We start from the raw sequence: 72,089 nt of genomic DNA, 5'->3' as shown, positions 1-72,089 counted from the left end.
TCCCTGCACTTCTGCTCTCCCCAGATCCACCCCTCCCCCATTTACCTTCAGAAAAGGGCAGACCTAGCCAGGATAACAACCCAACAGCGCATGTCAAGTTGCAATAAGATTAGGCTCATCCCCTCATACAGGAACTTCACAAAGCAACCCAGAATGAGAAAAGGGATTCCAAAAGCAGGCAAAAGAGTCAGAGGCAGCCTCTCTTTCCACTTTTATGTGTCTCACAGGAACACCAAGCTATACAACATAACATGTATGCAGAGGACCTAGGCCAGACCCATATAGGCTCCCTGACTATCAATTCAGTCTCTGTGAACCTCTATGAGCCCTGCTTATTTAATTCTGTGGGACATTTTCTTGTGGTGTCCTTGGCCCCTCTAGTTCCTACAATTCTTCTGCCCTCTCTTCCCTGAAATTCCAAGAGCTCAACCTAATGTAGATCTGTATCTGCTCCCATCAGTTGCTGGATGAAGCGTCTCTGGTGATGAATATGTTAGGGTCTGGCCCATATGTATAGCAGCACATCACTAGGAATCACTTCATTTACATTTGTAATAGTTGTGTTTTCTTCCTTTCTAGGTTTATCTAGAAAGGACTATCCAGCCTCTGGTTCCTGGCCCTTTAGACAGTCTAAGGTGTGGACTCCCACTGTGGCATGGCTCTCAGGTTTGACCAGTCATTGGTTGGCCACTCCTACAAGTTCTGTGCCACATTTATCCCAGCACATCTTGCAGGCAGGACAAATTGTAGGTCAAAGATTTTGAGGCTGTATTGGTGTCCCAGTCCTTCAACTTGAAGCCTTGCCTGGTTACAGAATGTAGCTGGTTAGGGCTCTGTATCCCCCATTACTTGTAGTCTTAGCTAGTGTCACCACTGTAGATTCCCAGGAGTTTCCTTTACACTAGGTTTCTTCCTTGTCCCTGAATTATCTTCTGATACCAGTCATCTCTCTCAGTACTCTCTCCCACCATCCCTCCACCTTATCCCTCCTCTTCCCATCCCTGCCTGTCTCTATTCCAACCACAAAAATCTATCCCATTTCCCCTTCCCAGAGAGATCCATGCATATCTCCCTGGAGCCCTCCTTATTACTTAGCCCCTCTGAGTCTGTGGATTGTATCATGATCATCCTTTACTGTACAGCTAATATCTATTTATGAGTGAATACATAAATAGTATCCTTTGATGTTCAGAGGCTTCAAAATTTTCTGAATCCCATTTGTTAATTGTTGATCTTACTGCATTACTGTTCTTTTCCTCAGAAAGTCTTTTTCTTTGCAGATGAATTCAAGGCTATTTAACATATTTTATTGTATCTTTGATGTTTCTGGATTTGTGTTGAGATCTTTTTATCAATTTGGAGATGAGTTTTTTTCCAAGGTGATAAATATGGTTCTGTTTGAATTCTTTTATTTAGTCATCCAGTCTGAGTAGCATCATTTTCTGAAGATGCCATCTTTTTTTCCAGAAAGTGTTTCTGGCTTCCTTAATAAAAATCAGCAGTCCCTAAGTATATGGATTCATGCTTGGATTTTCAGTTCAATTCTATCAATCAATGTGTCTGCAATTGTGCCAATACTATGCTGTTTTTATTACTATATCTATGTAGTACAACTTGAATTTTGGGGTGGAATACCTCCTTCAGTTATTTGATTATTCAAGATTGTTTTAGCTATCCTGATTTGTGTGTGTGTGTGTGTGTGTGTGTGTGTGTGTGTGTGTGTGTGTTTCGATATGCAGCCCAAATTTATCTTTTAAAGATATGTATTGAATTGTATTAGAATTTTGATTAGGAAAGCATTGAATCTATAGATTACTTTTTGTAGATTTCCATTTTACTGTTGTTATTTCTACCAATCCATGAGTATGGGAAATCTTTTAATATCTTCTTCAAGTTCTTTTTTAAATAACTTGGTGTTTTTATCATAGAATTCTTGGTTGGAGATACTCCAAGATATTTTATATTATTGGAAGCTATTGTGAAAGGTGTTTCCCCAATTAGTTTCTCAGTCTCTTTGTTATTTGTGTATAGGAATACTATTGATTTTTGTGAGTTAATTTTGTATCCAGCTACTTTGCTGAAAGTGTTTGTCAGCTGCAGGAGCTGCAGGCATCTCCCTGTGGAATATGTAGAATCACTCATGCATCCTATCATATCACTTGTAAATACAGATGTGTTGATGTCTTACTTTTTAATTTGCATCCCCTTTATCTCTTCCAGCTGTCTTGTTGCTGTAGCTAAGACTTCAAGTACTAAATGAAATAGTTATGGAGAAAGCAGACAAATTTGCCTTTTCCCCAGTTTTAGTAGAATTTCTTTTATTTTCTCTACGTTTAAATTGACGTTGACTGTGGACTTGGTCTAAACTGCCTTTATTAATGTGGAAGTATGACCCCTTTTCCTTAAACTCTCCAGGATTCCTATGACAAAGTGGTACTGGATTTTGCAAATGGTCTTTTGTGCATCTAATGAGATGTTCATGCAATTTTTGTGTTTGTTTATGAGTTGGGATCACATTTATCAATTTACAGATGTTGAATCATTTCTACATCTCTGGGATGTAGTCTACATTATTCAGTGGAATGTCCTTTTGATGTGTTTTTGGGTTCAGTTTGCAAGAGTTTTATTGTACATTTTTACACTCTGATTTCATAAATAAAATTGGTATGCATTATCTTTCTTTGGTCTTTATATCACTTAACTGTCAGCATAACTGTGGCCTCAGAAAATGAATTGGGCAATAATCCCTCTGTTTCCACTTTGTAGAATAAATTGAGGAGCCTTGGCATTAACTGTTTTTGAAAGTCTTGTAGAATTTTGTGGTAAAACCATCAGTTCCTGGGCTTTAGTTGTTGTTTGTTTTTTGTTTTGTTGTTTTTGATTTTGGGGACTTTTAATGACTGATTTTACTTCACTCGGGGACACAGGTCTGTTTAAGTTGCTCATCTAATCTTGATTCTTCTTTTGAAAATGGCATGTATTGAGAAGACTGTTTGCTTTTTCTTTCTCTTTTTAAATTTAATTTATTCTTCTCTCATATAATACATTGTGATCACAGCTTGTCCTCCTTCTACTACCTTCAATTCCCTCCCCACCTCCCCTCTTCAGCAGGTCTCCTCTTCTCCCATCTCCCTCCTCAGAAAAAAAGCAGACCTCTCAAGGCTATCAATCCAACACATACAAGATACAATAAGACTCAGCACTAATCCTCACGTCAAGGCTGGATGGGGTAACCCAGTAGGAAAAAAATGGTCCTAAGAACAGGTAAAAGAATCAGAGACAGCCCCACTCCCACTGTCAGGAGTCCCCACAAATACTAGGCTAACAACTCTAATACATGCAGAAGACCTCACATAGACTCCTGCAGGCCCTGTGATTGCTGCTTCAGTCTCTGTGAGCCCCCAAGTACTTTGCTTAGTTGATTCCTTGGGCCAAGCTCTCCTGGTATCTTTGACATTTCTGACTCTCACAATTCTTCTCCCCCTCTTTTGAGGTGTTCCCCAGGCTCTAAGGGGAGGGACTCCGTGGAGGCTTCCAAGCTGGGTTCTTTCTCTCCTTAATGTCTGGCCATGGATCTCTGCATATGCTCTCATCATCTGCCAGAATCATCCACTCTGATGAAAACTAAAGTAGGTAACTCCTATCTATGAATATCGCAGAACAACATTAGTAATCATTTTATTGAATTTTTAGCCAGTTGTGTTCGATTATACCCTAGGTCTCTGTGCGACCCACCCCTCCATTCTTGGCAATCCAGGCAATGTCAGCCACGAGCTCTTTCTTCTGGTGTGAGCCTCAAGTTAGACAAGTAATTGGTTGGCCACTCACACAAGTTCTGTGCCACCACTGCCCAACACAACTTGTAAGCAAGAAAGATTGTAGTTCAAAGGTGTGTGGCTGGGTTGTGTACCAGTCTCATTACTGGGAACTTTGCATGGCTACAGAAGGTGGACAGTTCAGGCTCCATATCCTCTATAACTAGGGCTCCTCGCTAGGGTTACCCTCACAGATTCTTGGGATTTTTCTACAACACTATGTTTCTATATGGCTCCCCAAATGCCCCAAATTTCAAGTGTCTCTTCCAGTACTCTCTCCCTTCATCCCTCCTGCCCCATTAGTTCCCTCCTCTTCTTATACTCATGTGCCCCCAGTCCACCTGTAAAATCTATTCTATTTTCTCATCCCAGAGAGATCCATGGGTTTCCTGCTAGACTAGCCTTCCTCTTTACCTAACTCTCTGGGAATACAAATTATAGCTTGGTTATCACTTTCTTAACAGCTAATACCAGTTTATTAGTGAGTACACATCATGTTTGTCTTTCTTGGTTGTGACTTCCTCTCTCTGGATGATTTACATCCATTTACCTGAAAATTTAATGATGTCATTTTATTAAACAGCAGAGTAACACTCCATTGTGTAAATGTACCATGTTTCCTTAATCCATTCTTTAGTTGATGGAAATCTAGTTCTTTTTGTAGTTTCTGGTTATTATAAATAAATCCACTATGAACATAGTTGAGCAAGTGTCTTCATGTAGGATTGATGTTACATGAATCCTAATAAAAACCTGGAGCCAGACATCAGGGTGAAAGCTGAAAGACTGAGAAGCAGAGCAAGCTGCAGACACCACCTCTTACCTCACCAACTCCTCAGTCTGACAGCCTCACAAGAGAGCAAATTCCTGTCTCCTCCCTCCTTATATTCCTTTCTCTGCCCAGCCATATCACTTATGTTTCAATCTTCCTAGTGCCTTGATTAAAGGTTTGTGATTCCAAGTGCTGGAATTACAGGTGTGTACCACCATTGCCTAACTCTGTTTCTTTTTTAGACTGGATTAATCTTGTGTAGCCCGGCATGGCCTTGAACTTATAGAGATCCAGACAGATCTCTCTCTCTCTGCCTCCCAAGTGTTAGGGTTAAAGGTGTGCGACAGCACTGCCTGACCTATGTGGCTAACTCCGTGGCTGTCTCTGTCCTCTGATCTTTAGGCAAGCTCTATTTCTTAGAGTACAAATATATCACCACAGATTGACCTTCTTTTGGGTCAATTTTCTCAATTATCTGAGGAACTACCATATTGATTTTCATAGTGACTGTAGAAGGTTTTCATGCCAAACATCAATGGAGGAGTGTTCCCCTTATTCTACATTGCCAGCATGAGCTTACACTTGTGTTATTGATCTTAGCCATTCTGACAGACATGAGATGAAATATCAAAGTAGTTTTAGTTTGTATTTCCCTGATGGCTAAGGATGTTGAATATTTCTTTAAGGGTTTTTCAGTCACTTGGCATTCCTTTATTGGTCTGCTTAGATCTGCACCCCATTTTTAATTACATTATTTGGTTTGTTCATGTCTAATTTCTTAACTTCTTTATATATCTTGGCCATCAATTTATTTTAGAATTTCTTATTTGATGGAGTACTGGATTTTAAAATATGTCTGTTGATTGTATATATTTCCTTGGTGTCTGTTGTCATGTCCATGTGTTAACTCTAATTTTATTAATTTGGATATTGTCTCCATGCCTTTTAGTTCATTTGGATAAGTGTTTGTCAATCTTATTTTCTCAAAGATCCAATTCTGTTTCATTTACTCTTTTTATTTATTTATTTTTCTATTGTATTAATTTCAGCCCTGAGTTTATTATTTTTTGTGTGTTTTTTTTCTTTTTGTTCCCAGTTTTCCATGTGTGCTGTCAGGTTCCTTGTGTATTATCCTTAGAGGTTTTTTATTTAGGTACTGAATGCTATGATTTTGCCTCTTTGAACTGCCTTCATTATGTCCCATAATTTTGTGCTGTCTACTATGTATATCACTGCCATCTATAAGTACGGTGTATCTATCTCTATAACATCTATTATCTGTCTATTTATATCTACTGATCATTCATCCATCTATGTATCATCTATCAATCTATCTATCATTTGTCTCTCTCTCTCTATCTAACTATATAACAATTATCTGTCAATTGATCATCATTGTTCTATCATCTTCATTCTATTAATCAAACACTCTGTCAGTCAATCATCTGTGTATTTGTTATCCTTTATCTTTCAGTTATCTATTTATTGACTTTCCCAAATATCTTTCTTTTATCCGGTATCCATTTTCATCTTTGTCTACTTCATTTATTTTATCATAATGAAGTTGATAAATAAGAGAATATTCATAATTCAATTTTCATCCATGTATTTTTAGACTTCTAGAGTTTGTGAGTGTGAATCAAGAGTATTATTTTTCCACCTTCTTGGTGGCATCAAATCCCATCTGTTATTTCATTCACATGAGTCTTACCTTAAACTCAACTGAGTAATTTCTTTTTAGATCAAAAATTTTCATGATCAAATCTACTTCATTATTAGCTACTTACTCAAAAATTTCAACCAACATACCTTAGCATAGAAAGATATATCATGTATATGTGGTAGTTGGGGCCACTTACAGTCTTTCACACCCACCATTTGAAAATGACACTATTGTGAGACTTTTGTTTAGTGAAGAACAACATATCCAAAACTGTTCACCCAAGAAAGGAAATCCACAACAGACCAATGATTACATTAAAATCCAACTTTGTGAAACAATGTGTTAATTGAGATTACCAAGAGCAGTATGGATAAGGAGTTACTTATACAAGCAAGGAATGACTCAGAAGCATTACTGAAAGCACAGCTCAACATGGGTGCTTAACATAAAAGCAGAAACCCTAGAGCTCTCTGAACAATTCTCTGGCAAATCAGCAGATCTAAGAAATCTCCTCTTAGAGCTCAGCAGGCCCAGCTGTCTACTGTTCCTATAGATCTGGGAAGCAGTAAGAGTGAATCTTGCAAATTTCAGCTCTCTAGGACATGTGAAGTTTGTTTAGCTCTTGAGTCCCCTGAGCCTCTCCACCTCCCACTCTGGGCCAACCATGCTTCAATTCAGAGAAAACTGTTATAAAAAGGGTCCTGAAGAACTGAAAAGAGGAGGATCAGTGCACAGGGATGAGAGGAGATCATTAGATCTTTCACTGTGTTTCTCTATCTGTGGGAAGTTATGGCAAGGCTTCAGTGTCTGCCTGGCCAAGCCATGTTCTTCCTCAGGGATAGCATGTGATTCTTCATTGTTACTCTAATAGCAGCTCTGAAATACAAAGAACATGGGGCTCCTGTCCCACATTTCTAAGACATAATACCCAAGAAGAGCTTTTCATTTGAACCTGTGACCCCACCATATGCAGGATTCAACAGATGTTATGATTTTAATAATAAAACCCTTGATGAAGTTCCAGATACAGTGACACTCTGGAAATTATAATTTCAGGTCACTGATAATGTTTCGAGGGTCAGTTCACCCCCCTAAATCCCCCAACCCAGTACATTTGGTCAAGATTCTTAGTCATGCTATAATATGTACAACAGTAATGTGTTCGAATAACTTTGATAAAGACATATTCAACACAGGGAATTGGATACTGTGCTGGCATAATATGATTCCCAAAGGACGTGCAAAAAAATTAAGGCTACAAGATGGAATTCATGTATTAACAAGTTGACATTGGAGTGGGGGACTATTCTGAATTATTCTGGATTTATTCAACCACACGGGTTTATACAACAAAATAATGAAAAATATAGTAGTAGGCAGAGCAAGGAAGACATCATAAGGAAGACACTGTGTTGCCAATTACGACAGTGGAGGAAGGGTCCAAATGCCAAGGAATACATGATGCTTACAGAGCTGGAAGGCTAAAAGAAATGGATGATTTCTTGGTGCTTTGAGCAGTATAACGGTCTTGCAGATACTTGATTTATGCAATTGGGGCTTGTTTCAGAATTGTGATCTAAGATACAATTAAAGTAGGACCGTGAAAATATGCACATACACAGTGAGTGGGACAAGGAGAACAGAGAAAGACTCAGAGCTAGAAAGGGCTGAAGAAATAGTAAGAATGGTATGTGCAAAGAGAAAAAAATCTTCAAATAGTCCTAAACCTTAGTAGAAGATTTGAAAGTATTGATTGATAAATAATGGAAGATGTTGATTATTGCAAAACAGACTTAGGGAGGCAGATGATCACAAGTGAGCATGTATTTTTTTCAGTATAAACACAGTCTTGAGGATCACCCTTATATTTTCAGTCCCTCACTCTCTCCTCTCCAAAATTCTATCAGTAACTATGAATGCAAGACAGTATGTCATAGGCTGAATAGAAGAAACCAAGTACTACAGCTTAGATTCAGAGACCCAGTTACAGCCATCTCATCAGAGTACTGAAGAGATTAGATCATCCTTGGCTGCCACTAAAATCACCTAGCTTTTATGTTAAAAGAAGATCTAGCTTTGGTGGGAGTCCTGTCTTCCTTGCTAACTCACTTTTATTTCAAGACTCACCAAGACACAGAAAGGTGGTGTCCTGTGTGACCGCGATGCTGACATTGCCTCAGCACACTTAGCTTCCTGGCTGTGGACTTTCACAACAACAGATAATTGTGAGAGAGTGAGAGCCATGGGTTGTGTGAGGTCTGAGTTCTCGACCACAGGATTTCTTCATCTGATACTACGTAGGAAAAAGGAACAGTTTTTTTTAAATACTTAGTTTTCAGTTGCTCTTGGGTAGTGTCTTAGAAAAGGACAGGATTCCATCTGTTTATATTTCAGATGAGAAAGTAAGCTCTCCCTGAAGCCAATGTTTGGTGGTTCTCAAATTTCAGTCTTTTTTGTTTTTATCTTAAATTTATTTTTATTTTTTCCTTGAAGAGTTTATTTTGCATTCCAGTTAGTCTGAAACTCATTTATGAAACACACACTTGCCTTAAATATGAGTTCCTCCTCCTTCAGCCTACCAAATGCTAGGAATAAAGGTGTGCACTACCATTCTTGTCTTTAGCTGTTTTTTTTTTTAATTTTTATTTTTAATGGAGTAAAAGTTTACTTAACTGACAGTTCCATCATTGTAGGTAAGTCATCAAGACAGTCACTGGAAACAGACAGTTGGTTACAATGCACCCATAGTTAGAAAGCAGAACTCAATGATGCATGCATATGCTCAACTTGCCTTCTTAACTCTTGAACATTTCAGAATATCCTGCCTAGGTGATGGCTCCAACTCCCTAAATAGTAATCAGATTCTCACCCCAATTAAACTAAACAGGAAAAAAATTTCTCCAGATATGCCCATAGGCAAATTTCTCTGATTTATACACTCTCTTTTAGACACTATTTTGAAGTACATCTAGAATGTAGCAAGTTGACAAGGAAAAGTAAAGAGCATGCTGGCACAAAAATCAAAATAACACTGCTATTTAATATTGCATGAAATATTTAGAAATGAGTTTTCCCACTTGTTTCAGATACACCACTGTTTATTACATACATGAAGGCCAAGAAGTTAACACACCGTGGAGTTAATTGAGTTTATTTTTTTATTTATGTATTTACTTATTTATTATTGAGGTAACTGCAGCTGCTATGAAGTTTGTGTTTTTAATAGCTATGCCATGAACAGAGGCCAAGGTCTCACAACTACTCTCAAATATTCTAGATGTTTGGATCTTTCTAGTGCCCTATTTTTCACTATGTTCTCTGAGTCTTTGAAGGGGTTGATATAGATGTTCCAAGAAGGTTGTTTGTCTCTATATAGTGTTTTAGACCATGTGGGCTAAAGTTGAGGAGAAATGACTAAATTTGTTCTTGGAATACTTTAGAGCATGACCTCCCCTTATCCTGGTGCTTTCCTTTCTTCTCCTTTTTGGTTCTCTCTTCTGCTTTCCTATTACATGGATTCTGTTACCCACTGTTCTTTATTCTCCACCCTCCTTAAGTTCCCTTCTTCTCTATATCACACCCATCCCTACAAGCTTCAGACATACTAATAAAAGATATGGCATCAATAAGTATAAGAGCCAGAGATTTAGGAAGACAAAAGCAAAATGATGTGTCTGGACATGACAGGATCTCAGCATTCCTGAACTCACAGCAGCTGTACTTGCCTGCATAAGACCTACACAAGATCAAGACAGTCAACATTCCAGCACTGAGGGAGGATGAGTATCAGGGACCCCAACTCTTGAATGTGGGAGGAGTTAGAATGAGTGTTGAATATGATCAAAATACCTGTGTATGCTTATGAAATTAAGAAAAATGTATTAAGATCTCTTCCTTTATTTTCGTGATCTTTTTGTTTAATCTGTCTGTCTCTCTCATACACACCTACACACAAACAAACTCATGATATGACACATATGTATATAGACACCATAATGAAACACCCTGCTTTGTATGGTAACCTAAAATGTTAATGAAAGATTAAAAAATGTACAAATATATTCTTAAATCTAGCTTCCATGTATAAAAATATGCAGCATTTAACTTTCTGTGTCTCTCCTATTTTAGTAAACATAGTGATTTCCAGTTGCTTCAATTTTCCTGCAAATATTCCATTTATTTTTATTTTGTGACTGCATGTTGGGGGCACAAAGGTACTTGAGCCCACAGATGATTAAGGAAACCTGCAATGGTAAGCATGCATGATTGTATTTTTAAAGAAAAGATATAAGACCTGGTTTTCACCCAGAAGGCTGGGTAATGGGGATGATAAATAGCCTGTTGGTTTGTGATTTCTAAAGGGCCAGGCTATATCAAGCTCTCACAATCAAGACCAGGGATACTTAAGATTCTAGATGACCCTTAAATTATTTATAGAGCTAGAAGCTTCCCCATGCTCCTGCAACCAGAACCAGAAGTGACTCATAGCCTAAATTACCTCTAAGCTATATGTATGAACTCTGAGGACTGAATGAACACTGGTAAGGAACTGCTTCTCTGTCTCTGCCTTTTTTCTTCCAGATTTACACAAGAAACCTCTTCTGTCAGACCTGATGGGCCCTGTGGTGTTGTTAGGAGAAAACATGACATTGTCCTGCATCTCTGAGCATCAGTTTGGCATGTCTCATCTCTCTAGGGAAGGGCTGATAAGATTTTGTCTTGCTGAAGCACATACTGGTTTTGAGCATGAGTCTCGACTTCATTTCATTCCTAGGGACCTCTGCAATCTAACTGGTTGTACACTCTATACCTTCTTGAAGAGGCAACTATGTTGAGTACCTCAAAATTCTATATAAACAAAAGACTCACTCATTTTATTGGTATATGTTAATGATATTTAATGATGTTATACAAAATAATGGGTCTCATGACAATTTCTTTTGTGGATATGTATTTTGATCACATTCCCACCCAACTATCTTGACTTTCTTCCACTCCAGCTGATACCTTCCAGATATTGGATCTTAAAATATGCTGTCTTTGTAACTCAAATGCTGTTTGTCAAAGTCTTCTCTCATCAGAAGCATGTATATATGTCTTTAATATTTCACTGTAGACTTCCCATCAATTATAATGCTTTCTAAGATCTGGCAGAAGTAAGGTACATGCTATTTCTCACATCATTCCATTACTATGCTGCTGAAAAGTTAGTTCCTCTGAATTGAAAGATTATCTTTTGGAAGTGGAATTATTCAGACTCAGGAAGAAAAGAAAACCTCAGAATTCTCAGGAATGTCCTGAAGCATACAAGATTCACAGATTCACAAGGGCCCTCCAAAGTTATATGAGTAATAACAATAGCTGAGGAGATGAGATCTTTCAATTAGCCAAGTGTCCTATAAGTTGTATAGGGAGCTCCAGGGATGCAGTTTTATGAGTCATCACACATGCTACTTTGGGCTTTTGGTAATGCAGCCACTTTTGACTCACCCATGTTCCCATAATTACCCTTCCTCCATGATTCCTCAAGTAATCCTAATAAATTCATCAGTTCAGTAAAATAAATCTGGCTGGATCATTTATTGGATCTGTCATTGGTGCCCTATGTGAGATCAACAGATGTTTGCTCATATCTCCCCAGAAAGAGTCACACAACCTATGTACACAATAACAATCCTAAAATATGGTTTCCATTTCTGTGATAAAACCCCATGACCAAAGGCAACCAGGAGTGACAGATGTTGGCTTAAATCATTTACATATACCAGGTGACAGTCCAGTGAGGGAATCCAAGCAGGAACCTGGAGTCAGGAAGTTAAGCAGATTCCATGGAGGTTCACCACATACAGAATTGCTGCCCATGGTTTCATAGCATTTTTTCTTATACAACTTAGAGGACCTGATCCAGCGGGGCACCACCAACAGTGAACTAGGTTTTCCCACATCAACCATGAGTCAAGAAAATGCCCAACAGAATTGCCCAAAGACTAATATTGTGGAGCCAATTTCTCAGTTGAGAGTACCACTTCTCAAATGACTATGGCTTGTGCCATGTTGACAAAACCAACGAGGATACTATCCCATATGTTCTCTTTTACACTTTCATGCCTGAATTATGAGATGAAGAATTGTTTATTGTCTGTCTGTTTGAAAAGGGAGATTGTGCTGGGCGGTGGTGGCGCACACCTTTAATCCCGGCACTCAGGAGGCAGAGGCAGGCAGATCTTTGTGAGTTCAAGGCCAGCCTGGTCTACAGAGCGAGATCCAGGAAAGGAGCAAGGCTACACAGAGAAACCCTGCCTCGAAAAAAAAAGAAAGAAAGAAAAGGTAGCCTCCAAATTGTGAACTTCCTGTGTGAACCTCTCAAGAGTGGAATTTTATTTGGAGTCTCTTCAATCCAAGTTACTTCCAATAATGCTACAGAGAGATACTTTCAAGGGCAGAGAAAAAAACCACATAAGGTAACAAAGAAACCCAGTTCAGAATTACTTAGTTGCCCAGGCTGGTTCAAACTTTGGGAATTTGACACCAAGTAGTTTATTGCAAGTATATTTAGACACAGTTAATTTTTGGAAATGTCTCCTGATGTAATACAATACCCAGTGTACACCGAGATGTAATAATATTGAAAATCAACTTAAAGGACCTGATATTTCTTACAGGAGGATGGGCTCTAGAGATAGGTTAAATGTATTAGCCTAACGGCTGAGGGAAGGATCTGTCATGGTTTCAGGCACACAGAAAATGGTTAAACTATTAGCCACCTCTTATCCTGGTTGTGGGAGCTTGGGGGACCCCTTATAGATAAATGTAAGGTCCATCTATATTAACGTGTATCTCCAGTCATGCTTGTGGGAGCTTGAAATTACCCCACCCTTCTGATAACAAAGATCATCAGGCTATTAATCACCTCCAGTTCCCAGTATTCTGAATAGAAAAACAGGTTAATACAACTTTTTATTTGAAAAGACAACCCTGCATGCTTAACATTGCTAATTTCCCTATTGATCTATGGGCACAAGTACCTTTGTGCTCCCAATATCCCCTCCTTTCTAACTTTTAAAAGAAAAATGGTGGGTCATAGAGGCCAAGTTTGAATGTGCTTCCCCAATGGTTAGTCCCATAAATACAAGAAAGTGTAAGAGAATTACAAAACTATTTAACAGAGGACCAAAGACAGAGGAAAGAGATCTTAACCATAATGGCCACTCAAAGGTCCCTTGAGAAATTTTGTCTCTCTTTATATAAATCTTTATTTTTACCATCAATAGAATGATGAAAATCTGACACATTAAAGCAACACACGAGAGGAAGTTGTTAACAATCAAGATTATGCTTGAGTAACAAGTACACATTCATTTATTTCTATTGTGGCCCTCCATTCATCATCTCTTAATAAATTTCTGCTGTTATAAATCTCTTAATAAATTTTTGCTGTAACATGAGCAGTTTTACTAATCATACAGGAATTATCTAATGAGCACTAAATGCAACAGGATTTTCTTCCTGGACTTTCTTTGAATCGCCATTGCTAAAAATCCTTTTCCAGATTCATAACTTTTGCTTTTGCTGTGATTCACTCAATTTAACCATGACCATATGTGTGTTTATTGGATTTGAGCCTGGTGGAGTAACCAGTAAGTACACAACCAAAGGCAATGAAACACTTCTGATTTGGATCATTTTATGTACACCTATGGCTCATGGAATATTGAAGGAGGGAGGTGGAAATATTGTAAGAACAAGATCAAAGCATTTGCTGTGAGATTGTGCCTCCTAGTGATGTCAGTAGCTATGCCCACAAAGTCTCTTTAACATGATTTCCTAAACATTACCTGAACAACATGGTTGGAGAAAAGCCCATGAGGACTCATCCTTAGACACAGAGATACACAGACACACACACAGAGACACACAGAGACACACAGACACACTCATGCATATACACACAGACACAGACACAGACACACACACACACACACACACACACACACACACACATACACAAATAATTGTAGGCAACTGAGGAATGCTGAGTGTGGGAGAAATAGTGTACTCCAGGGAAAAGCACACCAGTTGGTTAGCTAAAACCCAATATTCAGGCCTGAAAACATGCATACATGGAATAATAATAAATAACACATGGACTGAGCAGGTTATATTTTGGAACATATATGTATATACCTATACCTATATGCATGCAATAACATTGTGGAAGACAAGGGAGGCTTGTAACAGCTACAGGATTGCCAATGTTTCTGTGATGTGAAACAGTGTCTGTTGGATGGAACCGGGATGCTTCACCCATTAACTCACAGTAGCTGTGAGCTGCTGGCACAAGCCTTGCAGAAGGTGAAGCCAGTCAGGACTCTAGCATGGAGAGCAAAGGGGCTCATAAGGCCTCAGATCTAGCCAAGGAGCTGTTGACAGTTGATACCTGCTAGGGGCAGAAAAGTCACACTCCCTCAATCCATGCGTCAAGGATCATTGCAGAAGAGGAAACAGAAAGATGTACGAGCCAAAGACAGTGGATGACTACAAGGAAATAGTGTTTTCCAGACCTAGCAGGGCAGATGCAGTTTTGAGCTCACAGTGGTTATGGCAACATGCAAAGACCCGCACAAGCTCAAGCCAAACCAAATCCCAGCATGGAGAGGGCAGATGAACATGAATCCCACCCCTAACTGAGAAGCAGTTGGCATTTGATGGCTTCTGGAAGAGGGAAAGTCAGTTTTCTTTAAGGATGTGAGTCCTGATAAGTCAATCACACTCCATTTGAAGACCACACATCTTAGAGTATATAGGTAGTACCAGAAACTCCCTCTCTCTCCCTCTCCTTGTCTCTCCCCTTGTCTCTGTCTCTGTCTCTGCTGGGAATGCATCCAAAGGCTTCAAAAGTGGTAGATAAGGTCTTCTATTGGTGCCTCCTGATTATCTAGGATGAGTGGCCATCATGCAGGGCCAGTTGTTTCTCTTAAATTACCATTCCCACCTCCATGCTTTTATCTGGGATAGCCTGGTTTTAACATTCGGTATTCTCATTATAATATATAAGGCCATTGATTTTATAAACATTTTCTTTGCTTCTATATTTATTCATGGTTCTGAAAGTTCAAGGTTCATAGATCAATGTGTCCTGGCTACATTGTCATTCAAGTCACAGCATTTTCTCACTTCATTTTTTCTCATTTCACTAATTGTTTATTGAGAAGGATTGGCTTTATTTACAAAATGTAAGGTCATTGGTTATCTCTGACCAAAGAATCAAGAGGGCACCCAAAGTTCTGAGAGTCTCTTGATGATACATGAAGTATGCATGATGGCTGGCATTCATTATACAGAGTGCACTAGGAACAAATATTATCTCAGATGTCCTTAGTTTCTGTCCGTGGAATGTGGGGTCAGAGTCTTTTTTCTTTTATGGCTTCTTACTGGTATTCCAGTGTCCTTCTACATAACTGGGCATAGGTCACATCCTGCGGTTCCTTGGATGTAGTAGCCTGGAGTGAGACAGAGTTGGAGGAAGGTATGTGCTTGGCACTGGCAACTTCTGAAGCTGGAATGAATAGAACCTACCTGAGGGTACATCTCTCTGTTCTCTCCTGATTGATTATTCTTCATGTCCAGTACTTTTCCTGACAGTGGGGAAGGAGAGGTACTTCCTGCTCTATGAAGCCTGGAGGGTTTCACCTGGGCATACACAATTCTCTGGGGTTCTTCATCAGATGGGTTCTGCATCAAAGAGGCAATGAGATGGATAAAGTGACTCCTAGTTCCATTCAGGATCTCCTTTAGACATAGAGAGCCTTTAGAAATTTAATTCACATCATATCATTACTAATGGAGTCTTCATAGGGTTCCTGAGACCTTGGGGAATCTGCAAGTGTCCTTCCCATAATTCTGGCCTGTTATCCTCACACTAACTCCTGTTTTCCCAGATCCAGCAACATTTTCATCTTCCTGTCTGAAGACCTTGGAACCTTCTGTATTTTCTGCTGGTTAATTAGGTGTCTGTGTGGACCTCTTCTGGCATCTCCTCAGAATATACCCAGTAAAAGTCTTCCCTTGTGATTCACACTGGCTCTGTGTGCCTCACAGTACATCCATTTTCTCTGTTTCCCTTTTCCTAATAGCACACCACACCACAATCGTTCTTCAGTTATACACATCTCATTTCTTAGCCTTGAGGTGAGCTTGGAGTGAATGAGGAACTGTGTTCCTTGATGTGTTTGCAGCCCTTAAGGAAAGCTATAACAAGAAGATGCTGTATGTGGTAGCTTATAGTGCTGTAAGCCTTAGTTTTGTAAATGTGCCTACTTTTCTGAGGTAGTGCATAATGCTTCCATTATTTCTTTGTGTTTCTGTTCTAAGCACACATTTCCTAACACTTTGGAATTACTTGCTCTTTCTCTAGAGCTTCCCTCCTTGCCTTGTGGCTGCCAGACATCACTTAGCTGATCTTTATCCTGGCTCTCCTCAGACATGGCTTTCACTCCATTTCTCTTCTCTATTTTCTTTTTTTCCTCCAGGAAGCTGATGAGATTTACAGGTTACCTTTGTTGTTGTTTTTTCTTTTAAACACTAATAAAATTGTTCTCAAGCTTAAAATAAAGAGGCTTTCTGTGGATGGCAGGGTGAATGAGTATAGGAGGATCTTGAGAAATGAGGGCGCAGTGACTCATATGTCCTTTCAAGTCTTTAGACACATGCTAAGCAACAGACAGATGACACACATCAAGAAATGAGACAGGAGAAAAGGGTCACATAGTCGTAGTGAAACCAAGAAGAAGAGATCATAGTTCATAGAGGCAAATTCTTCCAGAATGGAGGGATCAACTGTGACTGATACTACCACAATGAGGGAGTGATAGACTAAATTGGGCCATAAGCTCTTATCACTGTGAATGGGGCAGCAGTCTCACCCAACTCTCCAGCTCTACACTCTCCTCAGGTTGTGGGTCCATCACAGAAGCATCTGTCAGGTTAGAACAAAGGAGTTAGCTCTTGGCTATGGAATCTCTCAGTCTCCTCGATCCATGCCCTTGTCCCACAAGCAGAGAGAGTACCAGGGAGTGTGCTGAAATCTCTGGGTTCATTGTGAAAGTTCAATCCCTCAAAGTGTTGACCCCAGACCCTTCCTATCAGTCTTGTGATGGTGACATTTAGAGCATTTCCCTCCCCAAGGACCTCTTATTCTCACACTGCTTTTCTTCCTTGATGGCAGCATCTAGGCTGGATCTGAGGAGACAGGGATTATCAGATAGCAGTGAGGTCTATGGCAGGTGGGAGTCTGGGTCTCTGGAAAGGAGTTACCTCTTCTGAGGGACTCTATCTCTGGCTGTTGGGTCTGTATCCCCTTCAAGAAGTTGCAAATTAGTCTCCCTTTGGTCTGCATGAACTGAAAAAGTACAAGCTATCTGGATGGGAAGGCTCCACCAATAGAAAATTTCATAGGAAGAAATGGAATGTAAAAAACATGATGTAAGTATACAAATACTGCCAGAGATGGAAAACCCTACAAAATATTTGAAATTTTCACAGATCTGGAGGCTGCATGGTTTATTTACCCACCACATCCATACACCCATCACTATTACCCTACTTACCTGCCTTCTTCTCTTTGCCTTTACACTGATATCGGAAGAGGATGAGAAGAATAAGGAGGAAGAAAAGCAGGAGGAGGCTGACCAAGACTCCAATGAGAACCTTCTGGTACCTTCCCAATCCTTAGGCACAGTTGGCATGGTGCATGAAGAAAAGATGTTATTTACCCAGGCACCTATTGTATGCCCAGCCCACTCAGAGCCTCTGTCCTCACAATCATGCAGCATGGAATTGTTTCCATTAACCAGACAGAAGGATTAAAAGAGCTGGGGTTTGAACCCAACATCTGACTTTCAGTCTTGTCCTTACTACAAAGAATGAGGTACTTGTTCTAGAAAGAAAGTTTCAGAATATCCAGCCCCAAATATAAATCTTTTCCAATGTAGTATAGTGTGCCACCATTGTTGTGGCAGAGGGGACATGGTCTTTCAAAAACTGGTGTCTGATGGATGAGACTCCTGCTCATTCAGGAGGTCACAGCCAAGGACAGCACAGGAAATAATTTGAAGGTCTGGGCCAATGCTTTCTTTTATACTTGCAGAAATCAAGGTAAAGACTCAGAGAAGGTGATTTTCCTCAAGTTTGGATCACAAAAGATCATCTTGATTTCCCTTCACTATACAATAAAACCTGTCCAGAAATCTAGAGGCTAGGAAGAAACTCCATTAGGGAATTCAAGACTCCAGTGAATCAGAGGTTGGCATTAACAAGGGTATGGGATCTAGGTAGAGAGATATATTGAGGCCGTGGCTATGTGAGGAACAGATTATCTAAGTGGGGAGTAGGTCTAGTACTTTCAATTTATGAACTTCAGAGGAAGCTTCACCATCCCACAATGATCCCACTATTTCTGTACCCATTGCCCATGAGATCTCTACCTACCATTCTCAGTGTGGGTGGGAGACTGGTCCTTGGATTCTGCCAGAGATAGATGGAGAAGTGAGTATTTGGACTTCAAGCACTTGACAGTTTCTACATCAGTCTGGATTTTAAGTACTTCCAACTAGCTATCACCTTGTTGGAGATCAGATTTTGTGCCTCTGGATTCCTGTTTGTCTGTCAAGATCACAGCTCAGGTCAACCAAGCCTTAATAAAGCATGTCACTGAAGGTAAGGAAAGGATTGAGACTCTGAGGGACACAAAACTTCCTGATTGAGTCTGTGCACCATTTTTTACCACAAGCCTTTGATGACCAGCTCTTATCATGAGACTGTGCCCTTTATTTCAGGAAATATAGACAAGAGGAAAATGAAGGACTGAGGATGCCATTGGAGACTGTTCTCATTGGGTTTTGCTAATTTAATACAAGCTAGAGTCATCTGGGAAGAGGCAAATCAAATTGAAAATATGCCTTCATCATATTGGCCTGTAGGCAAGGGTGTGGAGGCATTTTATTGATTGCCTGATAGTTGAAGTGGGAGTGGACAGCCAAGTCCAATGTGGGTGGTTCTAACTCTGGGTAGTTGGACCTTGATAATATAAGAAAATAGTCTGAGAAAAAACACTGGAGAGTAAGCCTGTAAGCCATGTTCCATTATGGCCTCTGCTTCAGTTCCTGCCTTGAGTGCCTACCTCTAATTCGCATGATGGCCTGTAAACTATTAGAAAAAAAAACCTTCTTCCATATATTGCTTTAGATCATGGGGTTGTATCACAAAAATAGAAACCAAAGCAGTACAGAGAAAATGTCTGATCACTCAATATACTGTCTGTTCTCAAGCCCTCCTGCTTCTGCTAAATTCCAATGAGTCACTGAGGGGAGTAATTGCATCAGGGGTTGCTTAAGGCTGGTGCTCTATGAGGTGTGAAAGTCTTTGGGACTTTTGAGTTTCATTATTTTACTTTGAGGTTAGAACGCTTCTCAGAGCAGATCCCTGGGTGACACTCTGCATTAAGAAAGGTAGTGTCAGGGGTTCTTACCTGAGACCAAGAGGTGAAGAGAGTCACTTGATTTTGACCACACCTGGGGTCGGTTCCTAAAATAGCCATAGCATCTGAATGTACCATTGTGGATGGTGGTCACAGGGTCCAGAACAAAATGAGCTTGAAACTCCCTATTGGCACTTTGCTGTGAGTCCAGGGTCCATTGGAGGTGGTGCTTTCCTTCCTGGGTCAGAATAAATCTGCCAAATCCCAGCGATGAGCTGCACTGCATGGTTATGGTCTCTCCTGAGGTCACAGCAGGGCCGGGCAAAACAGACAGGCTTGGTTTAGCATAGACTCCTAGGATACAAGGGGAAGTGAAACAAATTTAAGCTACCCACATTGTACTGCGGGATTGGGCGCTGAGAAAAGTACCCTGGAGAGTTGAACTCCTTCTGAGTGCAGAAGCTGTGCTGAGTGGGAACCCTGATTCTTCACTCACCTGTTAGCACAAGTTCCAGGGTGTCACTGTGCTCTGACCAGCCAGCAGGGCTCTGATAGTTACACTTATATATCCCTGCAAAGTCCATTGTCATGTGTTCAATATAGAACTTAGCCTTGTCCAAGCTTTCCAGAGGGTATTGTCTGTCCCAAAAATCCATGCTTCCCTCTTTAAGCAAATGGTACTCCTTGGCCTCCCAGGACCCCTGACACCAAATAGTAACAGGTGCATTTGAGGCAATCACAGAGTGTGGCTCAGCCCAGATTTTGGGCTTTGTGAGGGTTCCTGCAAGGAAATCAAAGGTTGAGTCCTGGTATAATTCTCCCTCAGACACCAAGTCTTAGTAGGGCACTAATGGGCATCACAACATTATCCATAAACTTTACAAATCCCACATTGTGAAGAGATGACCAAGAGGAGAGCAAAAATAATGTCTGGTATCCAGAGTGAAGAATAAAATCTTGGTATGGATGGAAACACTCACCTGCCAGGACTGCAGTCTTCTGTCCCACATTCAGTCCTGAAAGAAAATCCACTCTGAGAGATTTTTTCAGTCTGAGAGACAGGGTCAATATCATGGAGTTTCCAGATTCAATAAGACCTATGTTGGAGTAGGGTTTCTTACAGACTTGAGTGTCCACTCTCCCTCTTCATATCTTACCAAGACACAACAGCATTCTGAGCATGGGGACCATGGTGAGTTGTTGTATTATTATTGCTTGTGCTCCTGGGGCAGCCCAACGATATTCTGCAGAAACATCAGACAGGCTGTTTTCAGCCTGGAGGCAGGTCCTTCCTGTCATGGGTTTGCCACATCAGTACTGTCACCAGCTCACCACAAAAGGAACTTCTCTTTGTTCCTCAGTGCAGGACTTTTGCCAAGTACTGGGGCTTCTGAAAAGTCTTTAGGAAAAAAAAAATGTTTTCCCCCTCTATTCATCACAGCTTTCTTCCTGTCCTGTGTGTTTTCCAAGCCAAAAAATAAGCATTCACTTGTCACAGCATGTCATTTCACAAGGAGAAACAATTGCAGACCCCAAATATGCAAAAGTCGTATTAGTCAAAATCAGCACTATGGTCTAAGAAAAGATTCATTTATGCTGTTACAATGAGAAGCTATAATCTCAAGGTAGGTCCTTAGACTCAAGTCAAATATTTCTTAAGGCCTCAGATCAGACTCTGCTCTCTTTCCTCCCTAAGCTCCAACGGTCTTCTGCAACTTTAGTCACAATGTCTTGATTCACAGCACCCAAGTACCAACATTTTCCTATTCTGTTCCCTCTTACTGGTTTCTGTGAGACTGACCCTTTGCCTACCTGTTTGCATTCTCAAAAGTTACTCTTATGTTGAGACCATCAGGCTTAAGTCCTCCTCTGATAAGATAAAAAAGGTAGGTTATTGAATCGATTACAAAAAGGAACTACTTGTTTTAAATAAAATAAGTAATGACTTTTTTTTGTCTAAAATTGTCAAATGTTAATGGACTGGACATTGTTAATTTATGTAATGGAGTTTTTGTCTGAATCTGTCAAATGTTAATAGATTAGACATTGTTAATGCAGTTCTTGACTGTATATATTGTATAAACATTGTTTTATTAGTTATAAGCGTCCTTTATTATTTAGACAAAAAAGGGGAAATGTGGTGATATTGTGTTCCTCCAAATATATTGTACACCCTAATAAACTTATCTGGGTTCAGAGAACAGAACAGCCACTAGACAGACATAGAGGCCAGAAAATGATGGCATACACACCGTTAATCCTAACAATCTGAAGATCCTTCCAGATTTCTGAGAGTTCAGTCACACTGGAAACAGCCAGTCATGGTGACACATGCCTTTAATCTCAGGAAGTGATGGCAGGAATTAGAAAGGTATATAAGGCATGAGGACCAGGAACTAGATAGAGGCTTGTTAAGCTTTTAGGCTTTTAGAAGCAGTTCAGCTGAGATCCATTCAGATGAGTACTCAGAGGCTTTTCAGTCTGAGAAAACAAGACCAGCTGAGGAATTAGTGAGGTGAGGTTGGCTGTGGCTTGTTCTGTTTCTCTGATCTTTCAGCATTCATCACAATAGCTGGCTCTGGTTTTTTTTTTTTATTAATAAGACCTTCTAAGATTTGTGCTACACTCCTCCAAGATCCTTAACTTAAGTACTATCTGGTACCAGAGGTAATAAGTTCAGGTTCTAGGCATAAGAATGTAGACAACTTTGGCTTTATTATTCTGCTTGGAAAAAGAATTGTCCACATCCCATTTATGCTTTGGTGACTGGCTGCTTTCATCCCAGGGACATAATATCTATAAGAGCTGGGAATGCCTGCAAGTTGTGGAAATCTATCCCCTGAGGATGACATGAAATACAGATAGGGTTTCCCTATTTCAATTACAGTGGCTGCGATGTCCGCCTATTTTTTTCACAGGACTAGTCATAAAATTTATTAGGGATGATGGAAGGGTTTTGCAATACTTTGCCCCATGCTGGTATTATTCCTTGCTAAAGAAGAAAGATGAAATAGAAAGAGGTACATGTTTTGTTTGGTGGTATAGCTATATAAAATTTCCCCGACTTCATTAAGGAGCCACTTATCAATGCTTTGGTTTAGAAATCAAAATTAAAGTCACTGGTTCACCACATCATACTTGGGTGGCATTGTATTTTTTTTCTGTCATTGGTGCTTTATGTAATGTATAACATGGTTTGTTCATGTTACTCCAGTTAAAGTTCCCATAATACTGCACCTTTAACACTGCACTCCACTCCTCTTGTACTAGAGGAGTGTCTCCAAGATGTGCTGAGAAAACCCTAGTTAAACTATCACCAATCACTATTCTCCATTAACCTCTATAATACCTGGAAGATATAAGTAGTTCTTGAGTGTGCAGAAGAGATAACATTTGTAGTTCATCATATCATATAATTATCATTAGATAAATCACAGGAGATATGTTTTGTTTTAAGACAATCAGGAACACAGTAGCCAGAACTTTGAATAACATGAGGATGTTAAATTTCAAATAGCTGCTATGTTCCCAACACACACTGTGTCAGCCTATTCTCAGCAAGGCATGTCTCCCAGCAATGAAGTTGGGCATTCAGTATATTTCTGAAGGTAGGATTAGGCTTCAGCATACCAACAGGATAAACTCTACAAGGAATACATTCTTTGCACATCTTTCACATTGCTGACCCCCAATCACCAGATATTTGTGGTGGGATGTTATTTTGTAGGCTGTGAATATGTGTTGCTCTGATTGGTTGATAAATAAAACTCTGATTGCCTAGTAGCTAGGAAGGAAGTATAGGTAGGCAAGCAGATAAGGAGAATTCTGGAAAGAGGAAGGACAGAGTCGAGATTCACCAGCCAGACACAGAGGAAGAAAGATGACAAGGCAGAACTGAGAAAAGGCACCAAGCCACATGGCTAAACATACTAAAATATGGTTTAATTTAAGTGTAAGAACTAGTCAGTAATAAGCCTAAGCTAATGGCCAAGCAGTTATAATTAATATAAGCCTCTGTGTATTTACTTGGGGGACATGAGTGGGAGAGATTTGTCCTGATTGCTGGCCAGCTGGGACACAGGAAAACTTCCAACTACATTTGGCTGCCCAATGTACAGCAAGAGTTTCCACCTAAAACCACAGAAAATTATAAAAAGAAAATTCTAAAAAGGAGCAAAAAGCAGCTGTCTATTTTTGTCTCTCATGTGAGCCATGAGCTACGGTATGGCATGTTTGCGGTGACATGTGGGCTTGAGTGCAGCATTGTGGATTCCTGCCACTGCACACAGAGGCGTCTCCAAGCTGCACAGCAGCATGGTGCATAGTGGGTATAGCTTTTGCTAGTGCAGACAAAAATGGTTTCTGGACTACACACTGCTTTGATGAAGGCCTAGACCCACTGCTTCCAAGAATTAGTGGTGCACATGGCTCCCAGAGCTGGTGGTAAATGTACCACCACCATATTGGGAAGCTGAAATGGGCAGAGTCACCAGCCAAGGCTTCAGCTTCAGTACTAGCCAATACAGTTTAAAGCAATAGATTCACAATAAGGCAGATTCAGATGTAATGAGACTTTAAATGGTTTACAGTCTGTGTAAAAATGTATGTAGGCTTTGAAGAGAGAAGAAAATGAATATAGAGAGTTATATAAAGAAATAGTTTTAAAAAGTAATGTCTTTAAAGAGACAGTAAAGGTAATGTAAAATTAATCAAGATAAAGATGGATATTACACAGAGTTTCTGGATTATGTTGTCTTTGAGATTTTTAACTGCAGAAAGACATTTGATTGTAAAGGCTACTAAATTAAATATATATATATATATATATATATATATATATTATCAAAGTTTGTGTCTAAGTATATGTTGTGTTCGAAAAGATGTGCCCCTGTTTCCACAGTAGATGAGAACTGATGGATCGCTTCCAAGCTAATATAGTTTGATCAAGGAAGAGGCCCTGTGAGGTCTCCAGGTGATCCAACATGCAAAATCAGCTTCAAGGCAACTGACTCAGATAATGCAGCATCACAGACTACTCCAGTCAGGACTTGACCATAATTCTTAGTTTTCTCAGGATCCCCATAAGATTACTAGTGCCCACAACCAGCAGGAAGTAGTGTGAGAAGCGATGTCCAAATTCCCAAAATATTTTTTATAAATGTTTATTTTTATTTAATGGGGTTGATTATAAATGCAATCTCTTACTAAAAAAGAAAAGGGGATATTGTAGATATGATAGGATAAAGAGTAACAACTTGTTTAAAATGTTTTACATTGCTAGGGATTTTTTTTTTTTTGGTTTTTTTGAGACAGGGTTTCTCTGTGTAGCTTTGTGCCTTTCCTGGAACTCACTTGGTAGCCCAGGCTGGCCTCGAACTCACAGAGATCCACCTGCCTCTGCCTCCCAAGTGCTGGGATTAAAGGCGTGCGCCACCACGCCCGGCGATTTTAATTTATTGGTACAAATTTAAAGTTACTTTTGTTATAGTCTATGTATATCTCTACTCTTGCTTAAGGTTAATGTTTCCACAGCTCATTTGAAATTGTAATGTATATTAAGAAATACAGATTAATATTTAATCATCTATGATAATCAAACTTATAGTCATGTTAGTTAAGTTTTTTCGGGACATAAAGGTGTATTTCAATTAGGTAGGTGATCTTCAAACACTTCAAAGACCTACAGAATATGACATTTAAAATGTTTTAAGAACTTTTACTCTGGACATTGAGACATACCTGCTTCTGGCAGCGCCATTCTATTTCAGAGACATTGAAGAAGCTCGTTATGGGTTGGCTTTCTTTGTGGCAAATGTTAGCCACTGGGTAAAAAAGTGTCCTTGCATTGAATGCTTGACAGTATGTTGTATAAAGTAGACATACAGGACCCATAGGAAGGTGACCACTGAAATCTGCAAGATGAGCTGCTTCTTCAGGTACTTGCCAAATATTCTAAAGGACACAGGGGGAGACAACTGAAAAACTCTAGGCCTAATGGCTGAAGATGGATGCCCCAATGCTTCAGAGGAAATTTGAGTGACTGTCCAGGCGAGCAACTGTCTCTGTCATACCAGAATTTTGGATGTTGCTTCCAAATTCCAACATTCTTCCTGTTTACTAAGGTAATATATCCTTCTGAGGTCTTTGATGTATTTGAAAACTAGAATGTTATAATTTTCCTTGGTTATGATAAAAGATAAATAGATATGAAACTTTAGACTCACAAATATAGGATAGATGATAGAATATTTTCTTTAATTTTGACAAATACAAATAGACTCAATATTGTAACTGTAATTCTTGCTTGATAACTGTTTTGCTATATGTAATTTTACTATGTGAACATTACAACCTTCCTTTTTGATTGGACAGAAAAGAGGAAGTGCTGTGGGATGTCATTCTGTAAGCTGTGAATATGTGTTGCTCTGATTGGTTGATAAATAAAATGCTGATTGGCCAGTAGCTAGGCAGGAATTTTAGGTGGGGAAACAAAAGAGGAGGATTCTGGAAAGAGGAACGCTGAGTCAGAAGTCACCAGCCAGACACAGAAGAAGCAAGATGACAAGGCAGAATGAAAAAAAAAATATACCAAGCCACATGGCTAAACATAGATAAAAATTATGGGTAAATTTAAGAGTCAGAGCTAGTCATTAATAAGCCTGAACTAATGGCCAAGCAGTTCCAATTAATATAAACTTCCGTGTGTTTACTTGTAGGGTGGGATTGGGAGAGATTTGTCCCAATGACCAGCTGACAGGGACACAGGCAAACTTCCAAGTACAGCTTCTCTCACATTAATTCCATCATGGAAGAGTGAGTAACAAGACATACCTCACAAATAAATGGTTAGATCTGGAAACACATCTTTTGAGTGAACTTACCTTGATCCAGATGTAGAAGCACCATATGTTTTATTTTAATCAGGAGTTATCCTTGAAACTTCAGGGGTGTGTGTGTGTGTGTGTGTGTGTGTGTGTGTGTGTGTGTGTGCATTTGTGTGTGTGTTTCATTTGATATACCCATAGATGCCAGGAAATTAGTCAGTTGCCATTAGAATAGGACTTAAAAGGATGGTGTATGTTACAACCTTCTATAATGGAATAAAAAGCAATCAAGGTACAGGAAGATTTTAATGGTAGGGTGGATGTGTGTTGTTTGTTCATTTTACTCTATTGGCTCTTTGCTTTTTGGTGGTCCTATCACCAAGCTCCCAAATAAATCCACACAGATTCTTATTTTTACTAATAAATACACAACTTTAACTTGGCTAATTTCTTTCTTTCGTTTTTGTTTGTTTGTTTGTTTGTTTGTTTGTTTTTTTTTTTTTTGGTTTTTCAAGACAGGGTTTCTCTGTGTAGCTTTGCACCTTTCCTGGAACTTGCTTTGGAGACCAGGCTGGCCTCGAACTCACAAAGATCTGCCTGCCTCTGCCTCCCAAGTGCTGGGATAAGAGGCGTGCTTAACCACTGCCCAGTTACTTGTCTAATTTCTATCCAACTTTTGTTCACTTGAATTATCCCATCTATTTGCCTCTGGGCTTTCTCCAATTCTTACTTCTGTAATCTTACTTTCACTCTTACTCGTTGGATGTGTGACTGGGTGACAGGCTCAGTCTTTTCTTGCTTTTTATTCCCTTCTCCCAGATTACTCCTTCTATTTATTCTTGCTGCCTGCTGGCCCAGCCTATCTTTTCTCCTGTCTTGTTATAGGTCATTCAGCACTTTTAGTGTAATCATGTGTTTTACACAGGCAAAGTGACAGAGCTTCAGTGTTAAAGAAATGGCACAAAACAATGCAATACATCTTTGCACCATTAAATGAATGTTCCACAGCATAAACAAACTTACATCTTAAAACAATATTCTGCAGTAGATGTGAGGAGAGAATAGAGTATGGAATAGACAGAGGGATTACTAACCTTAAATAAATTTCAAAATGATCATATGGAAAATTACTCCTCCTTGAATATATACATGGATGTATATTGAGAGATTGGTTGGAGTTCCTTTAGATTGGGATAATAATTCCCCTAGTAGAGACAACAGGGTTAGAATGAAAATTCCCAGTGTTGGGCACAGCTGACCTTCCTGTGAGATATTAGACAGTGGGGTACAAATAACCCCTAAATATTTCATGTTATTCCAATACACTTGGTTTCTTTCCACAACTTGTCAGTAAGGCCCTTTCATTGAAGACTCTACATCCTTGAGTCATAGAACATGGAGAAATTGCGCATAGGTCATATGGAAATTTAATTTCTACTGGCTAGTATTTATTTTATTAGAATTTGGTATGACAAGGATGGAGGAGAAAAGGAAATCACTTACCTTATCTACCTGTGTGATAAAGATAGGCTGGCTGGAAAGACATGCCCACTGGCACTTTATGGAGCAAATAATGTGACTGTGCCCAACCATGTTATCATTAGCAGTAAGGTTCATTCTGTAAGTTAAGTCCATACTTGACGCTAGTATTTGGGCCAATCATTTATGGGTAGACCTATCACTCTCCACAGAGGTGAACCTAGTACCACACCTCTATTAAAACATCACAGTATTAAACTAACACGAAGTGATTTATCATTGCACCCATAAATAATCACTGTAGATTAGTCTCTCAACCTTCATCAGATGAGGTCTGTGTGCAGTAGATGAGGGTGAACAAGGATTTCCACAAGTGATCAAACGTGTGAATCATAAGACACTGTGGAATGCTCAGGCATAAATGGAACATTGGTATCACAGCCCCTCCTACCATGAATCAGAGATCATTGCAGACAGACATAAGGGATTTGTTGTAAGTCACAGAGGTTCTGGATGACCCTGAAACAACAAGTATGCACTGGTATAGCTGTTCCTTATTGACATACATCTCAGAAATTGGCTGTAACTAGTGGAAGTATAAAAACAATACTCAGTGAGATAACTCATTCTCCTAAAAACAATTGCTATGTTTTATCTCTTACTTATGGATAGTAGGTCCGAGGATTTATATTTGAGAATATCCTCAAGGAACAGAATTGGCCCAAAGAGTGAAATAGGGAGAAGAGGGAAAGTAATATAGAGGGAGTGAAAAAGGAAAGAGTACAATAAAGATGCTTGAAAGGCAAAAGGAAGCATATTGTGTTATAACATTACTTGAAATACATATAACACACATTAACACCAGCTTATGCACCATGGATGAATAACTTTCCCCCTAAAGCCTTAAACTATGTAAGAAAAAGAATTCCATAGGAAACCTCCCTTCAAGTTATTCATTAAGATCTACAGAAGGACGGGCAGTGGTGTTACACGCCTTTAATCCCAGCACTCAGGAGGCAGAGAAGGGCAGATCTTTGTGAGTTCGAGGCCAGCCTGGTCTACAGAGTGAGAGCCAGGAAAGGCGCAAAGCTACACAGAGAAACCCTGTCTCAAAAAACCAAACAAACAATCAAAAAAATATCTCCACAATACTTCCCAAACTAGGCAGGTTATTGACATTTTCCTTGGTTTTGTGATAGGACTTGAAGGGAAGAGCTTATTGAATGCAGCACACATTTAGCAGTGTTGTCCTTCTATGCAATTATTGATGACTGATTCCTTGACTACTTCATTAATTTGGAATGCTTCTGACTCCTCAGTTTTTAACCTGGCACTGGCCCTTGGTAATCAGTCATTTATTTTTACCCAGATTTAATTCCTTATTAATGTAGTCCTAATTGTGTAACCCTTTGTGTTTGATGGTTCCTTAAAGATATATTTATTGTGTGTTTTATAATGTGTATCTATACAGTATATTTTATATCTACTTTAATACCCATTTGCTTAATCCCAAAGGGAATTGTTTTGTCTGTGTTGAACAATGTCCTTCATAGCATATTTCACTGCAGTTTGGTTGTCTCAAAAGTATTTTGGAGGCCCAGAATTACATACATATAAGTTTTTTTTATCATTCCTTTAAAATATTATTTTTGTTTATTCTTTGAAAGTTTCATACATACACAAAATCCATATTGATCATCTCCAACACAACTTTCTTCCATAATATCTAGTGAACCTTTTCCAGACATTTTCCCTTCCAACTTCACTTGTGTTTAATCATTAAAATTTCTATTTGTTTTGATTTAAGTTCTAAGTCAGGTTGAGCAATTTTCTTATAACTACCATCTTCCTGGCCAACCATTTTGGGTCTAAAAGCATTTGGATTGAATGATCAAATTCTATTTGAAATGAGTTATTTTTAATTACTTTCTATGTTCTATTCCTATGTCATGTTACATCCTTAAGAATACATTCCTCAGTTTATATATTTCTTTTAAGATTTATTTTATTTTTAACATGCAAACACTATCTTTCTATCATCTCTCTGTGTCTCCATTTCTCTCTCTCTCTCTCTCTCTCTCTCTCTCTCTCTCTCTCTCTCTCTCTTTCACTCTCTCTCTCTCTCTCGATCCATGTGCTTGTGTGTGTGTGTGTGTGTGTGTGTGTGTGTGTGTGTGTGTGTGTGTTGCTGGAGAGCTTCTCTCCAGGTTCCATTAAGCCCCGCAGTCCTACAATCCACATATAAAATAATCACTCAGACATTTATATTACTTATAAACTGTATGGCCGTGACAGGCTTCTTGCTAACCGTTCTTATATCTTAAATTAACCCATTTCTATAAATCTATACCTAGCCACATGGCTGGTGGCTTACTGGCGTCTTTACATGTTGCTTGTCCTGGCGGTGGCTGTAGTGTCTCTCTCCTCAGCCTTTTGCTTCCCCGAATTCTCCTCTCTCCTTGTTCCAACTACTTCCTGCCTGGCCACCTACTTCCTGCCTGGTCACTGGCCATCAGTGTTTTATTTATATAGAGCAATATCCACAGCATGTTTGTGTCTTTGTTTGTTTGTGCTATGGGTACAGATGCTCTTACAATTCAGAAATGTTGGATCCCCTTGAACTGGAGTTAAAGGCTGACTGGATGCTAATAACTGAACTTGGATCCTTTGTAAGATCACTCAGTGCTCTAGCAGAGTTGAAATTTTGAGCTCAAGTTGGAACTCTCCAAGGTCCACATTGTCACATTAACATCCTCTGTCCTCACATAGTTGCTTTACTGTCAGCACCATTTTCTGTTCCATGTGTAAAAAGAGAAGGTAAAGTATGATTTATGTTATATCAGTGATTGCTAGTTAGAGTTAACTGAAAGCAAAATAAATGTGATAATTCATTATACATATTCTGGGCAATTTAGCTCATTTTCCTGAACACAGAAGGCAGTGAATGTTTCTAGAATTGTAAAATTGACAGTAAGATATGTAATTAATAGGATAAATATTAGCAGAGAAAGGTTTTATATCTTTGCAAATTTGTAACTGACACATGATGATTTTCATGTTAATGGCCAACTAGGAACTTTTTATATTCATATCTATTTGATGTAATATAGCATGAAGCTAATAAACACTAAAAAATAATTGTTTATGTTAAATAATAAGAAATACAATAGGAACAAATGAAGATGTAAAACATGGTTTAAAACTGAAGCTGTTATATTGACATACAGATGGTAAGCCTCAAATAAATCAAACAAAATTTGTGTAAGAACAAATCCATATTACTAAAACCTGGCTTCTGGAAATTTCATTGAAGAATTGATGGAAACAGATAAACTAGGGAAGGAACCACTTCAAGGATACTTGCCTATTTCCTTGGCCTTCAAGAGAGTTTTTATACATTTCTTCCTATATCATATACAACTGCCTCCACTTCTAGCCTTTCCAATGAGCTCTCTGACTTTAATCTACAAACAGGATAGTCTTCATGGGTAAGGTAGTAATGGATTACTCTAACTTGTTTGTTCAGTTACCTTCAGAAGTTAAGTAAGACTAATGGAAAAGGAAACTTTTGGATGTAGCCTAAAGACGACAAACACTTAGGAACAAGAAGAAAACAGCCAGGTATCAGTGGTGTGGGCTCACATTGGATGACAGAATATGGAGAAGTGGCCCAGAGACTGTAAGTATGACTCACTGGAAAGAATATACTTCTGAGACCTATTGCTAAACATGCCACATGTAATGCACAGTAGCACCAGAGTAGCTTTTAAGTGTCCACACCACAAGGATATGATACATATGTGTGTTGAGATATATATTCATTATCTTTATTTATTATACAATGTATATATGTGATATAATCAGTTTGTATTACATAAAAGATTACCCCAATGGGACTGGACTAGGCCTCTGGATAGGTGAGACAGTTGTTTAGCTTGAGCTGGTATGTGGGTGTGGGCCCCCAGGCAGTGGGTTCAGGATGTGTTCCTGGTACATGAGCAGGCTTTTTGGAGACTAGTGCCTATCTTGGGACACCTTGTGCAACCTTGTTGAAGGGGGAAGGGTCTTGGACCTGCATCAACTGAAAAGTACCAGGCTCTGCTGCCTCCCCATGGGAGACCTTTACTTGGAGGAAGTGAGAATAGGGGGTGGGTTGGGGGTGAAGGATGGGGGTTGGGAGTAGGGAGGACAGGGGGATCTGGTTGATATATAAAATGAATAGAAAATTTCTCAATAATAATAAAATTGTAAAATATTATAATTTTGTTACAATACAAAATGAAACAAATGAAAAGTATAAATAATTTAAAGGGATGAGAATAGATAATGAAGCCACAAAAGACACACCCAAGTTCCTGATGAGGTCCTTTTTGTGTACTCCAGGCATTGAGGATAGAAACTAAATTCTCATATCCTCTTTTTCCTTCTCCATAAAAGGACTAATTCCAGAACTGAAACACAGCCTCGGAGAAGGAAATAGAAACAAGATTAGGACTAAATATAGAAAAAAAATTCATCTTCAGGACTAGAAGTCAATGAAGTGTCACAGAAGAAATTCAAGCTGCACTCCCAGACATGAATTAACATGAATTTGAGAGTGAATCACTTTTTTAACCCTCCAAAGCATATTGCTCTTGGTCAGAGGTGCCTTTACCTCTGGTTTTCTGGATTGTTGTGATAGTCTCAATGTCATGTTGAGAGAATTGTCCCTCAAGATGCTCATATTAGTAGAGATTGATATATGGTAGTTTCTGCTAAAAACTATAAAGAATCCTATAGTTTCTGGGAAAAGTGGAAAGTATGTACACATTCCTGAGATCCAACTCTTCTTATGGAAACTGCTGATGCTACCTTTTTCTCTTTTAGTGATGTTGGTGTAGCCTGTCCACATTACCTACAGAAGAATCCTTAGAGATGTACCTGTGACACTCATCTATCCTTTTCCATTTCATATATCCCATTTCATCTTTCTTTTTTATCAAATAGAGTCTTTGTATGGATTTATGACTCACAACTTGCTTTCAGGGATACACATGATACGGGTGATCTTTTACACAAGGCCCATGGCTTTCAATGGTATTGGCTACCCTACCTCTTCTTACTCAGTTTTCAGACTTTATTGGCTTGGTGCACTTATTCTTTCATTTAACATTCATTGGGTCTCATCACTCCTCATTTAATAACTAAGTAATTCTATTCAAAATAGGTTCTGTTATTGATCCAGGTGAGACCTCCCATTCTCCTAAGCTCTCTTTCCCCTGACCATTGCCGTTCATTACTCCTCCACCCCCAGTTTGCTCATGTAGATCTCATCCATTTCTCTGTCACTGGGAGATCCCTGTGCTTTCTTAGGGTCCTCTTTATAGATAGCCCCCCTGGAGTTGTGAGTGCTGTCTGGTTATCCTATGCTTTACACCTAGTATCCACTTATGAGTGAATATACACCATGTTTGTCTTTCTGAGTCTGGATTACCTAACTCAGGATGATATTTTCTAGTTCCATTTTTTGCCCACAAACCTCATGATGTCATTGTTTTTCTCTGCTGAATAGTACTCCATTGTGTATAGGCACCACATTTTCTTTATCCATTCTTCAGTTAAAGGGCATCTAGGTTGTTTCCAGGTTTTCACTATTACAAATAATGCTGCTATGAACATTGAGCATTCCTTGGGTATATGCCCAAGAATGATATAGCTGGGCCTTGAGGAAGGTTGATTCCCAATTTGCTAAGAAAGCACCATATTGATTTCCAAAGTGGCTGTACAAGTTTGCATTCCCACCAAGAGTGTAAGAGTGTTCCCCTTGTTCCACACACTCTCCAACATAAGGTCTCTTCAGTAATGTAGCTGGATACAAGATTAACTTTAAAAAATCAGTAGCCCTCCTATATACAAATGACAAATGGGTTGAGAAAGAAATCAGGGAGGCATCACCCTTTACAAAGCCACAAATGATATAAAATATCTTGGGGTAACTCTAACTAAGCAAGTGAAGGATCTATATTTCAAGAACTTTAAGTCCCTGAAGAAAGAAAGTGAAGATGTCAGAAAATGGAAAGTTTTCCCATGCTCATGGATAGGTAGAATTAACCATAGTAAAAATGGCAATCTTACCATAAGCAATTTACAGATTCAATGCAATTCCCTTCAAAATCCCAACATATTTCTTCACAGACCTGGAAAGAGCAATACTCAACTTCATGTGGAAAAACAAAAAACCCAGGATAGCCAAAAGAATCCTGTACAATAAAACAACCTCTGGAGGCATCACTATCCCTGAATTCAAGCTCTACTATAAAGCTACAGTAATAAAAACAGCTTGGTACTGGCATAAAAAACTGACATGTGGACCAATGGAACTGAACTGAAGACTCTGACATTAATCCACACACCTATGCACATATGATTTTCGACAGTGAATCCAAAACTGTACAATGGAAAAAAGAAAGCATCTTCAACAAATGGTGCTAGCATACCTGAATGTCAACATTCAGACGACTGCAAATAGATCCATATCTGTCACCATGTACAAAACTTAAGTCAAAATGGATCAATGACCTCAACATAATCCACTTACTCTGAACCTGATAGAAGAGAAAATAGGAAGTATTCTTGAATGCATTGGCACTGTAGACCAATTCCTAAATATAACCCCAGTAGCCCAGACACTGAGAAGAACAATTAATAAATGGGACCTCTTGAAACTGAGAAGCTTTTGTAGGGCAAAGGACATGATCAACAACACAAAACGACAGCGTACAAAATGGGAAAAGATTTTCACCAACCCCACATCTGACAGGGTACTGATATCCAGAATATATAAAGAACTCAAGAAATCAGAAATCAAAATCAAAATACCCAAGAGTCCAATTAAAAAATGGGCTATAGTGCTAAACAGAGAATTCTCAACAGAAGAATCTCAAATGGCTTAAAGATATTTAAGGAATTGCTCAACATCCTTAATCATCAGGAAATGTAAATCCAAATGACTCTGAGGTGCCATCTTACACCTGTCAGAATGGGTAAGATAAAAAACATCGAAGACAGCTTATGCTGGAGAGGTTATCTTTAATTACCTTCTATGTTCCATTCCTAGGTCATGACACATCCTTAAGAACACATGCCTCAGTTTACACATCTATTTTAAGATTTATTTTATTTTTAACACACAGAGACTCTCTATCATCCCTCTCTCTTTGTCTCTTTATTTCTCTTTCCATGTGTATGTGTGTGCTTGAGTGTGTGTGTGTGTGTGTGTGTGTGTGTGTGTGTGTGTGTGTGTGTGTCTTTGTGTGTGCTATGGGTGCAGATGCTTTCATAAGTCAGATAGGTTGAATCCCTTTGAACTAGAGTTGAACTAGCTGACTAGATGCTAATAACTGACCTGGATCTTCTGTAAGATCACTCAGTGCTATTTAACACACAGGCTTTTTTGAGCCTCAACTTGGAACTCTTTAAGGTCCACACTGTCACCTTAACATACCCTGTCCTTACTGAGTTGCTTCACCATCAGCCTCATTTTCTGTTTCATGAATAAAAAGAGAAGGTGAAGTGTTATTTATGTGATGTCAGTGATGTAATTCAGAGTTAACTGAAAAAAAGGAGATGTGAGAATTTATTTTACCGCTCATTTTGCATATTCTGGGAAACAGAACTCATTTTCCTGCACACAGAAGGCAGAGAATTATTCCAGGATTGTAAAATTGACAGTAAGGTATGTAATTAATAAGAAATATTAGCATAGAAATGTTTTATATTTTTGTAAATTTGTAATTGACACATGATGATTTTCATATTCATGACCAACTATGAACTTTTTATATTCATATGTATATGATGTAATATTGTATGAAACTAACAAACACTAAGAAAGAATAATTGTGTATGTAAAATAATAAGAAATATAATAGGTTCCAATGAAGATGTGAAACACCGAACCTGTTATATTGACATACAAATAGTAAAGCCTCAAATAAATCAAACAAAATTTATATAAGAACAAATCAACTTTACTATAACGTGTCTTCTGGAATTTTGTTTAAGTGTTTATGGAAACTGATAACATACTAGGGAAAGAACCACTTCAATGATACACGCCAATTTCCTTGGCCATCTTGAAAGTTTTTATACATTTCCTCCTATATCATATACAACTCTCTCCACTTCTAGGCTTTCCTCTGAGCTCTCTGACTTTTATCTACAAACAGAATTGTCTTCATGGGTAAGGTAGTAATGGATTACTCTAACTTGTTTGTATGGTTACCTTCAGAAGTTAAGTAAGACTAATGGAAAAGGAAACTTTTGGGTAGAGTGTAAAGACAACAAAAACTTAGGAACAGGAAGAAAAGGACAGATATCAGTGCTGTGGGCTCACATTGGATGACAGAATATGGAGAAGTTGCCCAGAGACTGTAAGTATGACTCATTGGAAAGAATATACTTCTGAGACCTATTGCTAAACATGCCACATGCAATGCATAGTAACACCAGAGTAGCTTTTAAGTGTCCACACCACAATGAAATGATACATATGTGTGTTGAGATATATATTCATTATCTTTATTTATTACACACTGTATATCTGTGATATAATCAGTTTGTATCACATAAAAGATTATAATATTTGTTACAATGTGAAATAAAACAAATCAAAAGTATAAATAATTTAAAGGAATCAGATTAAATAAACAAGCCACAATAAACATATTCAAGGTCCAAAATGAAGCAACCCTCAGACAGCTTTTGTGCTGGTCTGTTGTCTGCCATCTCCCACATGCCCAGCTCCTTTGTGTGTACTCCAGGTATCAAATATAGAAACTAAATTCTCATATCCCCTTTTTCCTTCCCCATAGAAGGACTAATTCCAGAAGTGAAACACAAACCAGAAGAAAATATAGAAACAAGGTTATGAGCAAATATAGAATGCATTTCATTTTCAAGCATAGAAGTCAATAAAGAGAAGAGTCACAGATGAGATTCAAGCTGAGCTCCCAAACATGAATTAACATAGATTTGAGAGTGAATAACTCTTTTAACCTTCCAAAGCATATTGCTCTTGGTCAGAGGTGTTTACAACTCAAGACTTCTGGATTGTTGTGACACTCTAAATATCATACAGATAGAATTGTCCCTCAAGATGCTCACATTAGTAGAGATTGATATTTGGTAATTTTAGCTCAAAATTGCAAAGAACCCCATAGTCTCTAGGAAAAGTGGAAATTGTGTACACCTTCCAGGGAGCTAACTCATCTTATAGAAACTGTTGATGCTACCTTTTGCTCTTTTAGTGATGTTGGTGTAGCCCATACACATTACCTACAGCAGAGGCCTCAGAGAAGTACCTGGGACTCTTGTATTTCTTTTTCCATTTCATATACCCCATTGCATTTTTCTTCTTTAACAAATAGACTCTCTGATCATGTTTATGCCTCACAACTTGCTTTCAGGGATACACATGATATGGGTGATCTTTTACACAAGGCCTATGACTTTCCATTGTATTAGCTACTCTCTACTACTTCTTACCAGTTTTTGGACTTTATTGGCTTGGTGCATTTATTCTTTCATTTCACATTCATTAAGTCTCATCATTCCTCATTTAAGAAATAAGGAAGCATATCAGTCATGTGCTTGTGAGTTGATGAGTAGTTACAGAGGTGAGATTATTATTCTTGGCATGGGTAGCTTATTGACTTTATCTAAGTGAATGACCTCATGAGGTAGAGATGAGAGTCCTTGCATATCCTGAGCAGAGAACTTGATACCCATGTTCTTACTATAGAATTAAATGTAAAGATTTTTACAAGAAATACAAACTAGTTGTTTTCCTAAGTGAAAACTACTAGCAAATTTCCATGAGATACTTAATGCTGTTCTTGATTTCAGGGACTGAAGCTCCAGTTTAGTTTGGGGACAGAAGTGTTCCAGATGTCATTGTAATTCATATTAATATACCAGAGAGAATAGATTGTTAAATTAGAGATGTTTTGGATGTGGTAGGATGAATTTTAGACTGGATATGATCAAGTTACATTATATACACTTACAAAATTACCTCAACTTAATTTAAGCCCTTAAATTATAGATATATTTCTCTTCCTTGAAATTAACAGTAGTGTGGTCTCAATATGGAGTTAAGCATTCTCTAAAATACAATGTTGGATTCACGATTCTATACTACGAACATCCAAGTTGGAATGGTTATAATGCATTTTGAAAGTAAGTAAACATCTCTTAATTTCTGTTACATAAAGGTAACTTGGGAATATTATGCCTTATCGCAGAGTTAGGATACAAAATAAAATTTATTTGTGTTCAACTTGGTGTAGCTTATATGGGGAAGAATCAAGAACATTGTAATTTCTTGGAAAAGACAGAGCTTCCACAATGAGAAATCAGATACATTTTGATCTACATGATATTTGTAAATTCAACCAGCCATAAGTGGGAAAGTTTTGGCCTTCTTGTGGCCATTGTTGGGTTGAGGGCACACTGTTCACTTTTCTACCCAGTATCCTCTGACTATTTTTTAGTTAGCAGTTGTCAAATCTTCAAGTCTTCTCCTGGAAGTCTTCTTCAATTGTGTCTTACATCTGTTTAAAAGAGAAACCCAAAGGACCATTCCAAGAGCAAGCTAAAATAACTTACAAGGAAATGGAAATTTTAATATGACACAGCATTCACTCAATAAGTTTAATCAAATTGTGTAACTTCCAAACATGATGTCTTAAAACCACATGCAATATGACAAATGCACTGGGCATTACATTATTTTCTGGGAATTAACCGCATGATACAGAAGAGCCCGTATGGCAGGCCCACTGCAAGTGTTTCGCTTCTAAGATGAAAGGCTTCACTGATTGAAGTGTTATAGCTCTACTCCAACATGAGGAACGTTTCTCCAGTCCAAGTGTTACAGCTCTACTGGGAAAAGAATCCTGGCATTGGGAGCCAGGGAATGCCACAAAATCAGACAAAAAAAAAAAAAAAACCAAAAGAGAAAACAAGACTCTCACAAGAGATTTATTGGGAAGGGAAATTCTAGGAGGATAACTTCCTTCTTTTCATTTAGAAGTAGCAAGGAACTGAGAAAAGGTAAGTTTTATATAAGGTAATTTTGGAGGCAAAGATTTACAAGGTGTCCTGAGATTGGAGGGATTCTGTGGACTGATATTTTGCTCAGTGACTGGTAGGATTTCATGCTCAGGGACTAGTGGTGTTTTTCTTTTATTTGGTCTTGGGATTGAGGTCAGTCAGGGTCAGGATGTTCTTTCCCGTGGCCCTGGTTGGGGTCAAATCAAGGTCAGTGTGTTCTTTCCATTGACGATGTTTTTGAGGTCAAGCAAAGGTCAGTGTGTTCTTTCTTTGAATGTGGTCTCTAAGTCATATCAGGATGACAGTGTTCTTTCCCTGGCCCTTTTACTCTATACCCCTGCATATTCCAACTGACAACAGATAAATTTGGGTGAAGGATTGTTTGTATTTTGAGGAACTACACAGGAATAGACAGAAGCACTACACCTGTGATAGACTCTACTCTTTAGTTTTGAATACCACATGGATCCTCTTTCTTGGCACAATTCCCAGGTGACTTCCCTGTATGAGAGTTAAACTCTTTGGAGGAGGACATGACTTTATCAGATGATGTTAGAGTTAGAAAAGGATTGGTTAAACTCGGACCAGTTTTTCTTTTTGTTCTAGATTAACCATGGCATTCTGTTTTCTCCATCATTTGTACTCTCTTACAAGTCTGTCTCCCCTGGCTTCACACCTAGAACCCCAATACCACTAATTTACAGCTTTATGTAGGATTAGGGCCCTTTATAGAGAAATGGATCCAGGGATAATGGAGAGATCAAACAGACATCACCTCACCTTTCAATATTGTTGAAAGAATGCTTGATTTGATACAGCCAAACCAGACAGCTTTACCTACAGTCCAGTTACCAGAACATACAACCTCAATGACTTTACTAGGTTGCCAACTTAACTACTTCTGGAAATAAACAAACATAAATGAATGGGCACACCTGTGAGAGGCTTTTTCTTAATTAGATAATTTTAAAAAGGAAGAGCAACTTATACTCTGCATCTTTTAGATGGGAAAATAATCTTTACTCAAGATCTTTTGAGGTAAGAATATCCAACATTTATCTGTTATACACATTCTAATGGTAGCTTATGTAAAGGACATGGAAAAAGGATGCATGCTCTCTCTTTTCTTGCATCCTCTTGCTCTCCACAGCAAGTCCATTCCTTCACTAGGTTTGGATGATTATTAAGAATGTGATATATAGTGAAGACAAGCTGGGACATCAAGCCACATGGAATTCACCACTACTGGATTCTTGAAACTTTCATTCTTAAGCCAGCATAGTTGGATTTGCTGGACCATGGTAAGCTATTCTACTAAATTGCTGCTCTTTATGGAGAGACAGGAGTCTTGTTATTCACAAAAATCCTGACTAGTACATGATAGATCCTAAGGTTGTCCTGACTGTCAAAACAGAAAATACCTTTATTCTCTTAGAATGAACAGTTTTATTTTCACTTTGGCCTATGAGAAAGTTATGCAAATATCAGCAGTGAGATTTCAAGTTACAAAGAAACCATCAGCTCTGCATCACTCTAGAACTCCACACATGTTACCTTATTTTAGAATTATGAGCATATCCATTAGTGGAACATGCACAGCAATTATCAAATCCCAAGTGAACACTGTGTTTAATTAAATGACATTTGTTGAGAGGAGGTGTAAAATGCAATGTGAATCACAGTTCCAGAAGAGCTGACCTAATGTCACCAAAGCTCATGGAGGTATAGAGATTTCAGTTCTGGCTAATGACAATGTGTCAGGATTATTCATTTGCTAGTGTTTTAAAACATCAAACATTGTAAAAATGCTATATTTAAAAGCCATGGATACATATCTCACCTCTTTGTTTACAACTATTGTCATTGCATTGAAGGCAAATATGAAGTTTTCAAAAGCATCCTCAGCTCATTCAGTAATTAACACCGAAGATTCTGATGGTTCCAGAGGGTTTGGGAACACCATTTTTCTGGCAATTACTTCATTCTGTAGTGAGGCTTTACCAATTATTTTGTTGATCTGTGCTCTCTTTCTCATTGGTAAATGTCAAGGCCCATGATGGACAACATTGACTCTGGGAATGTAAGGGAAAATGTTGTTTGAGAGTGAGGGAAACCGAGGGCCCATGACACACAAGACACATGGTGGTAAGAAGAGAGAAGGAAGAACTGATCAAATATGCACAGTGAGGTATGGGGAGAGGAGCAGAGCTGAGCTGCCCAAGTGCTCTTGACAGCAGTCCCCAGAATTCCCTACACTCAGAACTCTTTTGCTCCCTGGACCTTCTCTGAGTACAGTCCCTTAATGTACAATTAGTTTTGTTTCATTTCTTTCTTTATTGTACAGGACTAACAGATTTATTTCTCATGGTCTGCTCAAGTGTGGAAACTTTCATATTTATCTTCTGATTGCATATTTTCCCCCCATTTTCTTGCTGTTTCTAGCCTCAAACAGCAGAATCACTAGATTCATTGGAACTAAGGCAGCCACAAGCATTTAGATGACATTTTGAACTGTGTGACCTTGGTGTTGTGAGGCTGTGGGTTCTGCATAAATGGTCAAAGAAGTCAGGTCACACCAAAATCTTCCTTCAATTACTGGATATGCACCCATCCTCCCCCATCTCTTGGACAGAACTAGGCCCTTTGCGTCTATTTCTTTATCTAAAATTTTCCTTCTCCCCTGATTCTTATTTGGTCATACTGTTTTAATGTTCTAATGATCTGAACTTCCCCAATGAGTCAAATATTTTGAACATACTATTTAAAGACCTTAAAATAAGTGAGCAATTCCTCTGAGCTCCTTGTGTGTTGAATAATTTTTTCTATAAATACACATTTTTCTCCAAATGCAGAGGAGGCTTCATGAACCCATAATGATTCCATGCTGTAAACATTTCCCTGGAGAGCTATCACTTACCATTCTCTGTAGGGGTGAACAGCTATTCCTGGAGCTATACGTGTAATCATTACAGCTAGGATGGAATGATATCCTCGCAGTCAGGAACCAAGGAATACCACAAAGTCACACTGCACAACAAACCTTACATATAAGATTTTTTAGAAGGGAGGAAACTAGGAGGGTGTTTGCCTCTGTTTAGGAAAGACACAGCAAAGAACTGAGCAGAAGATGGAGTTTATATGGAGTTTCTTGTGGAGGGGAGCAAAACCTTTCAGGTGAATCTTTCTAGGGTGGGAATTCGTGGGATGTCAAACCCAGAACAGGGGCTGGGTCTGGCTATCAGGACAGTTAGAATGTTCTCTAGGTGGGAACAGGCAGATGGAGGGCCTCAGGGTATCGGTCTGGCCACTCATATGCCTCAAGGGGCTTAAAATATGTCAGTGCCTTGGAGTACCAGAAGTCAGCAAAGAGGAAGATTGACAAGAGAGTTCAAATGATGGGAATGATAGAGAAAAGTATCATTGTCTAAGCTATCATCTATTTATCTATATCTATATCTATATCTGTCTATCCATCCATCTATCTATCTTTATTCAGTCTGTATCTATCCATCCATATATATATGGAGAGAGAGAGAGAGAGAGAGAGAGAGAGAGAGAGAGAGAGAGAGAGAGAGAGATCAATTCTGAGAACTCTGTTACTGTGGAAGACACTGACAAACACACAGTTGAACTCAGGACTGTCCTGACTTTCTAACTGGACAGATGTCTTTATTGTCTTAGAATGAACAGTTATTTTCTCTTTAGCTTACATATTTTGGTAGTTTAAATGTATATGGCCCAATTAATCTCATAGGGAGTGGCACTATTAGGAGGTGTTACCTTGTTGGAAGAAGTGTGTCACTGTGGGGACTAGCTTGGATCTAGTGTTCTTATTTGTTCTCCTGGAGTGGACTGACAATGTATCAGATAGGCTGTTGTCAGTAGGTTCGTCCGGTTAGAGGTTTGGCATATCACTACTATCACAGGAAGGGGAACTTCTCTTGTTTCTCCAGCTCAGGTACTCGGTTAAGTACTCCTGTCTCTGAAGAGTCTTTAGATAAAATGGGTTTTGCTCTATTCCTACTGCTTTCCACATGTCCTTGGTGTTTTCCAAGCAAGAGAATGAGCATCCACATGCCACAGCATTTTATTTCACAAAGAGACACAATTGTAGACCCCAGAAGTGCAAAACTGATGATGAAAACCAGCACAGTGTCTTATGAAAAGACACATTTCTAACAACTGGAGGCCACAATCTCAAGGTGGCTCCATAGTGTGGAGTCAAGTTTTCCTTCAGGCCGGACTCAGAGCAGACTTGGCCCTCTTTCCTCCCTGAGCTCCAATGTTCTTCCACCCCCTTTGCCACAACATTGTGCTCCAGAGTAGCCAAGGACCAGCATTTTTCAATTCTGTTCTCCTTCCTCACTTGTTTCTATGATGTCATCCCTGTTGTCCACTTTTCACAGTATCAAGATGTTATCAATATGTTGAGACCACTTTGCTTAAGCTCTTCAAGACCCTTGATTAAGTCTTATCTGGAAAAAGAGTTAATAAAGGCAAGTCCTGGGAGTGAGAATGCAGACATCCTTCGTTCTGATTTTCTGCTAAGAGGAAGATTTTTCCATTCCTCCATTTTTTCTTTGGTGATCTCTTTCTATTATCCCAGGGACTTAATAATATCATGACCAAGTGCTCGGGATGCCTGTGTTATGTGTTAAACCTTCCTCTGAGGATGACCTGAAATAAAGATACTGTCTCCCTTTTTCAGTTACATTAGTTAAGTTTTCTACATATGATCTTCATTGTATTGAACATATAATTATTTTATTATGGACGATGTGAGGGTTTCACAATACTTGTCCTCTCACAGATATTATTTTTGCTGAAGTTGAGATAAGAGCTGAAAGAGGAAGGGGTTTTGTTTGGTGGTGTTAACTATGTAAAAATTGCCTAATATATAAATAGTTTCCCACCTCTGATTTGGTTTAGTAATCACAATTACATTCATTGATTTATCCCCTTATACTAGGATGGCATTGCTTAATTATTTCCATTGGTACTGTCTTATGAAGAGTATTAGATTGTTCCTGTCACCCTGGGTAAAGTTCCCATAGTACCATGGTTTTGATTGTTCTTAGAGTAGCAAAATATCTACATGGTTGTCTCAGGGATCCCTAGCTAGACTACTGTCAATCACCATTATATTATAGTTTCTACATTACTTGTAGAGCATAAGGGAAACAGGGGTCATGGAGTCCCCAGATGTGATAAAATAATGAACATCAAAGCAAGCAAGCAAGCAAGCAAACAAACAAACACACACACACACACACACACAAACAAAAAAGATAGGAGACATATTTATTTCTAAGTCAATAAAGGACAAGTTACCTGGAACTTGATGAATCTCATATGTCAAATATATACTGTGATACCAACACACTCTGTGTCTCTTTATACTCAAAAAAGGAATGCCCTCCAGCACTGAAGTGACTGCATTTCAGGATATATTTTTGGACTTCTACAGACAAATAGGAGTAATTAAGAAAGATATACATTCTTTGCACATGTTTCTCAATGTGAGAAAATATCACCAGCTTCTCTCACATTGAATTGAATCATGGAATATAACAGAACAAGACATACCTCATAGATAAATGGATTGAACTGGAAACATTCATATTCATTCTTAGAAAACTACCCTTATCCAAAGAATGTAAATGGTAGATGATTTCCCACCTTTCAGGCGTTAGGCTTAAAATATCAGATGAGTGTATTTCCTTTGGAATACCGATAGATGTCAATAAATTAGTCAGTGACCACGGGAGCAGAACTGAAGGGGATGGTGGATACAACAATCTACCATAATGGAATAAAGAAGAATCAAGGTACAGGAAAGCTTAGTGGTGGGGTAGATGGGAGGCTGTGTAGAGAAAGGAATAGATAGTGGGATTACTAGCCGTAAGGAGAATTCAAACTGATCACATGAAACGTTATTACTGTAGGAGCCTCCAACCCTCCATACACACTTGTGTGTGTGTGTGTGTGTGTGTGTGTGTGTGTGTGTGTGAGAGAGAGAGAGAGAGAGAGAGAGAGAGAGAGAGAGAGAGAGTGATTTAATTGGAGTTACAATTAATGGTTAAGGGAGTTAATGGAGTCACAATTCCAATAGTATATACCACAAGATAACAAACAAAATACCCATTGTCAGGAATATGGTACCATTGTCAGAACTGTGAGGCAGTGAAGATAGACACTCAAATCTCAATCCTTAGAGCTAGAGTTCACAAATAAGAGAGAAACAGGCATTTGTTTTTAAGAGACTGTATTACATCCATATTTTTTTAACTTCCATCCAATTACCTGGAAATTTCTGACATGTATCGCCATGTGGAGCAGGTATGCCAGTGCTTACTTAATATTTGGGGTCATCTATCACCTCTGTTTTACAACCAATTGTTTTCCCCCTTGACTGCATTGACCCCTAATCATTTGAGGCAATGCCATTGCTCTCTATTTCTTGCTAGCACTTGGTAGTAAGTCCCTGTCTTTGAAGACTCCACATACTTGAATTATAGAACACAGAGAAATTGTGCAGAACTCATCAGGAAGCTTCATCTTTGCTGGCTAACTTTCACTATATTAAAATGTGGTAGAGCCATTATAAGGGAGAAAAGGTGTCACCTGCCCTAGTCATCTGTGGGTTCTGTGGCTGTACAAGTTTGCACTCTGGCCAACAGTGGAGGAGTGTTCCACTTGCTCCATATCATCTCCAACATAAGCTGCCATCAGTGTTTTTGATTTAGCTATTCTGACAGGTTTAAGATGGTATCTCAGAGTCCTTTTGATTTGCATTTCCCTGGTGACTATGCTTGTTGAGCAATTCCTTAAATGTCTTTCTGTCATTTGGGATTCTTCTATGGACAATTATCTGTTTAGATCTGTAGAGTGTGCATCTATCCTGGGAATTGTGTGGCTTTCTTCTATGTACTCTAGTTCAATGTCATGTTGAATGTCAAAACCTCAGTGGTGGTTCAATTCGTTATTAATGCATTTCTCTGTGCTCAATCCTTCTCTTCAGTGATTTCCTAAGTATATATTTATTGTTACTTTTCATATGTACTTTAATACCTATTTATTTAATCCCAAAGGGATGTTTATTGGCATACTATGGAAGTCTATCCTTCATGTATAATTAAACTCAAGAGAACAGACATATTTAGATGAAGAACAAATAAAAAGCTCATCTAACAGCTTATTTCACTACAGTGTGAGTCTATCAGAAGTATTTGGGTAGTACATAATTGCACATATATAACTTTTGGTCATTTCTTTTATAATGAGATTTTCTATTTATTTTTTGAGAGTTTCATACATATACAAAATTCATACTGGTCATCTCTACTACAGCTTTTCCTGCAATACCTTCTGAATCTCATCCAGCCAATCGCCCTTCAAACTTCATTTTTGCTTTATCATTGGATTTCTATTCATGTGATTTACGTCCAAAGTCTGGCTGAGAATTTTTCTTATAACTATCTTCTTCCTGACCAAAAAGTTTTCTGTGTTTAAAAGCAGTAGACTTGGATAACTGAACTCTATGAGAAATAGGTTATTTTCAATAACTTACTAATTCCTAATTCATGATACATCCTTAGAACACATATCCTGTGTTTACACATATTTATTTTTTAAGGATTATTTTGTATTTATCAGGCACTCTCCACCATCTTTCTCTCATGTGTATATTTGTATATGTGTGTGTGTGTGAGAGAGAGAGAGAGAGAGAAAGAGAGAGAGAGAGAGAGAGAGAGAGAGAGAGAGAGAGAGAGAGAGAGAGAGAGAGCTAGGATTAAAAGCTGAATGGATGCTGATAACAAAACTGGGATATTCTATAAGATTACTTGTTGCTCTTCAACAAGAAACTATTTCGAGCCTCATCACCCAACTCTCTAAAGCACTAATTTTCACCTTGACTTGCCTTTCTTTCACATAAAAGCTTTACCTTCAGATCCATTTTCTGTTCCATCTCAATAGAAAATGGAAAGAGTAATTTACAAGATGTCAGTGTTGGCAAAACAGACTTGATTGAAAAAAATAGAAGTGATAATTTATTTCAAGTCTTATTTTACATTGTTTTGGCTACAGGCTTCATTTTCCTAAATACAGAAGGCAGAAAATGATCCTCAGAATGTAAATCATCTATCTGTCTGTCTGTCTGTCTATCTATCTATCCCCTATTGACATATATTTCATATATACATATGTAATTAAGAGTATAAATATTAGAAAGATTTTATATTTTCATTAAATTGTAATTAACATATGGTGACTTTTTGTCAATGGCCAACTATGATCTTTTTACACACACACACACACACACACACACACACATATATATATATGTATATATATATATATATATTATAATGATTACATGAAGGCAAAAAAGACCCTAACAAATAACATAGTAGAATGTAAATAGTAAGAAATACAATAGGAGCCAGGCCATGGTGACACACACATTTAATCTCAGCACTCGGGAGGCAGAGCCAGACAGTTCTCTGAGCTCAAGGCCAGCCTCATCTACAGAGTTACTTCCAGGACAGCCAGGGCTACACAGAAAACCTTGTTTTGAGAATCAAAGAAATACAGTAGTAAACAATGAAAACCTAAAGCATGGTTAAATTGAACCTGTTATATTGACTACAGATGGTAATGCCTCAAAAAAAATAAACAAAACACATTTCACTACAAATAACCATGTCGTTTTAGATCATGGCTTCTGCAAAATTCTTTGCATAGTAGACAGAAACATATGACATACAGAGAAGGAATCACTACAATAATGCTTGCCTATTTCCTTGGCCTTCAAGAAAATGCTCATACATTTCCTCCTATATTAGTTCCAACCATCTCCACTTCTGGCCTTTTCTCCTACCTCTCTTCCTTCCCTCTTCTCAGACAAGATTATCTTCACAGGCAAGCTGCTCATGTTTTCACTCTAACTTGTTAGCTCAGCTATCTTCAGAAGTTAGTAAGACTAAGGCAGACAGAACAAAAATTTTCTTTTCTTGAGACAAGATTTCTCTTTGTAGCCCCAGCTTTCTTGGAACTCACTCTGTAGACCAAGCTGCTCTTGAACTCAGACCTGCCTCTGCTTTCCAAGTGCTAGGATTAATGATATTACTCTAGCTTGTTTGCTCTGCTATCATCAGAATTTAAATAAGTGTAATGCAGGCAGAAATTTTTGTGTGACAATTGGTGGGTTGAGTTCATACTATATTTGGATTCCTCTGCACAGGCTCCTTCAACCTATGTTTAGTTAGCAGGTGATAAAGCTTCCAGTCTTCTATGGGAAGCCTTCTACTATTCTGTCTTATATCTAATTAACAAGAGGCTCACAGGATATATCCAAGACCAAGATCGAATAATTTATAAATAAATGGAGAGTGTAATATGACACAGCAAAAACTCAGATAGTTTAATACAACTATGTAATATCCAGTCTTGATATCTTATTTTTACATGATTCCTGAAAACAATTTCACTGGACATTAAAAGATGCTGTGAAAATTAACAATGTGATTGAGAAGACTCCGTGCAGTAGCCACATGAGTACACCAAGAAACACCATGTGAATTTGTGGTATGGCAGTAGGAAGAAGGATGCGTAGGTGTTGGGGTATTACACTCAAAGTTGGAGTGGACAGAGGCACTACTTTTGTAATATGTCTATTTTATTACTGTTTTATCTATCTGTATTACCCATGAATACTTGTTCCAAGGTGACTTTATGAGAGAGAGAGAGAGAGAGAGAGAGAGAGAGAGAGAGAGAGAGAGAGAGAGAGAGAGATCCTTTGGATGAGGTCTTGGCTTTATTAGGATTGGTTAGAATTAGAAAAGGACTGGTTCAACTTTGACCAGTTTTTCTTTCTGTTCAGGATTGACCATGGCATTCATGTTTCTCCATCATTCTCTTATCTGTCTCATCAATCTGTCTCTTTCTGCTGGCATCTAGTAGGCCAAGACAATTACATACTAAAAGACCTTTTGAGGCACATAAGTGGCCAGGCTCCTCCCCTGAGGACCTCCAACTGCCACATCACAACACACTTTAACTCTCCTGATGGCTGGATCTAACCCTTGCCCCAGAGAGTACAAAGCCCAAGCTCTGGACTTGAAATCCCACCAATGTGCACATTGTAAAGCTTCACCTAGTATGTTCCACCTCCCTCCCCAAGACACTCTATATAAACTCTGTCTTCTACTCAGTTCTCTGCTGTTTCTTGGCCAAGCAGAGGAAGCTACTCTCTTGGTTTTCTCCAATAAAAAACACTTGTATGAGGTCTTTTGTGATGGGTGACTTTGTGGTATTCTTTGGCTCCTGACTTCCAGGATGCCTTTCCATCCAAGCTGTAATTCTCACACTTTTATCTTCAGATATTATTAGGGCCCTTAACTGAGAAATGAATCAAGGATAGAGGATAGATCAAGAAGGCATTTCCTCACCCTGAAACATTGTTGAGAGAATGTTTGTTTGTGGTACCAGCCCAAACAGTTGAACCTACAGATCAGTTATTAGAACACCAAATCTCAATGATATCCTTGGTTATCAACTTAGCTACTCTGAAATTAACAAAACCTCAAATGACTGTGATCACCTGTGAGGGACTATTTCTTAACTGAACAATTTAAACAGGGAAGACCAACTTCTAGTACTCAGGATCTTTGAGATGGAAAGATAAACCTTTAATCAAGACCTTTGAAGTAGGAATATTTACTTCTAATTTGGACTACACCTTCTCCTGGAAGTTTATGTAAAGGACATGAGAAAAGGAAGTTTGATCTCTCTTTGCCCACTTACTTTGCTCTCCTTTGCAAGTTCACTCCTTCACTGGCATTAGAGTCTAATTCATTGGGATTCTGGCATATACTGAAGACAAGCTGAGATATCCTGCATTGTGAATGGAATAACAACTGGACTCTTGGAACGTTCTTTTTTTTTTCAAAGTTAAAAGCCCAAGAGATCATTGCACTAGCTAAGAACTGATACTAAAAACATTTCTTACCCTTAGCTACCACTGTTGTCCTTCCATTCTGAAAAAGACCTACTTCCTGTGTATCTGTCTTTTTAATTTTTATTTTTATTTTTGGTTGTTAGAGACAGGGTTTCTCTTTGTAGCTTTGTGCCTTTTCCTGGAACACACTTGGTAGCCCAGGCTGGCCTCAAACTTACAGAGATCTTCCTGGCTCTACCTCCAGAGTGCTGGGATTAAAGGTCTGTCTTTTTATTGAATTTCCATTCTGCCTTCTCATTGGTTGTAACCCGAACCACAAACTTTCATTCATAAACAACAATCATTGTATCAACTTGACCACTGTAAGCCATTCTATTAAATTATTTCTCTATATAGCGATATCTGTACATAGATATAGATATAGAGAGATATCTATCTACCTACATATCCATATATTTTTATAACTCTATGTCCTATCTATCTATCTATCTATCTATCTATCTATCTATCTATCTATCTATCTATGGATATAGAAAGAGAGAAAAAGAGAGAGATCCATTCTGTACATTCTGATAATGTAGAAAACCCTGACTAATACACTGTAGAACTCAGGACGGTCCTGATTTCAAACCAGACAAATGTCTTTTCTATCTTATGTGGTGAAATAGTTTGTAATCTAGGAAGTGAAGCTTCCCTGAAGATCAGAGGACAGAATTAATATAATCAATTATTAAATTAATTAAATAATTAATGTCTATGGCCACAAAATTAGCCATAGAAGTCAGGCAGTGGTGGCACACATCTTTAATCCTAGCACTTGGGCAGCAGAGGCAGAGATCCACCAGGATTTCTGTGAGTTCAAGGCCACAGTGGGCTTCGAGATTAATCCATTCAAAAGAGAAACAGGGGTAGGAAGTGGTGGCACATACCTTTAATCCTAGCACTTGAGATCTCATGCCTTTGCTGCCAGTATGTGGGAAGCACACATGCCATTAATCCCAACGCTAGGGAGGCTGAGACAGTAAGTGATATGTCTGGGTAAAGAAAGGCATATAAAAATGGGAGGAGACAGGAACTCAGGCCCTTGTGGTTGAGGACACAGGAGCATTCAGTCTGAGGATTTGTGGAGACAGGCATTCTTCTCAACTGAGGAGTTAGTGAGGTAAGAGGTGTTGGCTGCAGCTAGCTCTGCTTTTCTGATCTTTCAGCTTTCACCCTGATATCTGGCTCCTGGTTTTTATTAAGATCAATTAGGATTTATGCAATACTCTTAGAATGAGCAGCTGTATTTTCTCTTTGGATTATAAATAAGCCTTGCAAATATCACACATAGCAACTAAAACAATTTACATTGAAGGATATTCCACTCAAAGTAAAAACCTCAAAGAAAGTACTGTATCAAACAAAACATCAAATGTGCAAAATACCATGTGGTCATCTCTAGAAACTATACACAGAGAGACCAATGCAATGACACTCAAGGTTGTATTTATATAACATGTTGGTTTATATGTATATGTAATAACAATTATTGTTTAAGACTAGGCTGTGGATTTGTGACTGAATATTGAGGATGCAGAATATTGAAAGTGTAGTCAGGAGATAGATGGGAGAAAGGAATCTAGGACAAAACTGAATCCAATATTGCCCATACAGCAAAACTCGATAAATGTCTCCATTCTCTTAGAATGAACACTTTAATTTTCTCTTTGGCCTATGAGCAAGCTTTGACAATGTGAGAGCTTAATAACTAATACAGTTTACATTAGTGGATATTCCACAGAAAGCAAAAATGACAATGGTTGTCATGCATCAAATGAAATATCAAAAGGTGAAAACACCACTTGGTCATCCATGGAAAATTATAAAGAAATAAAAATGAATGACTCCGAGGGTCTTAGTCATTAATTTGTGAATTTATGTGTATATGTAACAACAATGAATAATGAAGAGAAGGCTGTGGATTTGGGGGTGAACAGTGGGGTTGGGGGTAATGAAAGTGCACTCAGGAGGAGCAGGAGGGAGAAATGACATATTTATACTTTATTTTAAAAATTTAAAAGAGAAAGCCATCAGTTACTGGATATAGGTTCTATGATAACAATTAGGTTAGTCAATAATCTGATTACAGAAGAAGGCCAGTTCAAGTACCCTCTTCACTGTTCCTAGGAGTCTTAGCTGGGGAAATATGGTGATATTTTATTTGTACTGAAATGTAATTTTATTTGTATATTAATAAATAAGTTGCCTGGAGATCAGAGCTAAAACAAGTCATTTAGCACAAGTCTGGTGGTGGTGGCACATGCCCTTAATTCAATCACACCCCAGGCAGAGTCTCTGTGTGTTCAAGGACACAGCCAGCATGGTGACACATGCCTTTAATCTCAGTACCAACCATAGATACCAGGAGGTCTGTATAGACAGGCAGTGACAAGGAAGTCATGTGGTTGGGTTTAGAGTCAATGAGAAGGCAGAAAAGAAAGGCAATAAAAAGACAAGCTAAACATTAGAAGTTCTCTCTCAGGAGAAGGATAGCAGTGAGTGGTAAGCTAAAGACTATTCATTAGTGCTCTGTTCTCTTGGGCTTTTAACACTGTGTTTGGCTCTGTGTTTCTTATTTAATAAGACTATTTAGAATTTTGTCTACAGGGCAATCCTTGTGAAATCCTGGGGATTTTCCTATCACCAGGTTTCTCCCTTGGCCATAAAGGCCCTCTCTATCAAGATATCTCTTTCACTGCTATCCCTCTCTGTCCCTCTCTAACTTGGCCATTTGATCCCTCATGTTCTCCACCTGTTTCCCCTCCCTTCTACATCCTCACACCCCAGTTTACCCAGGAGATCTTAACTATTTCCCATTCCTGGGACCCTCCATATGTGTCCCTCATATCGTCCTCCTTTTCATCTAGCTTCTGTAGGGTTGTGGATTTTATGTTGGTTATCGTTTGCTTTGCATCTAATATCCACATAGGAGTGAGTAGATAACATGCTTGTCTTTCTGGGTCTGGATAAGCTCACTCAGGATGATTTTTTTCTAGTTCTATCCATTTGCCTGCAAATTTCATGGTGTCCTTATTTTTTACTGTGGAGTAATACTCCATTGTGTAAAAGTACCACGTTTTCTTTATCCATTCTTTGGTTGAAGGGCATTTAGGTAACAGTTGTGAGTCTTGATCTGTTTGTGGGGCTTCTGGCAGAGGGACCAGGACTTATACCAGGTGCATGAACTGGCTTTTTTGAGCCCATCCCCTATAGAGGGATACCTTGCTCAGCCTTGATGCAGGTGTGTGGGGCTAGGCACTGCCTCAACTTGGTAGGCCAGAATTTGTTGACTACCCATGGGAGGCCTTACACTCTCCGAGGAGTGGAAGGGGTGTGGGATAGGGGAGGATATGGGGGATGGAAGAAGGAGATAAGGAAGGAACATGGGATAAAATGTAAGATGAAAAAAATTTAAAAATTAAAAAAAAATCAATCCAAAAAAGAGGGGAAATCACATTACAATAAAGTGAAATTACAAAGCAAACAAAACAAAAGATTGTTTTGATCTTACAAAAAAGAAAAGAAAAAATTGCAAAACCTCCAAAAATTTACCTTTAAATGTAAGAAAGTGCTATTTCTCATACTCTGTACAAAACTAGTCTAATTCCCTCCAGTGCACTGTATGCTTAAGATAAGAAGCTTCAGCTGAGCACCTTAAAACCTTTTACAAGAATGAAAAAAATGTTTATATCTCAAAGAAAGTATATAAATATAATTAATGTAAAATGCAATTCTCCAGAGAGACCATTGGCTATTAGTGGCCATTGTGAGAGAGTCAGTCCTTTTCTTCAATGCAGTACCACTGATGAGTTGTCCATGCTCCAACGTATAACCTTCTTCCTGTGCTCAGTCTGGTAGCTTTGACTAAACTCAAGGGACCACACACCAAAAGAAAACCATGTCAGGGGAGGCTTCTTGAGAAAAAAAGATTTTGAATGGTGCAGGAGTGGAGTACAAAGTAGGAGAATGGGGAACAATGAGCAAATGCATCACATCGATGTATGAAATGGTGAAAAAAACATTCAAACCACCTCAACAATGTATATTTATCATATCTCACCAGCAACAGATAGCATGCATAGAGGTGGTTCTATAAGTTCCTTACTGAAGCTGTGTCTGTGGAGTTTTGTCCACCCTTTACCTGTGCAGTATGAAACATTTTTTATGGTGAATTTTGATGTTATCTTCCATTAGAACTCAATGATACCCACCCAATGTGTAATACAACATTAGTCTGTGATATGTAAACAGAATTAAACCCCATGAATATGTGGAAAGGTTTTGTAACATCCGTTTGACATTTAAAAAACAATGTCATACATCACAACAGTGTTATAGAAAAGAACAAATGCAGAGACCATGACAGAAGCAGTATTTTTTATTATGACATAGCCGTTCCTCTAAATTCTCACAAAACACTTTTAATGAGATCATATTTTACATAAGTTTCAGGTAACATATTTAATGGACAAATTAAAAAAAATGTCCCCTGATGATGAGAAAAAATGCAACCTGTCCCTTTTGTCTATCATGTACAGCACAGTACTTAAAGTTTTAGCTAACACAGTCAGACAAGTAAAGTAAATACAGTGTGTGCATATTTGTAAAAAAAGAGACAGGTTTTCAAAAATACAGTAAACAAAAGCTAAAAAAGGAATAAAAGTTTCATTTCACACAAACATTATTTTTTCACAAGATCTGTCTGAATGGATAGACGATGCAGAGCTGGGAGGATGTATGAATGTGGTCAAAATACATTGTATAAGATTGTCAAAGAAAAAATATAACATTATCTTTTATGAGAAACCATCTACAGAAATGTGGAAGAAAGGTTAATATTCATAATTAATGATTGCATCCTGGTAGATTAAGGGCATATACAAAACATTTCCTTTTGTATTAAACATCAATCAACAGTGAGATTTAAAATTACAAGGAAAACACCAACTCAATGTCACTCTTGAACTGCTCACATGTGACCTTATCTTGGAATTTTGACAGTGATTGTGAATGGAATACATAACGCAGTTTAGCAAATGCCATGCTAAATAAAATATTTCGAGTGGAAGTGTAAAAGGTAATGTGACTCATACAGGATCTGGATAGGTGTTCTAACTTCCTGAATTTTGTGGAGATATAGAGCCTTGAGGTCTGGCTAAAGTCAGTGTGCCTTATTTGTTATTTACACGTGTTTGAAAAAACAAGGGTGGTAACATGCTATACTTCCAAGTCATGGCAACAATATCCCTCCTCTTTATTTCCCACTATCATCATTTCTTTCAAGGCAAATAGGAAGTTTTCCTAAAGAATCCTCAGATCATTCTAGTAGTGAACAATGAAAATACTTTCCAGAGAGAGAGACAGAGACAGAGACAGAGAGACAGACAGAAAGACAGAAAGACAGACAGACAGAGTTTGGAGCGTCATTTTCATCCCACTCAATTCAATCTTGGCATTTGGCTTTTCCAATTATTTTTGTTGTTTGGACTGAGTTCTAATTCTCAGCAGTAAAGGAAAAAACTGCGAACAACATTGACTCTGGCAATGTAAAGGAAAATGTTATTTGAAGGTGAGGGAAGCAAGGTCCCATGGCACATGGAAATAAGAAGAATGGAGGAACTAGTAAGCAATTCTCCACAATGAGATGTGGAGAAAAGTGTACAATTTAGCAAGAAAGTGCTCTTGAATGAAATCCCCAGGATTCCCTACACCCAGAACACATTTGCTTCCTGGACCCTCAAAGAGTAAAGTTTCTTAATGTACATCCAGTTTTCTTAACAATTCTTCCTGTCTTCTATGAGACAAGCAGATTTATTTTCCTTGGTCTGCTCAAGTGTGGAACCTAGTGCACTTTTTTTGTTTATCTTCTGGTTGTATCTTGTTCCATTTTCTTGCTGTGCCAAGCTACTAACAGCAGAATCACTAGAGTCACTAGAACCAAGGCAGCCATGATCATTCGGATGAGATTTTCAACTGTGTGACTTTCGTGCTGTGAGGCTGTGGGTTCTGCATAAAGAAGTCAAAGATGTCACACCCAATCAAAGTCTTCTGATAATAAATGATTGCGCACCCAGTCTCGCATCTTCTCCTTGACAGAACTAGAACTTTGGTGTCTTTCTCTTCATCTAGAATTCTCCATCTCACCTGATTCTCATATAGTCATGTTTTTTCATTTTCTAATGGTCTTAGCTGCTTCCCCAGTGAATCAAATAATTTGTGTAGAGTATATAAAGTGCTTAGAGAGCTGAATAATTTTTTATTTTACTATAAATGCATGTCATACTCATGGCATCTCATCTTTCAGATCCAGCAAAAACATTTCCTGCTGCTTTTAGGTGGGGGTTAAGTCAGCTTTCCCCAAATTCCCTACTTCACAGGAAGCTTTACTAACCCATTCTGATCTCACACATTGCTGTACCCACCGTCCATGAGAGCTCTACTTACCATTCTCAGTGTGGGTGAGAGACTGGTCCTTGGAATCTGCCAGAGATAGATGGAGAAATGAGATTTGAACTTCAAGCAATTGACTATAGCCTATTGGTTTCTACCTCAGTCTGGACTTTAAGTACTTCAACCGGATATCACTTTGTTTCAGACCACATTTCATGCCTCTGGATTCTTGTTTGTCTGTCAAGATCACAGCACAGGTACATCCAGCCTCAACAAATCATATTATTGAATATAGGAAAGTATTGAGATTCTGAAGAAATAAAACGTCCTGATTGAGTCTGTGCACCACAAGCCTTTGGTGACGAGCTGTAATCATAAGACTGTGCCCTTTATCTCAGGAAATATAAGCAAGAGGAGAATGAAGGACTGAGCATGCCATTGGAGACTGTTCTCATTGGGTTTTGCCAACTTAATACAAGCTAGAGTCATCTGGGAAGAGGCAACTTAAATTGGACATATGCCTCCATCATATGGGCCTGTAGACAAGTCTGTGGAGGAATTTTATTGATTGCCTGATAGTTAATGTGGGCTATCTAAGCCCACTGTGGATGGTTCTAACTCTGGGTAGTTGGACTTTGATGATATAAGAAAATAGTCTGAGCAAACCACTGGAGAGTCAACCTGTAAGCCGTGCTCCACTATGGCCTCTGCTTCAGTTCCTGCCTTAAGTGCTTACGACTAAATCTTTTCATGATGGACTGTTAACTATAAGAAGAAATAAAACCTTTCTTCCACATGTTGCTTTAGATCATGGGGTTGTATCACAAAAATAGAAACCAAAGCAGTACAGAGACAATGTCTGACCACTTCATATGCTGTCTGTTCTCAAGTCCTCCTGCTTCTGCTAAATTCCAAAGAGTCACTGAGGGGAGTAATTGCATCAGGGGATGCTTAAGGCTGGTGCCCTATGAGGTGTGAAAGTCTTTGGGACTTTTGAGTTTCATTATTTTACTTTGAAGTTAGAACGCTTCTCAGAGCAGATCCCTGGGTGACACTCTGCATTAAGAAAGGTAGTGTCAGGGGTTCTTACCTGAGACCAAGAGGTGAAGCGAGTCACTTGATTTTGACCACAACTGGGGATGGTTCCTAAAATTGCCATAGCATCTGAATGCACCATTGTGAATGGCAGTCACTGGGTCCAAAACAAAATGAGCTTGAAACTCCCTATTGGCACTTTGCAGTGAGTCCAGGGTCCATTGGAGGTGGTGCTTTCCTTCCTGGGTCAGAATAAATCTACCAAATCCCAGTGATGAACTACACTGCATGGTTATGGTCTCTCCTGAGGTCACAGCAGAACTGGGCCAGACAGACAGGCTTGGTTTATCATAGGCTCCTAGGATACAAGGGGAAGTGAAATGAATTTAAGCTTCCCACATTTTACTGCAGGGTTGGTCTCTGAGAAAAGTACCCTGGAGATCTGAACTCCTTCTGAGTGGAGAGCCTGTGCTGGGAACCCTGACTCTTCACTCACCTGTTAGCACCAGTTCCAGGGTGTCACTGTACTCTGACCAGCCAGCAGGGCTCTTATAGTAACACTTATATATCCCTGCAAAGTAAGCTGTCATGTGTTGATGGTAGAACTTAGCCTTGTCCAAGCTTTCAAGAGGGTATTGTCTGTCCCAAGGATCCGTGCTTCCCTCTTTAAGCAAATGGTACTCCTTGGCCTCCCTGGACCCCTGACACCAAATAGTAACAGGTGCATACATGGCGATCACAGAGTGTGGCTCAGCCCAGATTTTGGGCTTTGTGAGGGTTCCTGCAAGGAAATGAAAGGTTGAGTCCTGGTACAATTCTCCCTCAGACACCAAGTCTTAGTAGGGCACTAATGGGCATCACAGCATTACCCATAAACTTTACACATCCCACACTGTGAAGAGTTGACCAAGAGGAGAGCAAAAATAATGTCTGGTATCCAGAGTGAAGAATAAAATCTTGGGATGGATGGAAACACTCACCTGCCAGGACTGCAGTCTTATGTCCCACACTCAGTCCTGAAAGAAAATTCACTCTGAGAGATTTTTTCAGTCTGAGAGACAGGGTCAATATCATGGAGTTTCCAGATTCAATAAGACCTGGCTTGGAGTGGGGTCCCTTACAGACTTGAGTGTCCATTTCCCAATTCATATCTTACCAAGACACAACAGCATTCTGAGCATGGGGGCCATGGTGAGTCGTTGTATTTTTCTTGCTTGTGCTCCTGGGAAAGCCTAACCATATTCTGCAGAAACATCAGACAGGCTGTTTTCAGCCTGGAGGCAGGTCCTTCCTGTCATGGGTTTGCCACATCAGTACTATCACGAGCTCACCACAAGAGGAACTTCTCTTTGTTCCTCAGTGCAGGAGTTTTGCCAAGTACTCAGGCTTCTGAAAAGTCTTTAGGAAAAAAATGTTTTTTTTTTTTTTACCTCTATTCGTCACAGCTTTCTGCCTGTCCTGTGTGTTTTCCAAGCCAAAAAAATAAGCATTCACTTGTCACAGCATGTCATTTCACAAGGAGAAACAATTGCAGACCCCAAATATGCAAAAGTAGTATTAGTCAAAATCAGCAGTATGGTCTAAGAAAAGATTCATTTATGCTGTTACAATGAGAGGCCATAATCTCAAGGTAGATCCTTAGACTCAAGTCAAATATTTCTTAAGGGCTCAGATCAGACTCTGCTCTCTTTCCTCCCTAAGCTCCAATGGTCTTCCGCAACTTTAGTCACAATGTCTTTATTCACAGCACCCAAGTACCAACATTTTCCAATTCAGTTCCCTCTTACTGGTTTCTGTGAGACTGACCCTTTGCCTACTTGTTTGCATTCTCAAAAAGTTACTCTTATGTTGAGACCATCAGGCTTAAGTCCTCCTCTGATAAGATAAACAAGGTAGGTTATTGAATTGATTACAAAAAGGAACTACTTGTTTTAAATGAAATAAGTAATGACATTTTTTGTCTGAAATTGTCAAATGTTAATGGACTGGACATTGTTAATTTATATAATGGAGTTTTTGTCTGAATCTGTCAAATGTTAATAGACTAGACATTGTTAATGCAGTTCTTGACTGTATATATTGTATAAACATTGTTTTATTAGTTATAAGCTTTCTTTATTATTTAGACAAAAAAGGGGAAATTTGGTGATATTGTGTTCCTCCAAACATATTGTGCACCCTAATAAACTTATCTGGGTTCTGAGAACAGAACAGCCACAAGAAAGACATTGAGGCCAGAAAATGATGGCACACACACCTTTAATCCTAACAATCTGAAGATCCATCCAGATTTCTGAGAGTTCAGTCACACTGTTAACAGCCAGTCATGATGACACAAGCCTTTAATCTCAGGAAGTGATGGCAGGAATTAGAAAGGTATATAAGGCATGAGGACCAGGAACTAGATAGAGGCTTGTTAAGCTTTTAGGCTTTTAGCAGCAGTTCAGCTGAGATCCATTCAGATGAGTACTCAGAGGCTTTTCAGTCTGAGAAAACAAGACCAGCTGAGGAATTAGTGAGGTGAGCTTGACTGTGGCTTGTTCTGTTTCTCTGATCTTTCAGCATTCATCACAATACCTGGCTCTGGGTTTTTTTTATTAATAAGACTTTCTAAGATTTGTGCTACACTCCTCCAAGATCCTTAACTAAAGTACTATCTGGTACCAGAGGTAATACGTTCAGGTTCTAGGCATAAAAATGTAGACACCTTTGGCTTTATTATTCTGCTTGGAAAAGGAATTTTCCACATCCCATTTAAACTTTGGTGACTGGCTGCTTTCATCCCAGGGACATAATATCTACAAGTGCTGGGAATGCCTGCAAGTTGTGGTAATCTATCCCCTGAGGATGACATGAAATACAGATAGGGTTTCCCTATTTCAATTACAGTGGCTGCGATGTCCTCCTATGTTTTTCACAGGACTAGTCATAAAATTTATTAGGGATGATGGAAGGGTTTTGCAATACTTTGGCCCATGCTGGTATTATTCCTTGCTAAAGAAGAAAGATGAAAGAGAAAGAGGTACAGGTTTTGTTTGGTGGTATAGCTATATAAAATTTCCCCGACTTCGTTAAGGAGCCACTTACCAATGTTTTGGTTTAGTAATCAAAATTAAAGTCACTGGTTCACCACATCATACTTGGGTGGCATTGTATTTTTTTTTCTGTCAATGGTGCTTTATGTAATGTATAACATGGTTTGTTCATGTTACTCCAGTTAAAGTTCCCATAATTCTGCACCTTTAACACTGCACTCTACTCCTCTTGGACTAGAGGAGTGTCTCCAAGATGGGCTGAGAAAACCCTAGTTAAACTATCACCAATCACTATTCTCCATTAACCTCTATAATACCTGGAAGACATAAGTAGTTCTTGAGTGTCCAGAAGAGATAACATTTGTAGTTCATCATATCATATAATTATCATTAGATAAATCACAGGAGATATGTTTTATTTTAAGACAATCAGGAACACAGTAGCCAGACCTTTCAATAACATGAAGAATGTTAAATTTCAAACAGCTGCTATGTTCCCAACACACACTGTCTATGCCTGTTCTCAGTAAGGCATGTCTCCCAGCAATGAAGTTGGGCATTCAGTATATTTCAGAAGGTAGGATAAGGCTTCAGCATACCAACAGGATAAACTCTACAAGGAATACATTCTTTGCAAATCTTTCACATTGCTGACCCCCAATCACCAGACATTTGTGGTGGGATGTTGTTTTATAGGCTGTGAATATGTGTCACTCTGATTGGTTGATGAATAAAACTCTGATTGGCTAGCAGCTAGGAAGGAAGTATAGGTAGACAAGCACATGAGGAGAATTCTGGGAAGAAGAAGGACAGAGTTGAGATTCACCTGCCAGACACAGAGGAAGAAAGATGACAAGGCAGAACTGAGAAAAGGCACCAAGCCACATGACTAAACATACTAAAATATGGTTTAATTTAAGTGTAAGGACTAGTCAGTAATAAGCCTAAGCTAATGGCCAAGCAGTTATAATTAATATAAGCCTCTGTGTATTTACTTGGGGGGCATGAGTGGGAGAGATTTGTCCTGATTGCTGGCCAGTTGGGACACAAGAAAACTTCCAACTACATTTGGCTGCCCAATGTACAGCAAGAGTTTCAACCTAAAACCAAAGAAAGTTATAAAAAAAAATTCTAAAAAGGAGCAAAAAAGCAGCTGTCTAGTTTTGTCTCTCATGTGAGCCATGAGCTATGGTATGGCATGTTTGCAGTGGCATGTGGGCTTGAGCGCAGCATTGTGGATTCCTGTCACTGTACACAGAGGCGTCTCCAAGCTGCACAGCAGCATGGTGCATAGTGGATATAGCTTTTGCTAGTGCAGACAAAAAATGGTTTCTGGACTACACACTGCTTTGATGAAGGCCTAGACCCACTGCTTCCAAGAGTTAGTGATGCACATGGCTCCCAGAGCTGGTGGTAAATGTACCACCACCATATTGGGAAGCTGAAATGGGCAGAGTCTGCAGCCAAGGCGTCAGCTTCAGTACTAGCCACTACAGTTTAAAGCAATAGATTCACAATAAGGCAGATTCAGATGGAATGATACTTTAAATGGTTTACAGTCTGTGTAAAAATGTATGTAGGCTTGGAAGAGAGAAGAAAATGAATATAGAGAGTTATAAAGAAATAGTTTTAAAAAATAAAGTCTTTAAAGAGACAGTAAAGGTAATGTAAAATTAAGCCAGATAAAGATGGATATTACACAGAGTTTCTGGATTATGTTGTCTTTGGGAGTTTTAACTGCAGAAAGACATTTGATTGTAAAGGCTACTAAATTAAATATATATATTTAAACTATCAAAGTTTGTGTCTAAGTATATGTTGTTTTGGAAAAGAGGTTGTGCTCCTGTTTCCACAGTAGAGGAGAACTGATGGATCGCTTCCAAGCTAATATAGTTTGATCAAGGAAGAGGCCCTGTGAGGTCTCCAGGTGATCCAATATGCAAAATCAGCTTCAAGGCAACTGACTAAAATAATGCAGCATCACAGACTACTCCAGTCAGGACTTGACCATAATTCTTAGTTTTCTCAGGATCCCCATAAGATTACTAGTGCCCACAACAAGCAGGAAGTAGTGTGAGAAGCGATGTCCAAATTCCCAAAATATTTTTTTATAAATGTTTATTTTTATTTAATGGGGTTGATTATAAATGCAATCTCATACTAAAAAAGAAAAGGGGATTTTGTAGATATGATAGGATAAAGAGTAACAACTTGTTTAAAATGTTTTACATTGCTAGGGATTTTAATTTATTGACAAAAATTTAAAGTTAATTTTGTTATATTCTATGTATATCTCTACTCTTGCTTAAGGTTAATATTTCGACAGCTCATTTGAAATTGTAATGTATAATTAAGAAATACAGTTTAATAATTAGACATCCATGATAATAAAACTTATAGTCATGTTAGTTAAGTTTTTTTGGTATATAAAGGTGTATTTCAATTAGGTAGGTTATCTTCAAACACTTCAAAGACCTACAGAATATGGCATTTAAAATGTTTTAAGAACTTTGACTCTGGACATTGAGACATGCCTGCTTCTGGCAGCGCCATTCTATTTCAGAGACTTAGAAGAATCTCGTTATGGGTTTGCTTTCTTTGTGGCAAATGTTAGCCACTGGGTAAAAAAGTGTCCTTGCATTGACTGCTTGACAGTATGTTGTATAAAGTAAACATGCAGGACCCATAGGAAGGTGACCACTGAAATCTGCAAGATGAGCTGGTTCTTCATGTTCTTGCCAAATATTCTACAGGACACAGGGGGAAGCGACTAAAAAACTCTAGGCCTAATGGCTGAAGATGGATGCCCCAATGCTTCAGAGGAAATTTGAGTGACTGTCCAGGTGAGCAACTGTCTCTGTCATACGAGAATTTTGGATGTTGCTTCCAAATTCCAATGTTCTTCCTGTTTACTAAGGTAATATATCCTTCTGAGGTCTTTGATGTATTTGAAAACTAGAATGTTATAATTTTCCTTGGTTATGATAAAGGATAAATAGATATGAAACTTTAGACTCACAAATATAGGATAGATGATAGAATATTTTCTTTAAATTTGCCAAATACAAATAGACTCAATATTGTAACTGTAATTCTTGCTTGATAACTGTTTTGCTATATGTAATTTTACTATGTTAACATTACAACCTTCCTTTTTGATGAGACAGAAAAGAGGAAGTGCTGTGGGATGTCATTCTGTAAGCTATGAATATGTGTTGCTCTGATTGGTTGATAAATAAAATGCTGATTGGCCAGTAGCTAGGTGGGAATTACAGGTGGGGAAACAAATGAGGAGGATTCTGGGAAGAGGAACGCTGAGTCAGGAGTCACCAGCCAGACACAGAAGAAGCAAGATGACAAAGCAGAATTAAAAAAATGTACCAAGCCACATGGCTAAACATAGATAAAAATTATGGGTAAATTTAAGAGTCAGAGCTAGTCATTAATAAGCCTGAACTAATGGCCAAGCAGTTACAATTAATATAAACTTCTGTGTGTTTACTTGTGGGGCTGGATTGGGAGAGATTTGTCCCAATGACCAGCTGACAGGGACACAGGAAAATTCCAAGTACAGCTCCTCTCACATTGATTCCATCATGGAAGAGTGAGTAACAAGACATACCTCACAAATAAATGGTTAGATCTGGAAACACACCTTTTGAGTGAACTTACCTTGATCCAGATGTAGGAGCACCATATGTTTTATTTTAATCAGGAGTTATCCTTGAAACTTCATGTGTGTGTGTGTGTGTGTGTGTATGTCTGTGTGTGTGTGTGTGTGTTTCATTTGATATACCCATAGATGCCAGGAAATTAGTCAGTTGCCATTAGAATAGGACTTAAAAGGATGGGGAATGTTACAACCTTCTATAATGGAATAAAAAGCAATCAAGATACAGAAAGATTTTAATGGTAGGGTGGATGTGTGTTGTTTGTTCATTTTACTCTATTGGCTCTTTGCTTTTTGGTGGTCCTATCACCAAGCTCCCAAATAAATCCACACAGCTTCTTATTTTTACTAATAAATATCCAAATTTAACTTGGCTAATTTCTATCTTTATTTCATCTTTGTTTGTTTGTTTGGTTGGTTGGTTGGTTTTTTTTTTTTTTTTTTTGGTTTTTCGAGACAGGGTTTCTCTGTGTAGCTTTGCGCCTCTCCTGTAACTTGCTTTGGAGACCAGGCTGGCCTCAAACTCACAAGGATCTGCCTCCCACTGCCTCCCAAGTGCTGGGATTAAAGGCATGCTCCACCACTGCCCGGTTACTTGGCTAATTTCTGTCCAACTTTTGTTCACTTGAATTATCCCATCTATTTGCCTCTAGGCTTTCTCTGTTTCTTACTTCTGTAATCTTACTTTCACTCTTACTCTGTGATTGGATGTGTGACTGGGTGACTGGCTCAGTCTTTACTTGCTTTTTATTCCCTTCTCTCAGATTACTCCTTCTATTTATTCTTGCTGCCTGCTAGCCCACTCTATCATTTCTCCTGTCTTGTTATAGGTCATTCAGCACTTTTAGTGCAATCATGTGTTTTACACAGGCAAAGTGACAGAGCTTCAGTGTTAGAGAAATGGCACAAAACAATGCAATTCATCTTTGCACCATTAATGAATGTTCCACAGCATAAACAAACTTACATCTTAAAACAATATTCTGCAGTAGATGTGAGGAGAGGATAGAGCATAGACAGAGGGATAACTAACCTTAAATAAATTTCAAAATGATCATATGGAAAATTACTCCTCCTTGAATATATACATGGATGTATATTGAGAGATTGGTTGGAGTTCCTTCAGATTGGGATAATAATTCCCCTAGTAGAGACAACAGGGTTAGAATGAAAATTCCCAGTGTTGGGCACAGCTGACCTTCCTCTGAGATATTAGACAGTGGGGTACAAATGACCCCTAAATATTTCATGTTATTCCAATACACTTGGTTTCTTTCCACAGCTTGTCAGTAAGGCCCTATCATTGAAGACTCTACATCCTTGAGTCATAGAACATGGAGAAATTGAGCATAGGTCATATGGAAATTTAATTTGTACTGGCTAGTATTTATTGTATTAGAACTTGGTATGACAAGGATGGTGGAGAAAAGGAAATCACTTACCTTATCTACCTGTATGATAAAGATAGGCTGGCTGGAAAGACATGCCCACTGGCACTTTATGGAACAAATAATGTGACTGTGCCCAACCATGTTATCATTAGCAGTAAGGTTCATTCAACAAGTTAAGTCCATACTTGACGCTAGTATTTGGGCCAATCATTTATGGGTAGACCTATCATGCTCCACAGAGGTGAACCTAGTACCACACCTCTATTAAATCATCACAGTAGTAAACTAACACCCAGTGATTTATCATTGCACCCATAAATTAGTCACCGTAGATTAGTCTCTCAACCTTCATCAGATGAGGTCCATCTGCAGTAGATGAGGGTGAGCAAGGATTTCCACAAGTGATCAAATGTGTGAACCATAAGACACTGTGGAATACTCAGGCATAAATGGGACATTGGTATCACAGCCCCTCCTACCATGAATCAGAGATCATTACAGACAGACATAAGGGATTTCTTGTAAGTCACAGAGGTTCTGGATGACCCTGAAACAACAAGTATGCACTGGCATAGCTCTTCCTTATTGACATACATCTCAGAAATTGGCAGTAACTAGTGGAAGTATAAAAACAATACTCAGTGAGATAACTCATTCTCCTAAAAACAATTGCTATGTTTTATCTCTTACTTATGGATAGTAGGTCCGAGGATTTATATTTGAGAATATCCTCAAGGAACAGAATTGACCCAAAGAGTGAAATAAGGAGAAGAAGGAAAGTAATATAGAGGGATTGAAAAAGGAAAGGGTACAATAAAGATGCTTGAAAGGGCAAAAGGAAACATATTGTGTTATAACATTACTTGAAATACATATAACACACATTAACACCAGCTTATGCACCATGGATGAATAACTTTCCCCCCAAAGCCTTAAATTATGTAAGAAAAAGAATTCCATAGGAAACCTCCCTTCAAGTTATTAATTAAGATCTACAGAAGGCCGGGCAGTGGTGGTGCACACCTTTAATCCCAGCACTGGGGAGGCAGAGAAGGGCAGATCTTTGTGAGTTTGAGGCCAGCCTGGTCTACAGAGTGAGATCCAGGAAAGGCACAAAGCTACACAGAGAAACCCTGTCTCAAAAAACCAAACAAACAAACAAAAAAAGATCTCCACAATACTTCCCAAACCAGGCAGGTTATTGATACTTTCCTTGGTTTTGTGATAGGACTTGTAGGCAAGACCTTATTGAATGCAGCACATATTTAGCAGTGTTGTCCTTCTATGCAATTATTGATGGCTGATTCCTTGACTACTTCATTAATTTGGAATGCTTCTGACTCCTCAGTTTTTAACCGGGCACTGGCCCTTGGTAATCAGTCATTTATTTTTGCCCAGATTTAATTCCTTATTAATGCAGTCCTAATTGTGTAGCCCTCTCTGTTTGATGGTTCCTTAAATATATATTTATTGTATGTTTTATAATATACAATATAGCAATATACAATATAGCAAGAAGCCATGACATTTCTTATATCTTAAATTAACCCATTTCTATAAATCTATACCTAGTCACGTGGCTGGTGGCCTACCGGCATCTTTACATGTTGCTTGTCCTGGCGGTGGCTGTAGTGTCTCTCTCCTCAGCCTTCTGCTTCCCAGAATTCTCCTCTCTCCTTGTTCCAACTACTTCCTGCCTGGCACCTACTTCCTGCCTGGTCACTGGCCATCAGTGTTTTATTTATATAGAGCAATATCCACAGCATGTTTGTGTCTTTGTTTGTTTGTGCTATGGGTACAGATGCTCTTACAATTCAGATATATTGGATCCCTTTGAACTGGAGTTAAAGGCTGACTGGATGCTAATAACTGAACTTGGATCTTTTGTAAGATCACCCAGTACTCTAGCAGAGTTGAAATTTTGAGCCTCAAGTTGGAACTCTCCAAGGTCCACATTGTCACATTAACATCCTCTGTCCTCACATAGTTGCTTTACTGTCAGCACCATTTTCTGTTCCATGTGTAAAAAGAGAAGGTAAAGTATGATTTATGTTATATCAGTGATTGCTAGTTAGAGTTAACTGAAAACAAAATAAATGTGATAATTCATTATACATATTCTGGGCAATTTAGCTCATTTTCCTGAACACAGAAGGCAGTGAATGTTTCTAGAATTGTAAAATTGACAGTAAGATATGTAATTAATAGGATAAATATTAGCAGAGAAAGGTTTTATATTTTTGCAAATTTGTAACAGACACATGATGATTTTCATGTTAATTGCCAACTAGGAAATTTTTATATTTATATCTATTTGATATAATATTGCATGAAGCTAATAAACACTAAAAAATAATTGTTTATGTTAAATAATAAGAAATACAATAGGAGCAAATGAAGATGTAAAACATGGTTTAAAACTGAAGCTGTTATATTGACATACAGATGGTAAGCCTCAAATAAATCAAACAAAATTTATGTAAGAACAAATCCATATTACTAAAATCTGGCTTCTGGAAATTTCTTTGAAGAATTGATGGAAACAGATAAAGTAGGGAAGGAACCACTTCAAGGATACTTGCCTATTTCCTTGGCCTTCATGAAAGTTTTTATACATTTCTTCCTATATCATATACAACTGTCTCCACTTCTAGCCTTTCCACTGAGCTCTCTGACTTTTATCTACAAACAGGATTGTCGTCATGGGTAAGGTAGTAATGGATTACTCTAACTTGTTTGTTCAGTTACCTTCAGAAGTTAAGTAAGACTAATGGAAAAGGAAACTTTTGGATGTAGCCTAAAGACAACAAACACTTAGGAACAAGAAGGAAACAGCCAGATAACAGTGGTGTGGGCTCACATTGGATGACAGAATATGGAGAAGTTGCCCTGAGACTGTAAGTATGACTCATTGGAAAGAATATACTTCTGAGACCTATTGCTAAACATGCCACATGTAATGCACAGTAACACCAGAGTAGCTTTTAAGTGTCCACACCACAATGATATGATATGTGTGTTTAGATATATATTCATTATCTTTATTTATTACACAATGTATATCTGTGATATAATCAGTTTGTATTACATAAAAGATTACCCCAATGGGACTGGACTAGGCCTCTGGATAAGTGAGACAGTTGTTTAGCTTGAGCTAGTAAGTGGGCCCCCAGGCAGTGGGATCAGGATGTGTTCCTGGTTCATGAGCAGGCTTTTTGGAGACTAGTGCCTATCTTGGGACACCTTGTGCAACCTTGTTGAAGGGGGAAGGGTCTTGGACTTGCATCAACTGAAAAGTACCAGGCTCTGCTGCCTCCCCATGGGAGACCTTTACTTGGAGGAGGTGAGAATAGGGGGTGGGTTGTGGTGAAGGCTGGGGGTTGGGAGTAGGGAGGACAGGGGGATCTGGTTGGTATGTAAAATGAATAGAAAATTTCTTAATAATAATAAAATTGTAAAATATTATAATTTTGTTACAATACAAAATGAAACAAATGAAAAGTATAAATAATTTAAAGGGATGAGATTAGATAATGAAGCCACAAAAGGCACACCCAAGTTCCAGGATGCAGCAGCCCTTGGAATATTTTGTGCTGAGTCTATTGACTGCCATCTCCCATATGCCCAGTTCCTTTGTGTGTACTCCAGGCATTGAGTATGGAGACTAAATTCTCATATCCTCTTTTTCCTTCTCCATAAAAGGACTAATTCCAGAACTGAAACACAGCCTGGGAGAAGGAAATAGAAACAAGGGTAGGACTAAATATAGAAAAAAAAAATCATCTTCAGGCCTAGAAGTCAATGAAGAGTCACAGAAGAGATTCAAGCTGCAATCCCAGACATGAATTAACATGAATTTGAGAGTGAATCACTTTTTTAACCCTCCAAAGCATATTTTGATCTTGGTCAGAGGTGCCTTTACCTCTGGTTTTCTGGATTGTTGTGATAGTCTCAATATCATGCTGAGAGAATTGTCCCTCAAGATGCTCATATTAGTAGAGATTGATATATGGTAATTTCAGCTAAAAACTATAAAGAATCCTATAGTTTCTGGGAAAAGTGGAAAGTATGTACACATTCCTGAGATCCAACTCATCTTATGGAAATTGCTGATGCTACCTTTTTCTCTTTTAGTGATGTTGGTGTAGCCTGTCCACATTACCTACAGAAGAAGCCTTAGAGACATACCTGTGACACTCATCTATCCTTTTCCATTTCATATATCCCATTTCATCTTTCTTTTTTTTTTATCAAATAGAGTCTTTGTATGGATTTATGACTCACAACTTGCTTTCAGGGATACACATGATACGGGTGATCTTTTACACAAGGCCCATGGCTTTCAATGGTATTGGCTACCCTACCTCTTCTTACTCAGTTTTCAGACTTTATTTGTTTGGTGCACTTATTCTTTCATTTAGGATTCATTGGGTCTCATCACTCCTCATTTAATAACTAAGGAATTCTATTCAAAATAGGTTATCTTTTTAAAAAATATTTTTATTTTATAATTAATTTAATTTTAAATATCAGCCACAGATTCCTCTGTCCTCCATCCTCCCCCCTCCCCAGCCTTTCCCCCCAATCCGCCCCCCATTCCCACCTCCTCCAAGGCAAGGTCTCCCCTGGGAGTCAGCCCAGCCTGTTAGAACCAGTAGAGGCATGTCCAATCCCCTTGTCCCTACACCAAGGCTGAGCAAAGTATCTCAGCATAGGCCCTAGGTTCCAAAAAGCCAGCTCTTGCACCAAGGACAGGTCTAGGTCCCAATGCCTAGGGGCCTCCTAAATAGTTCAAGCCAAACAACTGTCTTACTTATGTAGAGGGCCTAGTCCACTTCCATTGGGGCTCCTTAGGTATTGGTTCACAGTTCATGTGTTTCTGTTAGTTTGGCTGTTTGTTCCTGTGCTTTATCCAAACATGGTCTCAATATCTCTTGCTCATAACATCCCTACTCTCTCTATTCGAATGGACTCCTAGAACTCCACCTGGGGCATCTGCATCTGCTTCCCTCTGTCACTGGATGAGAGTTCTATCACTACAGTTAGGCATCTGATCACCAGAGCAGGTCAGCTCAGGCACCCTCTCAATCTTTGCCAGTAGTCTATAGTGGAGGTATCTTTGTGGATTTCTGGGGACCTCTCTAGCACGCTGCTTCTTCCTATTCCCATGGGGTCTTCATTTATCATGGTATCTCTTTCCTTGTTCTCCTGCTCTGTTACTGATCCAGCTGAGACCTCCCATTCCCCTAAGCTCTCTTTCCCCTGACCCTTGCCCTTCATTACTCCTCCACCCTCAGTTTGCTCATGTAGCTCTCATCCTTTTCTCTGTCACTGGGAGATCCCTGTGTCTTTCTTAGGGTCCTCTTTATAGGTAGCCTCCTTGGAGTTGTGAGTTGCAGTCTGGTTATCCTATGCTTTACATCTAGTATCCACTTATGAGTGAGTACATACCATGTTTGTCTTTCTGAGTCTGGATTACCTAACTCAGGATGATATTTTCAAGTTCCATTTTTTGCCCACAAACCTCATGATTACATTGTTTTTCTCTGCTGAGTAGTACTCCATTGTGTATATGTACCACATTTTCTTTATCCATTCTTCAGTTAAAGGGCATCTAGGTTGTTTCCAGGTTTTCGCTATTACAAATAATGCTGCTATGAACATTGAGCATTCCTTGGGTATATGCCCAAGAGTGATATAGCTGGGCCTTGAGGAAGGTTGATTCCCAATTTGCTAAGAAAGCATCATATTCATTTTTAATCACCAATAGTGTAAGAGTGTTCCCCTTGTTCCACATCCTCTCCAACATAAGCTCTCTTCAGTAATGTAGCTGGATACAAGATTAACTTTAAAAAATCAGTAGCCCTCCTATATACAAATGACAAATGGGCTGAGAAAGAAATCAGAGAGGCATCACCCTTTACAAAGCCACAAATAATATAAAATATCTTGGGGTGACTCTAACTAAGCAAGTGAAGGATCTATATGTCAAGAACTTTAAGTCCCTGAAGAAAGAAAATGAAGATGTCAGAAAATGGAAAGTTCTCCCATGCTCATGGATATGTAGAATTAACCATTGTAAAAATGGCAATCTTACCAAAAGCAATTTACAGATTCAATGCAATTCCCATCAAAATTTCAACACAATTCTTCACAGACCTGGAAAGAGCAATACTCAACTTCATGTGGAAAAACAAAAAAACCCAGGATTGCCAAAAGAATCCTGTACAATAAAACAACCTCTGGAGGCATCACTATCCGTGACTTCAAGCTCTATTATAAAGCTACAGTAATAAAAATAGCTTGGTACTGGCATAAAAAACTGACATGTGGACCAATGGAACTGAACTGAAGACTCTGACATTAATCCACACACCTATGAACATATGATTTTCGACAATGAATCCAAAACTGTACAATGGAAAAAAGAAAGCATCTTCAACAA

At 38.6% G+C, this 72,089-nt stretch overlaps 2 protein-coding genes across 7 annotated transcripts; both read right to left on the bottom strand.

Annotated features, from left to right (window-relative positions):
* Positions 1-15,447: 15,447 nt before the first annotated feature.
* Positions 15,448-20,977, bottom strand: LOC102911490 (leukocyte immunoglobulin-like receptor subfamily B member 4A). Of its 6 annotated transcripts, XM_076569207.1 has the most exons (11): positions 20,882-20,977; positions 20,705-20,740; positions 20,221-20,505; positions 19,776-20,078; positions 18,737-18,772; positions 17,857-17,976; positions 17,564-17,648; positions 17,451-17,488; positions 17,173-17,225; positions 15,827-15,982; positions 15,448-15,750 (listed from the first exon to the last, which is right to left on the bottom strand). In XM_076569207.1, exons 1-11 carry the CDS (start codon positions 20,913-20,915, stop codon positions 15,679-15,681), a joined length of 1,218 nt encoding a protein of 405 aa, XP_076425322.1. In that variant the 5' UTR covers positions 20,916-20,977; the 3' UTR covers positions 15,448-15,678. The 6 variants fall into 6 exon arrangements, with proteins under 6 accessions (XP_076425322.1, XP_076425318.1, XP_076425316.1 ...); XM_076569203.1 differs by having other exon boundaries at positions 15,823-15,982; positions 20,705-20,965; XM_076569201.1 differs by having other exon boundaries at positions 20,705-20,965.
* A 33,721-nt stretch (positions 20,978-54,698) lies between these two features.
* LOC143272846 (leukocyte immunoglobulin-like receptor subfamily A member 5) lies at positions 54,699-58,748 on the bottom strand. The gene is made up of 5 exons (XM_076569231.1): positions 58,529-58,748; positions 58,045-58,329; positions 57,604-57,906; positions 56,568-56,603; positions 54,699-56,129 (listed from the first exon to the last, which is right to left on the bottom strand). The coding sequence occupies exons 1-5, from the start codon at positions 58,695-58,697 to the stop codon at positions 55,984-55,986; spliced, it is 939 nt and encodes a 312-aa protein (XP_076425346.1). The 5' UTR covers positions 58,698-58,748; the 3' UTR covers positions 54,699-55,983.
* Positions 58,749-72,089: the final 13,341 nt, after the last annotated feature.

This window comes from Peromyscus maniculatus, chromosome 1 (genome assembly GCF_049852395.1).
Source record: "Peromyscus maniculatus bairdii isolate BWxNUB_F1_BW_parent chromosome 1, HU_Pman_BW_mat_3.1, whole genome shotgun sequence".
Taxonomy (NCBI): Eukaryota; Metazoa; Chordata; class Mammalia; order Rodentia; family Cricetidae; genus Peromyscus; species Peromyscus maniculatus.
The sequence above is the reverse complement of the archived record's forward strand: the minus strand, read 5'-3'. Positions and strand labels throughout refer to the sequence as shown.

Bases quoted from the DNA above. Each gene is read 5' to 3' on its own strand.
- LOC102911490 (XM_076569201.1), bottom strand. From the start codon at position 20,798: ATGATATTGACCCTGTCTCTCAGACTGAAAAAATCTCTCAGAGTGGAT. The intron at 20,506-20,704 runs GTGAGTGTTTCC...ATTTCCTTGCAG, and splicing joins GAAGACTGCAGTCCTGGCAG to GAACCCTCACAAAGCCCAAA. The intron at 17,226-17,450 runs GTGAGAATAAGA...CTAACCTGACAG, and splicing joins CATCAAGGAAGAAAAGCAGT to ATGCTTCTGTGATGGACCCA.
- LOC143272846 (XM_076569231.1), bottom strand. From the start codon at position 58,697: ATGAATTGGGAAATGGACACTCAAGTCTGTAAGGGACCCCACTCCAAG. The intron at 57,907-58,044 runs GTGAGTGAAGAG...CTTGTATCCTAG, and splicing joins CCTGGAACTGGTGCTAACAG to GAGCCTATGATAAACCAAGC. The intron at 56,130-56,567 runs GTAAGTAGAGCT...TTCTTTATGCAG, and splicing joins TCTCACCCACACTGAGAATG to AACCCACAGCCTCACAGCAC.